We start from the raw sequence: 71,874 nt of genomic DNA, 5'->3' as shown, positions 1-71,874 counted from the left end.
CCAGGAGGTTTTCAGCAAGGATCGTGCCCTGTCTCTACCACCTCATCGACCTTATGACTGTGGCATTGACTTGCTCCCCGGTGCTCCCTTGCCTTCGAGCAGACTTTATAATATCTCCAAGCCGGAGAGGGAGGCCATGGAGACTTATATCACTGACTCTGTTGCTACTGGTCTCATTCGCCCTTCTCGCTCTCCATTGGGGGCAGGTTTTTTTTTTGTTGACAAGAAGGATAAGACTCTACGCCCCTGTATTGATTTCAGGGGCTTGAATGACATTACTGTAAAGAATAAGTATCCTCTTCCACTCATAGACTCAGCTTTTGGTTTCCTCCATCAAGCCACCATCTTCTCTAAGTTGGACCTCCGAAATGCCTACCACCTAGTTAGGATAAGGGAGGGAGACAAGTGGAAGACTGCGTTTAAGACGCCCCTGGGACATTTTGAATATTTAGTTATGCCTTTTGGGTTAACTAACGCCCGTGCTGTGTTTCAGACACTCATTAACGATGTCCTTCGTGATATGCTTAACAGATTTGTCTTTGTGTATCTTGATGATATCCTCATTTTTTCTTGTGACCCCCAAGAACATGTCCAACTCCTACAACGTCCACTCCTACAACGAGAAAGCAACTCCAAAGGTTTCTTGGTTTTGCCAACTTTTACCGCAGGTTTATTCGTGACTATAGTCGAGCAGCTGCCCCACTCACCAAGCTCACCTCAGTTAAAGTTCCCTTTGTGTGGTCATCTGAAGCTGAGGCTGCTTTTGCTATGTTGAAGTCTTTGTTTTCCTCTGCTCCTGTGTTATCTCACCCTGATTCTTCAGCCCCTTTCGTGGTCGAAGTGGATGCCTCCGACACTGGTGTAGGGGCAGTCCTCTCCCAGCGCTCAGCCTCCGACCAGAAGTTGCATCCCTGCGCCTTCTTTTCCCGCCGGCTCTCCCCGGCAGAAATAAACTATGATGTGGGAAATCGGGAGCTTCTGGCACTAGTCTTAGCCCTGCAGGAATGGAGGCACTGGCTTGAAGGCACAACTCATCCGTTTGTGGTATGGACGGACCACAGAAACTTAGCTTATCTCCGTTCTGCTCGCAGGCTCAACTCTCGCCAGGCTCGATGGGCACTTTTTCTGTGCCGGTTCAGCTTCACCCTCACCTATCGGCCAGGCTCACGGAACATCAAGGCAGAAGCCCTGTCACGTCAGTTCGCTCCTCCGGTTGAGGAGCCATCCGCAGGAACCATTCTTCCATCCTCCTGTGTGGTGGGAGTAGCCAGGTGGGAGGTTGAGAGGGTGGTCCTGGAGGCACAAGAGGACCATCCAGCTTCTGAGGGTTGTCCACCGGGTCGGCTGTTCGTTCCACCGCACGCCAGATCTTCAGTGCTCCAGTTGGGACATGATTCTAAGATAGTTTGCCATCCAGGAGCACTTCGGACTCTAGGCCTCATCCAACAAACGCTTCTGGTGGCCCTCCATGTCCTCTGATGCCAAGAAGTATGTCGCCGCCTGCTCCATCTGCGCCCGCAGTAAGGCATCCCACCGCGCCCCTGCTGGTCTTCTCCGCCCTCTTCCCATTCCTCATTGGCCTTGGTCTCACATCGCCATGGACTTCGTGACGGGTCTTCCCCCATCGGAAGGAAATGCAGTTATCCTGACGATTGTTGACCGCTTTTCCAAGGCCGTACACTTCGTTCCCCTACCTAAGTTACCTTCTGCTCTGGAGACTGCTACACTAATCACCCAGCATGTTTTTATATTGGATGGCATTCCTCTGGACATTGTTTCTGACAGGGGTCCGCAATTTGCCTCTCGAGTCTGGAAAGCCTTTTGCCAGGCATTGGGGGCGTCGGCCAGTCTGTCATCAGGTTACCACCCGCAGACCAACGGCCAGACTGAGCGTGCGAATCAGGACCTGGAGGCAGCCCTTCGCTGTGTCTCTTCTCACCATCCAGTCTCCTGGGCCTCCCACCTGCCTTGGGTTGAATATGCCCACAACTCCCTGGTTTGCTCCGCCACAGGAATGTCTCCATTCATGGCTTCTGTTGGGTTCCAACCCCCTCTCTTCCCCGCCCAGGAGAGGGATGTGGCAGTCCCCTCTAGTACAGGGGCATCTTCGGCGGGCCCGCAGAGTCTGGCATGAAGCTCGGGCAGCTCTCGTTCGCACTGCTGCTCGCAACCAGAGGCTTGCAGACCGCCATCGCACTCCAGCCCCGGACTACCAGCCCAGTCAGAAGGTCTGGCTGTCCTCCCGTGATCTGCCACTCCAGACTGACTCCCGCAAACTGGCACCCAGGTACATTGGCCCGTTTGTCATTGAACGGATTATAAACCCCGCTGTGGTTAGGCTCAAGCTGCCTTGAATGTCCACCCATCATTTCATGTCTCACTTCTCAAACCAGTTTCCTCCAGTCCTCTGAGCCCTCCGGCCGAGCCCCTCCTCCCCCCCGGAGTATTGATAATCATCCTGCTTTCACCGTCCAGCGGTTGTTGGATGTACGAAGGCGAGGCCGGGGGTTCCAGTACTTGGTGGATTGGGAGGGGTACGGACTAGAGGAGCGTCAATGGGTCTCCCTCTCTCTGATTCTGGACCCTGCTCTCCTTAGGGACTTTTATGAGAGGTACCCGGACAGGCCTGGTAGGACGCCAGGAGGCGTCCGTTGAGGGGGGGGTACTGTTATGATTCTGTTTAGTTGTATTTTTTTGTTGTGTGATTTTGTGTGCTATTTCCTGTCTCACCCCTCTCTTTTCTGTTTTCCTCTGCAGGGCTGGTGTGACAGGGAGTTGGCTGGCTCCTCCCAGTAGCAGACGAGGCACACCTGTTTCCACTCATCTCTTTACCTGTAGATATAAAAGCCCGGTCCTCATGCCACTTCCCTGCCAGATAATTCCTCTGTGTTTCGACCCTCCGGTGTGTCTCGCTGCTCTCCTCGTTGTTTGGATTATTGTTTGGATTTTTGCCAGCCAACTTCCTGACTCCACTGCTGTATTTGTTGTTCTCTGCTTGAATAAAGCTTTTTGTTTATTGACCATCTCTCCCGAGTCTTTTGCTTTGGGGTCCAAAATGCTATAGGCCGTAACAACGAGAAGCAGAAAAAGAACTTTCGATCGGATAAATCGGACCATAACAAAGTAAATTCTTCAAACTGACAATCGAAGGAGGGAGTGGGGGAGGAAGGAATTCGGTCGGAGGAGACGGAACCCATGCCAGCAGCATCAAACCAGGGAAGTGACAAACAGTCATCCATTTCCCACATCAGTCAAACACAGTTTTCTTTTATCATCTGTCTGCCCAATACATTTACTGGGACGAGATCTGATTCTCCGGTTTGGCTTAGACCTCATTTCCACAAATGAGGGACTCAAAGTCCGACGACCAACTCCATTGATGGTTCAAAACCCCACATTTGATGATAAAGAACTGTTGATGTGTACCAATGGCTGTTGACGACTCATCAACGTGTTTTTCCACCTGCTGTGTTCATGGAAACTTCTCATTTGCATTGTACTGCTAACGTTGTTGATGATGATACATGTAGATACTATGATGAGTTTTCTGCTGGAATGTTTGAATGATGAGATCATGCTTAAAACAATGTAGTGAATTCGCTGTGTAGTGCTATCTCTATTAGACTCACAGCCACACAACACAAGCTGTATCAAATCCCAGGGGCGGTCCCACACATTTCACTAGCCAGGGGGCCCACTGAGAGATGGAGAGATTTGGGTCCAATCGTTAAAGACTGGGAATCTAGTACTGATTGGACTAGCACAGACAACCCGTTGATTGAGTATTCCCCATCACATGACGTGTTTAAGTACAGCATTGACTGCTCAGTTCATGTACTGCGTTCTCAGACTCTCACAGGCAATGATGACTATGTTAACCCCGTTACTGGCCCATCTGGCCCGGAGTTCTCATTTTTCAGTCATATTTCTGAGCTCCCTGACGCGCTAAAAACAGTGCCTCAAACACTGTGGGCAGCTCACAAATATGTCGTAGGTTTAATCCACTCTGCGGAGCCTGTGGTAATCACTCCTAAGTCCAAGTTCCGTCCAAATCAACCCCAGTACCCATTGAAACGTGAAGCTGTTGATGGCATTCGGCCAGTGTTTACCGCTCTGCTTAAACAAGGGGTCATTATTCCGTGTAACGATTCCCCCGCACTCCAGTGTTTCCTGTCAAAAAGATCAGAGACAAACCTCCTGACGATGGAGATTTGTCCAGGATTTACGAGCTGTAAATGCAGCAGTGCACGCCGCGCACCGCTGGTCCCAAATCCTTATCTGATTCTTTCCCAAGTTCCAGCCTCTGCAGCATTTTTACTGTCATCGACCTCTCAAATGCATTTTCAGTGTCCCTGTACACAAAGACAGCCAATTCTGGTTTGCATTTGAATATGACGGTAAACCTTACACATTTACACGTTGTGTCAAGGCTACTGTGATCTCCTACTGTGTACAACCAGGCATTGTGTACAAGTTTGGCCTCTCTACAAGTTTCTAAAGGCACGGCTCTCATCCAGTATGTTGATGACCTCATGATTTGCGCACCCACAGCAGAACAGTGTGAAGCTGATACTATTGCTTTGTTAATGCATCTCGCAGCCGAAGGCCATAAGGCCAGTTTGTCTAAACTCCAATATGTACAAAGAACAGTTACATTTTTGGGTCATGTCATTTCAGGAGAGGGAAAACAGCAATGCCACAGCATTTGCTGTCTGTGCTTTTACTGGGAAAGCTTCAACCCATTTGGACCACATGTCGACCACCACTAGACAGTGCTTCTTACCCTCTGATGGGCTAAGCTCAATGAAATCCAGCATTAGGTGCTCAAATGGCCTGGTGGGAGGTGGATGTGCTCCGGGTCCTGTAACCTTTATTGGTCTACCAGAATTTTGCATAATGCAAATTAGGCATGCTTCACAAATCGCTGGATACATTGCTGACATTTGATTATGTCACTAGAGCCTTCTGTGCCTTGGCTGCCACCCCAGACTTCGTACAAGACTGGATGGAGCCTCTGGAGCGATTTCTGGTATTGCTGTATGACCGCACTATTAGCCAGGGGTCAGTCAATCAGGCACGCAAGCAGCTCTTCACCCAGCAAGGTAGAACAATTGAAGGACTCCCCCCAACACAAGCAGCACTGATTCAGCACACAAAGAGAGCTGCCTTCCAAGTTGGTCACGACTGGGGAGAGATGATGTTTGCAGCCCCTGATCTCCCATCTCCAGGAGACTGGGGGTGGGAGAGGAAGGCCACAGTTGGATGGGAAGTTTACTGGACCACATTACCAGAACTCCTCCGCTGTGAATGCAAAAAGGGGTGCAGTGGACAGTGCAAATGTGTCAAGGCAGCAATTCAGTGCAGTGCCCTTTGACACTGTGGTGGACTGTTTTCAGAACTAACTCTGCATTTAGTTGAAAACCTGTAATATTACATATATATTATGTAACATGTATTACTTAACCAAAATAAATATGTTAATGCTTTTACTGTGCATTTTGTTCCCTCAATACTAGATACATGTAGTTAGCTACATTCTAGCGTGTTGTAAATAGTACCAATGCATTCCTCATCCTTGAACATGTAGGATTAGCCACCAGAATCAAGATCCTAGCCTCGGTGGTCTAGATGCTAAGCTACTGGTAAAAATAATAACCATTCTTCAAATATGCGATGGCCCTATAGCCAAACATCTTGCTGACGGCATGCTCGAGCAGTGTGCCAAAGTTCATGTTTTTATCATCAAAAGCACACTCTTTCAGATATTTCACATATCTGCTGGACTATAATACAAAAATAGTATTCAGTTAAATTATCTTGGGAAATATTGAAATAATAACAACAATAATCCTTAGATCTCACATAGTATACAAATAAAAAGTGTGAGTCTTTACACAAATCTTGGCAACATTTATTTTTTTAACAAAAAGGAAAGTCGGGACAAAATTGAGTCCATCATACAGCCTTCCTATTTTTGCTGAATTTGTCTTTTGTATGCCGTGATACGGTTGTGAACATAAAACTTTAAGGTCTGCCAATCCCGATGTTTAAGAGCCATTGGTTCTGCCGTTAAACATTTTTCGCAGTCGCTCTTCCCTGGCACAAGACAAGAAGTAATAAATCGACTCATGTGTTTATGAACTGCCTGGGTCTCAGCGTTTGTCCAGGGCACTCTTTTCTGAGCAGCTTTACCTGTAAGTGAGCAGAAAAAACATTTGTCAATTAAACAAAAAGGCAATGTGTAAGCTATAATTCTTCTGTGCATTCACTTAATTGGGTAGTTGCAGTCACCGATTGGATAGGTGCCCCTTATGACCGATCACAGACAGGCACAAGACTATGGCCTGTATTTTCACAAGACGAGGAAACTATATTATTCAACAAATATAGCCTCACAAATATAATCCAGGTTACAAGCAACACACCTGCTGCAGCCAAAGGCAGGAAGGGACGCTGGCCAAAATCGCAGACTATGTGAAGACCTAAATTGCCAGGCTCATCACTATTTAATTACCAAGGAATGAGTATAGAAGACAACAGTTCCTATTGGGTATTCCCTTTATATTAACAAATGTCATTAATTCAGCTGAAACCCCCTGCAGAGTTAAACAGTCTGCAGTAACAAAAGGCAAACGGCGGTATACAGTCTGCAGGACTGTAAACCAACAACTACACTTGTACACTTGTCGCACCTGCAACATATGAATCATACTTTGTAGTACAGGCCTCTGGAGACTCCAAAAGTTATGTGGAGCTGGTATATGAGTAAATTATTAATACTAATAAAAAATAAAAATTGTATTTGAATTAATAACATTGCCATTTGCTGTTTTTTGTGCACCTGTTATACATGGGTGTGATTGAAACTACTGCACTAAAGTGTGTCCGCTAACTTCAAGCCACACATATCTATATGCCACCATCTATATCAATATCTTCCACTTAAGCTGTTGTCCAGAGCATCAGCAGTTTAAAGAGTGCAAAAGGGAAGATTGATATATTTTCAGACCAATTTCTGCCAAATGTAAAATATAATTAAAAGAACATTGTAAAATGTACCTTTTGAAGCATGTCTTACAGCATGGACTTCAGGCGATTCCTGTGCCTCTGCTGTTGGCAATCTGGGTCCCTTCAGGTTCTGTGGGATTGTATTCCCCTCAGTCGGTAGAATAGTCTCCTCTGTTGGGTTTATACAAAATAAAAGCACTTGATTAACTTTACTGTAGAAATACTGACCATAACCAATAATATCGGAGAGGAAATTGATCACACTTGGAAAAGAAAGAACACTTTTTCCCACTTCCATGACTGGTCCTATTGTCTAGTGATACTGCAATTGTAGCAAACTAAAGTGCTTATGCAAGACCAAGAGAAAAAGACGGAACAACAAATCCAAAATAAAACGACTGCTAAACTATTTTTGTGAATATTTTATAAACTTATTTTTTCAACATTAAATTACTAACAACAAACCATCAACGGCAGAAGCATAGTTTCCTTCCTCTATTTTCCCGTTCCCTTCTTCATCATCATCATCATCATCATCATCATCATCACAACCGAGAACTCTTTCTGTTGGAGATATAACGAGTACAGGTTAAACACGGTGAAGCAATTAGAATAATTGGAAAAAAAACATACTGAACAACTAACATACCATCTATTGTGATTTCATCCCAGTTCTTTCCATGAAACTCTGCTAATCTCCCTTGCTCAAGTGCCATTAGAACTTTGCTGATCTTGGCAAGTTGAAGCGTCTTCTCCGGTAATCGATAGAATTCACGAGGAATTCTAATATCGTGACCGAGAAAGTTGGCCAGCTGGTCCATTTCTGTGTCCGTCATGTTCAGCACGGTGGAGAGGGTTGCAGCGTGCTTTCTGAGTCTGGTCGATGTCAGTGACTTTGGACACTTGGCACCACATGTTTTTGCAAAGCCACGTATGCAGTCTGAACCACAGAAATGTGTCAGAGCTGTAGGTCTTGCAAACATATATTCATTGTCTTTTAGAACCCCACAATTCTCTCTATACTTCACGAGGAGTTCTAATGCGCACAGCATTTTCGGAGTCAGAAGAATTGGAACTGGTCTGCCTCGCTTTCCCCTGATGACAATCCTTGAGAAATGTCTGCACAGTTTTTTCTCCACTTCAGAGAGTGCCCAGTCCACATCCTCGTGGGGATCAGAAGTGTCCCTTGACAGAAATGCAGTCAGCGGCATGCTTGCTACTTCTCCTTCCCTGCGTCGATTGAAGAGGATAATCTGTGTTAAACACACCTTTGCCAGCTCCGTCCAGGACTTTGTGGAAGGTGTTCCAGATAGTTTGCTGCTGCACTCATCTTGCGTCGCACTGAGAAACTGATGCATTTTTTTAACATCCTCAGTGAATGGCATAAGCGTGGGAACGTTCCATTTCGATTCAGCAATGTTCCTTAAAGCCGTTGAAGAAATCATCTCGTTCCATTTCTCACTGTGAACTTGTTGAAATTCTGTGGCCTTTCTCAGAAGTTCATGATTGTCAGTTATTAACCCCTGAACTCTCAACAGTTTGCTGACCTTGACCAGCGCATGACCAAGTTTATTTGCGAGGGATGGAATCTGAAATGTTCCAGTTCCACTATCATAGCCACAAGTGACTTTAACCGCTCTGACCATCTCCAAGTACTTCTTAGGATTAATGAAATCCTCCAGTTTTGTTAGACTGGTGACCTTTCTGCCATTGTGAATTAACCGTCCCAATTCTTTCATCTTCTCCCTTACATTGTGTTGGTTTTTGGTGGAATTCCCACCTTTGTTCAACAAGTCCTGCCCAAGATCAGTGATGACATGGTCACTTTTAATGATATTTGTGATGGGATCAGCATTCATCGAACAAATCACTCCCCACAATTGTTTTGAAATATGTGCAGGCACAGGCCCCGTGTATGTACATATTGACTGGACGCGATTCTTTCCAGGTTTGTGGGCAATCAATTTGGGTTTGCGTGTGCATGTGCGTATGTGCCGCCACAAGACCTTTCTGTTGAAAAGGCCTAGGCAATATTTGCAAGGAATAAACTCATTCCCCTTTGCCTGATGAGTCGGTCTTTTAAACGGTACTAGTTCCCCATTCCCAGACTCCATGACGGCAGCATTGTGCGCATAGTTGCCTCTGTTGCGGATGTAATCCAATTGATGTCTTCTCTCCTTTGACCTCTTTGGAAAGCTAAGGGCTTTAGCTACATCTGCTTTGTCTTCGTGGGCTTTTTCTAGATGCCTTGCCATTTTCGCACAAGGCCTACTACAATAAAGGCAATAGTGTCTCTTGTTGTAGACTCTAATACCATCTTTTTTTTGGGAGGCACCAACAACAATGCTCTCATGCGTGTCCTGACTTGAACATTGTTCTTTTTCTCCACTGTCTCCAAATGTCATCTGGTCGGGCACTGTGTAATCGCAGGCTGGGACATTCAATGAATCAGCCGGAGACTGCCGTTTCCTTTCTGTTTTAAAGCGAGTATCACTTTCTGTTATGGCATCTGGAATCTGTGCAGGCACAGGCCCCGTGCATGTAGGCATTGACTGGACGCGATTCTCTCCAGGTTTCTGGGCAACCGGTTTGCGTGTGCATGTGCGTATGTGTCGCCATAAAACCTTTTTGTTGAAAAGGCCTAGGCAATATTCGCATGGAATAAACTCATTCCCCTTTGCCTGTTGAGTCGGTCTTTTAAACGGTACTAGTTCGCCATTCCCAGACTCCATGACGGCAGCATTGTGCGCATAGTTGCCTCTGTTGCGGATGTAATCCAATTGATGTCTTCTTTCCTTTGACCTCTTTGGAAAGCTAAGGGCTTTAGCTACATCTGCTTTGTCTTCATGGACTTTTTCTAGATGCCTTGCCATTTTCGCACAAGGCCTACTACAATAAAGGCAATACTGTCTCTTGTTGTAGACTCTAATACCATCTTTTTTTTGGGAAGCAGCAACAACAATGCTCTCATGCGTGTCCTGACTTGAACATTGTTCTTTTTCTCCACTGTCTCCAAATGTCATCTGGTGACAAGACTGCCGTTTCCTTCCTGTTTGATGGCGAGTATCACCATCACTTTCTTTAATGGCATCTGTGCAGGGTTCTTCTGCTCCTGGTGGTCCCGAGTCTGGTGGTGTACTATCACTATTAATTGAAAAAAATATATTTTCCAGGGTTTTTGTGAGGCTGGAATCACTTTCAAACTCATCCCCACTCCCAGAGACATCACTGCTGGAATCGTACAGTTCATCGGGTTCCTTTAGATTTGTGTCCTTTATCTAAAAATGAACACAGAAACAGATGTCGTTTAAACAGCATTCAAATTGTGCTTCTGGAAAACTGTTCCAATCTGTAGATAATGAAAACATATTTTAAGGCATTATAATGATTGCAATTAACAGTACCGTACTTTTCGGACTATAAAGCGCACCTGCATATAAGCCGCAGCAGCTAAATTGTCCGTCTGTCTTGCTCTCGTTCTGTCTCTCGGTTCCACTTTTACTTTGGCGCGCTACCTGTCTCACTCTTTTCCGGCCTCCAGCTTTTCCTGCTGGAGCCCGCCGCTTAAAGGTGGCGGGCGCGGACCGGTCCTAGAGCCCATAGCGTTAAAGGTGGTTAATTTTACCTGTGAAATCCATAGATTTAGGAGGTTCCCTAGTGGCCGTTAGCTGTACAAACAAAAAATGGGGAAAAAAGTCGCGGCTTATAGTCCGAAAAGTACGGTATATAGTTAAAACACTTTTCTTCAGAGTACGAAACTGAATCTTACTCCCACCATAAGGCTGTTGTGCTGTCTGGGAGGCGTGTGGCGCAGTGGGTTAGTGCACTGATCTTCGAACCAGGGGATAGCAAGTTCGAGTCCCACTGCAGTCAGCATGTCGTTGTGTTCCTGGGCAAGACCCTTCACTCCAAATTGCTCCTGTGGGGATTGTCCACAGTATTGAGTATGTAAGTCGCTTTGGATAAAAGCGGCTAACAAGTAACATGCAATGTGAAGTTATTGTGTGAGGTTGGTAATGCTTTATTTGCGATGGAACTCGAAAACCTCTTAAAACAAAACGTTAACATAATCACCAAAACACCAGTAAGAAATAACTGCATTGTTTATGTTCAAACTTTTTTTTTTATATTGGTCAGCATTTTCATTTTTTGTGATATTCAATATTTACGAGTTATCTTCCCTTATTTTATTTAAATGTTCTAACATGTTGTAATGTTGTTACATTACATCAACATTAAAAACAATCTTAGTTAGTTTAAAGCCCAAAGTTTGAATACAACCAGCTTTGTTGTCTCTAGTTTGTAACACACCGTTTCTATTCAAGATTTGATGTAAGGTGGGGACGTCGTAGGTATCTCAGAAAAGTGTGATTTTTAATCAAAAGGAAAGGCAGTTTAAAGCCCAAAGTTTGTCCTAAATATTATATTAACATTGGCCTTAGAGGAAATTGAGAAAACCGCTCCTCAGTGCTTATTTCATAATATACTTTCATCATTCATTTATCTGCTTGAAGAAAAAGAGGAGCAACAGCTAATGATCCAGAAAGATGCTAAGTGCTAAATGTACCTCTCTGTTGATGTTGGGTTTGTTAGAGGGCCCAGCATTCCTGGTGTCAACGTTCTCCATTGCAATGGGACCATCAGGGTTGGTGTCTCTCGTCACAGGCGCCTGAAAATATATCACCATAAAAACATTTTCAAATAGAGAATAAAACCATACAATTTCATGTAATCACTACACATTATAAAATAAGACCGATGCATTTTCTAAAAAGGAAACATCTAAATCTAAATGCATGTCAACAAACACCAGATCTCAGAGAGAAAGCCATTAAATACTGAACACTAATGCTACCGTAACCTCGTCTTTCTCACACATTGAAAACAACAAGCTTAGTGGGGAAATGCCACTGCGGTCAAGCCAACCTCCACTTCGGATAACACAGTCAAGCCAGCCCCCACGTTGTATTGCGGTGCGCGAATATCCTATGCATTACGGTAGAGGCCTGGAAAAACTGCCTTCAACATAAAAGCGCTTACTCGTTCAATAACAACCTAAAAAACATATTCATAAAAAAGGAAGATTTTATATTGGCCTATAATACGGTTCAATACGGTTGCGTCTAGGTTATACTTTTTTAGGAGCGATTTAATTACTGCAGTTTTCAGGGCATGTGGAAATACACCCGAGTGGAGAGACTAGTTTACTATGTGTCGTATATCTGAGGCCAAGCAATGACAAAAAGTTTTGAAAAATCCTGTCGGAATAATATCGATGCTACAGGAGGAGGATTTCAGATGTTGAATAATGTCTTCCAGGTCTTTAGCATGTATCAGATGGAATTGTGTCATGATGTCTGGATTGGCTTTAGGTGGACACAGGGACAGAACATTGCTGTACCTGATACAGAGGCACTGACTGCTTGTCTGAATTTTATTTTATTTTTATTCACTACTGAATTTTATAAAAAGTTTTCCCCTCAACTAGCACCAATTCTTCAGACAATGTTTAAAGAAGCACTCTCTTCAGGCTCCCTTCCCATGACTTTACGACAAGCCTCTATCTCCCTATTTCCCTACTGAATGTAGACTTGCTGTCTAAGGTCCTGGCCAGACGTCTGGAAAATGTGATTCCAAATATTATATCTCCTGATCAGACAGGATTGATCCAGAACCGACAATCATATTCACATTTGAGAAAACTATTTAATATTGTCCACTCTGCCCGGTCACCAGACCCAGAGGTAGTAATATCACTCGATGCGGAAAAGGCCTTTGACCGGGTTGAATGGATATACCTATTCCTTGCCTTCCAAAAATGTGGCTTAAAAAAAATATATTAATTGCGTGGATTAGACTTCTTCTCTCCCCTGGCTGCTATAATCTGCTATTATCAACCTATGGATCAACCGATTCAGCCGCGTTTTTTCTCGTTGTAATGCCATTGAACACGTCTTTTGATCAGATTGACAGCTACGGTGAGACGATCTCCCGTAAAAGCTCCGTAAAAGGTACGTGTTGTGATGTCTGCTTCCCCTGTCGCGAGATCGGATCGCTTAGATACTATACTTAAATAATCTGTGGAGTCTCAGCTTTAATCGGATATATTGTATGTGCAGTTTCGATAAGTAATAAGGGTATCTTTATTTTGAATTCTGTGCTAAAGTGCATTAGCATTACAAAAAAAATGAATAAAACCGCACGTCCCTGCGGTGTGAATATCGCGCATGCGCATATGGTGGTTATCGCCATGACACGGTATATCGTTCAGCCCTACCCCTCAGTTCACACAAAAACATAACTTGGAGAAATAAATAAATACGGAAATGTTATCGATCACCCATCGATTATGTTCCCTTGTTAAGAAATGTATTCTCATAAATGATGCGGCAAACAGAAGGACATAATTACTTTAAACTGATGCCGTTTTGCATTTCTATAGGTTTCTATAGGCGAGCAGGTTTTTATATACCATCATGTTTAAAACATGATTAAACCGTTCGCCAATACTTGTCGCTCGTAAAACACAGGAGGTATGGAGAGATGCACAGGCTGCAGTGGAGACGCTGCGCACAGCTGATCGACAGCTGGGACACAAACCACCAAATAATTCAGATCCAGTCGTCATGACTCCAGTCCGGAGGTATTCCCCCAATCATTTCTTACAGTTTCTCATCAAGGGGGTGTCTCCTGTCCCCGGTGCAAACACACTGCCTGAGGAAGGTTAGGCTATGTGTATTATTTTTGTCATTAACCTTTTTCGGACCACTTATTTATGTATTTTGGTGGCGATCCGACTTCCATGCTGCTACTCTGGTTCAAACTGCATCCACCAAACAATATGATTTACCTCCCCAAAATAACCAAAATCTGACACGGTGTGCAATGTCTTTTTTAGCTGTTCCGTCGTCTTTTCCTGCGATCTTCTTCCTGCAGTCAGTCAAAATGAATATTAATAAGTGGCGTTTCTTTGACTATTTATAGGCAAATATGGGCGTTACGTGAAGCCCGCAAAAGCTGCGCCGCATTTCGAGTTGATTGTGATTTTTAAAAGGGAAACCGGTACGCAGTGTTTTATAAATCCGAAAATGTCTGTGCGTATTTATTTGCTTTGTCCTACGTAAGCAACCGTCCCACGTGAATCCTACGCAAGGCTTTAGAAATGAGGCCCCTGAACATCAGCAGGAGAGGACTCTTTAAAGTAGAGACACTACATACTGATATACACCTGAACATCAGCAGGAGAGGACTCTTTAAAGTAGAGACACTACATACTGATATACACCTGAACATCAGCAGGAGAGGACTCTTTAACGTAGAGACACTACATACTGATATACACCTGAACATCAGCAGGAGAGGACTCTTTAAAGTAGAGACACTACATACTGATATACACCTGAGCATCAGCAGGAGAGGACTCTTTAAAGTAGAGACACTACATACTGATATACACCTGAACATCAGCAGGAGAGGACTCTTTAAAGTAGAGACACTACATACTGATATACACCTGAACATCAGCAGGAGAGGACTCTTTAAAGTAGAGACACTACATACTGATATACACCTGAACATCAGCAGGAGAGGACTCTTTAAAGTAGAGACACTAAATGCTGATATACACCTGAACCCATATCTAAATGTAAGAGAATAAACCCGACAATGCTCAAGTTTGTTTTTCTCATTAAATAAAAGTACAGGTTTAAAATCCTCATATAACATACATGTACCCCAGTGTAAGGGACAACAGTGTTAGAAACATATTGTGATGAAGAACACTGACCGGAGTTCTGGGGGTCTCTTTGTTCTCCATGTTGCTCTCAGTGCTCCTTCTGTGTCTCTGAAATAAGTATTAACACTACGGTCAACACAAAACCAATCTACAGCTAAGAAGTAGCTTAACAGCAGAGGTGGGAAGTACATTTACTCAAGTACTAGTCTGTACTTAAGTACAACTATAGAGGTACTTGTATTTTACTCGAGTACATTGTATGCTACTTTTATGGTGTACTTGTACTCCACTACATGTATGTAATACCTTTAGTTACTTACTTCACAGATGTGGATGAATGATGTGAAATATAATCAAGTCTTAAAATCAGACTTTAGTTCCACCTGGAGTAAATTCACAAGCTACCCTGCAGTATACAAAGTCATTTACCAGCTTTGCGAACACTTTAATGATCAATCATTATAAAACATATCATATATATTATTCTGAAATGGACCAATCTGCACAATCACTACTTTTACTTTGTTAACTATATGTTATTAATGATGATTTTGTTTATTATTACTTTTGGTACTTTGACTATATGTTGATGTTACTTTTACTCACGTACAAGATCCGAGTAAAGTAGTCAGTATTATTATCAGTAACAAAAGTACTCGGTATTATAGTGAAAGCACTCAGTATTATCAGTACTAAAAGCACTCAGTATTATCAGTAGTAAAAGTGCACAGTATTATAATAAAAGTACTCGGTATTATAGTAAAAGTAATCAGTATTATCAGTACTAAAAGCACTCAGTATTATCTGTAGTAAAAGTACTCAGTATTACCCGGTGTTTCTGCTCCTCGTTGTTCATCGGTTTGTTGATGTACACCGACTAGCATTAGCCACCTAGCATGAAGCAGCTAGCAGCCGGGTGAAGAGGTGGAATTGTTCTAAAGCTCATCTCGTCTCTTCTTCTCCTGAGAGAAACGGGTTATATTCTAATATATGATAGATATATATTAATGAACGCTGATAGAGACTCCGACTGCAGGATTGTTTACCAGAACTGGAGACTGCCTGAAATCATGGTAGAGAGCAGAAGTAACCGGATGTGGGCCCACAGAGCATCTTCTTCTTCTTCTTTAGTGGTTATTGGCGGTTGGAAAACCAACTTGCATTACCGCCACCAACTGGACTGGAGTGTGGACAAGAGACTATGCAGAAAACAATAAACAAAAGAAACAAAACAAAGAACCAAAACTCTAGATTATTTTAAATGTAACAATTTCTCTTAGAAACGTAATAATCTCACAATATATATTGCCTGATGTTTTCCCTAACAGCCCTGATAGCGACAAGACATGGAATTTTGCTTTCTTCAGTGTGTGGAAAAGCACATTTCTCTGAGTACTATATTTCCTGCAAAGCAGTAAAACATGCTCAACAGTTTCTGGCTGGCTGCAGTGTATACACTTTCCGGTTTGGATGCTTTCCTATTATACTTAAAGTATGATTGAGACCTGTATGACCTATTCTCATCCGATAAATGACATTTTCCTCCCTTCTTTTAAACCCTACCTTCCTTCCATCCCCCACATACCTTTGAATTTTATAAAGATGTAATGTTCTTGCCATGTTGTTTGTGCATATTTATGTATGAATGTTTTAACCTCCGCGTTGCTGAGTGGAACTTCCATGTCTATGTTCATAATTCTGAGTGTTTGTTTGGCCAGACTATCCACCTGTTCATTACCCTCCACACCAACATGAGCAGTAACCCAGATGAAACAAGTTGCTATGCCTTTGTTTTGCATTTTATATAAAATTAGAAATATTTCATTTATTATGTCCATTCTAAATGAAGATCTACCTGATCTATGCTGAAAAGCTGTCAGATGCAATTACACTATTATGTATTTCTTTCTCCTCTATCCATTTCAATGACAACACCAATGCCAACAGCTCTGTGGTGTATACTGACACATGGTCCGTTACCCTTTTCTTTATATGTGTATTACTCACTGGGATATAAACTGCTGCCCCTGCACGCCCTGTCTCTGGATCTTTGGAGCCATCTGTAAATATGATTGTTGAGTCTGAGTGATATCTTGCAAAAATAATTCTGGACTCTGCGCCATACTGGTAGTTCTTTATTTTCCTTTAACTCCTCTCGTATATTGAGGTCTACCCTTGGCAATGGGAACAACCAGGGTGGAATGGACGAGATTGGAGCTGTGGGGCAATACTGTATTTGATTCAAACCTATACTTGCTGCTTTAACATCGCCAATCCATCCTAAACTTGTTAAATGTGACTCATTGTGCTCCCAGCAGTCTTTCAAAATACTTTTCGCAGGATGACGATCACTATGCCCCTGAAGATTTACATGTCAACATTAACTTCACTCTTCTTATCCTTGAAGGCATTTCTTCCATTTCCACCTGTATTGCTGATACTGGAGATGTTTTAAAAGCTCCACCACAAATTCTCAGGGCCTGAACTTGTAGGACATCCAGCTTTTTAAGGTTTGATTCTGCTGCTGCCATGAACGTTATACACCCATCATCTAATACAGGTCAATATATATTCAGAAGTGATGACCTACTCGCTCCCCACTCCTGCCCTGCCAAACACCGAAGTACATTGTTGACCTTTTTACATTTATTTTGAACTTTTCCTATATGACTCCTCCATGTTAGCTTTCCGTCAAACCAAACACCAAGACATCTTATTGTATTAACCTGTTCAAGAGGTTGCTCATGCAATTTTAACGATATAGGAGCAATGTTATGCCGTTTTGTAAAACAAATGACCTGCGTCTTAGCTACTGACAGTTTGAATCCCCATTTATTTGTCCATTTCTCCACTTCAACTATTGCAGCTTGTATTTTCTTTCCAACATGTGCTACATTGCGGCCTTTTGCCCACAAAGCCCCATCATCTGCATTCAAAGATTTTCCCACACTTGGATGAACTTGATTAAAAACGTTATGCATCTTTATATTGAACAGCAACGGACTACACACACTACCTTGAGGAGTACCATTTTCCACGGCATAAACACTTGAATATTCTGCACCTACTCTTACTTGTATTTTTCTGTCCAGTAAAAAATCATAACCCAATTATATGCCACCACCAATTCCCAATGATTTGAACTTGACTTCCAGAGCATGTCATAAGCCTTTTCAATATCAAAGAAGACTGCAATCACTACTTCCTTGTTGGTCTGTGCTTTCCTGATGTCTGATTCTCAGCACAATATAGAATCCATTGTGTTCCGACCCCTCTGGAAACCACTTTGATATGGGACAACAGAGCGTTACTTTCTAAGATATACGTTAACCTTTCTGTAACCATTCTCTCCATGATTTAGCATAAATGAGATGTCAGGGCAATATGCCTGTGGCTAGGGATCTGAAGGGTCTTTGCCTGGCTTTAGGATGGGCACTATTATCGCTTGTTTCCACTCTGAAGGAAGCTGGCCAGAATCCCACACCCTATGAAACAACCTTAACACAATGACTAGAGACTTATCTGTCATGTGTTCCAACATTTTGTAACAAACACCATCTTTCCCACGAGTGGTTTGACGAGCACTAATAATTGCTCTTCTCAACTCAAACATACTAAAATGCAGGTCCAACTAATAATAATAATAATAATATATTTAATTTATATAGCGCTTCTCATCTGCCAAGACAAATCTCGAAGTGCTTCACAACAAGGGATACTGATACGCTTTGAGATAATAAAAGACAAATAATTGTAATAATAATAATAAGAAATAAAATATAAAATAGAGTACAAAAATAAAAGTCGGAGATAGCGATACAAATGGCAATACTCCAGGTGTACCGTGCTCAAAGTTTATTCGAAGGCCTGCCGAAAGAAGAGGGTCTTAAGGCCGGTTTTGAAGACCTCGGTGGAAGGGGCAGATCTCAGCTGATCTGGGAGGGAGTTCCAGAGGCGCGGGGCGAATGAGATGAAGGCTCGGTCTCCCATTGTTCGGAGACGTGTGCGGGGGATGTAAAGAAGAGGAGCGTGGCTGGAGCGGAGAGAGCGGGTAGATGTCTGGGTACGGATGAGGTCACAGAGGTATTTTGGGCTTTGTCCATTCAGGGCTCTGTACGTGAGGAGCAGAACCTTGAACTGGATCCTGTAGTGGACTGGGAGCCAGTGTAGTTTTGCAAGTATGGGGGTTATGTGTGCGGACCTTTTTGTACCGGTGAGAACTCTGGCTGTGCTGTTCTGGACTAGTTGCAAGCGGTTGATGGATTTGGCTGGGAGACCGGAGAGGAGTGCATTGTAATAGTCTAGTCTTGAGAAGACGAGTGCATGAACCAGTTTTTTGATGTCATCAGTTGAGAGTGAGGGCTTCAGTCGGGAAATGTTTTTCAGGTGAAAGAAGGAGGTCTTGGTGATATGTTTGATGTGGGCTTGGAAAGACAGAGTGGGGTCAAACCTCACACCGAGGTTGGTGACAACGGAGGAGAGAGGAATGAGCTGACCATCAAGGGAGGGGCTGATGTTGGCGGCCTTGGCAAGCTGGTCGGTGGTGCCTATCAGGATTGCCTCCGTCTTGCTGCTGTTGAGCTGAAGGTAGTTGGTGGTCATCCAGGAGCGGATGTCTTCCAGGCAGGTGTTTAGTGTTTGGATAGTGGTGGTATTGGGTTGTGTTTTGATGTAGACCTGAGTGTCGTCGGCATAGCAGTGGAAGTTGATGTTATGTTGTCTGATGATATGACCCAGAGGTAATAGATAGATTAAAAACAGGATCGGCCCCAGCACTGAGCCCTGTGGGACCCCGCATGTCAACTGATCCCCTAACGCTTCTACTCTATCCAATATTCTCGGGTTTTCCATTAGTGTATTATTTCTGCACTGCCTGGCTTCCTCTGTAAGGTTATCTGAACTATGAACTTTCCTAAATGTTTGAGCTAGAAGTTCCGCCTTATACGTTTGTGACAGCCATTTTGTCCCCTCTGCTCAAAACTGGCAACTCATAATTCCTTCGAATTTCTCCCATTCTCCAAATCATGCCCCAAACATCTGCAAGCTGTACTTCTCTTCCAATACTACTGCAATATTGCCTCCAAAAAGTGTGTTTTTGCGTTCTTATTGTTCTCCTGGTCCCTTTTACCCTGATTCAAAGCTTCCTGAGAATGGAGTTTTTTGAGTTGCGTGAATGCTTTATTCCTGTCTTTAATGGATTTGCTACATTCACCATTCCACCAGGGTACACTCTTGGTGCGCCTAACTCCTGCAATTTCCGGAATTGTTTCTTTAGCTGAATGAATGATAACCGTAACCAGCTCATCATTGAATTTATTTATATCATCATCATTTTCCTCTTGAAGTTTTTTACATCTATTCGTACTTACAACTTGGAAGGCATCCCAATTAGCCTTTCCCAGTTTCCATCTAGGAATTTTCTTTTCCTTTTCAAACCTTATGTTGGTCCCAACTTTAGTCATTACCGGATAATGATCGCTGCCCACTGTAGTATGCTTTACCACATTCGATGTACTTATACCTGCTATTGCACTAGATACAAATGTCAGATCGAATACTGTTTCTATATTCTTCGTGCAATTATATTGTGTTCCTTCTCCAGTGTTAATGCACACTAGTCCGTGGTCATCTATAAATTCCTCAACTACTGCACCATTTGCATCTGTGCTACTGCTTCCCCATAGCGAGTTATGTGAATTAAAATCCCCACACCATATTACTTTGTCTTGCAGTGAACCCCCAGCATCCTCTGATATACTTTGATTTAATTTCCCACATTACAATAATTGACTATATCTAGAGGTCCTCTATCATTCCATACCCTTATAACTATTGCTTCATGATCTGTACTTACATGCATAACTTTGTAACTTATCCCACTCTGTATGAATGTTGCAACTCCTCCCCCTCTGCCAGAGTCCCTATCTCTTCTAACTGCAGTATATCCCTTCACAATAAAATCCAGTTGTAGTTTCAGCCATGTTTCCTGAATACAAAGAACATTAGGTTTCTCTCCCAGGTTGTCAATATATGTTTTGAACTCTTGTCCATTTGCAATTAAACTTCTAGCATTCCACTGCAGTACAATTACCACCATCAGGATGATCCAGTGCATGTCTGAGGTTGTTGGACGTCATCATTTAGGATATCTTTCACGTGTCCCCAGTGCATCCCTTTCACATCAAGGTACTTTTCAGCTGCTTTGACAATTATTTAGATTCTTTCATTCCGGCTTGTAGTCTGCGCTGAACCGTTGATAATCTCTGCCATAAACAGCTCTCTTTTACTCACTATCAGAGTGTCCTCCTTCAACTTAACAGTTCTGGACTTTTCCTGTTTCTTTGCTCTTATTGTTGTTTCCAGTGGCGTTTATATATGTACAAAAGTGGTGGGGCACAAAAAACTCAGATGTCTATATATAAGCTTCTGCAGAGAGGTTCATGGCTGGTGAGGCACTGGCACTGACTCTTCAGGTTTACAAATATATTAAATCAAAATATAATATTATTTTCAAAAGCTTTTTTTGTCTGATGCTTCAATTACTTTTAAACAGACAGTTCAACAGAAGGATACCCAACAAAATGTAAATATTGAATTGTTCTCTCTTAGTAAGATCCCATTTTCAATAAAATTGCAGTCTTACCTTGACTTGAAGATTAAGTCCATTTGCCTATCCTTTTGGACACAAATCTCTATTACTTTTTTGTAAAAGTCCTCCTTATCGTCTTGTAGTTTCAAAAGTCTATCATAAATCTAATCTAATCAATAGATTTTTGATTCGAAAATGATAAAAGTAGGGTAGACATGTGGATATTATCCGGCTGAACAAAACGTACATTTATCTAACAGCTACGTTTCCCACAGATCTTATTTTGAGCTATTTTCTAAAATCCTATGGAGAAATCTCGTTGCTTTTTTGTGGAGGGAAGCCATGCGCAGCTTACTTCCTGGTTTTAGGACGCCTCACTGCAGCTCTCTCTCCTCCTCTTCACACACCACACTTTTCGCGGCACACGTACTTACAGCCAATCAGCTCTGAATTATGTGAGATGACCTATGGTGGGGATGGCACCATTTTGCCCCTGTGGTCATTATTTTTTGCCACACACATTAAATAGGAAAATACTCTGAGCATGCGCAGTGTAGTTTTTGCAGTCACCGTTCACTTAGACCAGGGGTGGGGAACCTCCGGCCCCCGGGCCGTATACGGCCCGCGAGACCATTTTGTGTGGCCCTCGATGTAATTTATAAACACACGCAAAAAAGAAAAAAATTAAAGAAATCTAGACCGCAAAATAATTAAACAAGAGAGTGCCTGTTTTTCCTGGCCAAGGTCAGGGTCCTTGAACACAACACAAGCCTAACCTGCCGTCACGTGGTATACGTTTCGTCTGACAAGGGTGTAGTTCTCTGCTCCGGCACTTCCAAAAATTGCAGTACCGATAAGGAGCCGTACACATGCTGCAGTTTTTGCGTGGCTGTGTCTTTCTTTAGTTGTAAGCCCAGTGGCGATCTGTTCATCTGTCATACTGATCATACAGTCGATAACTTTATTGTTATTAGCATCTGGTTAGCTAGCTATGCTAACGAATATAAGAAGCTTTTTCTACAACCAGTGAGGTAAAGTCACATCTTTATATGATCATTATAGTTATAAAACAAATAAGAGAATAAAGTAAACAGGTATAAAATACTATATGACAGTAACAAAAAGTTGTTATTAATAAACAATACAGTTTGAAAGGAGAGTGATTTGTAAAATATCCATAAAGAAAAAGAAAATCTGTTTACAGTTCTGTTTCATATGGGTGTTGAGAGATGTATCCATAGATCTACTAATGTTGCTCTCAAAGTGCACCAGATTTATGCTTTTAACTTCAACATTTAAAAACAAATCTTCCGGGGGGTGCATGCCCCCCGGACCCCCCTAGAGGAGGTTAGGTCCCACCAACTTAAATCATGTTCACATGGATAGGAGTCTAAATACATTTTGCACACATCTTGTGTCCATAGATTTCTGTTTTGGTGGTCATGCCACAACCGTGCACGTGCATGCGTGAGTCATGGCAAGATATCTGGATTAAGAGGTTGCTTTTTCTTTGCACAGCATGAATGAAAGGTGAAATGAGTGGGCTGTGATTTTAGTATTTTTAAGCAGAGGTCAATAATTTGTACGGCCCTCGGAGGATGTTGAAAACATTGAAATGGCCCTTGAGAGGAAAAAGGTTCCCCACCCCTGACTTAGACAGTCAGAGGGAGGGGCAGGATCAGGTTTTGTCCCACATGGCTCTAAACAGCTCAATAGGCACACACTGTAGACACTAATTAGAAGAACACATACTAAAACAGCAATGTACAGACGAATCGGATGATTAAACATGATCTTAAAATATATTTTATATATTTTTTAATTTATTTTTTGCATTTTGTTGTAATCATTATTTTAATACTTTCTGCTGACACTAGGTGGGGCTGTGCCCCACCTGCCCCTAATGACCAGTCGCCACTGGTTGTTTCCCATTTTAACCTGCGTTCCTCCTGAAACTGTCTTTGCTGCCTCTGCATAGCTAACTCCCTGCGTCACCCTGACTCGCTGCACCTCTTCTGCTTTCTTGCTAACCTCACATCCACGGTACGCAATTGCAACATTTCAGCTTTGCCCCTTCTTCACATTTTCCGTGTTCATGATCTCCACCACATCTGCCACACCTTTGTTTTCCCTTTCACACTGCCGCCACATGTCCAAATCTCTGACATTTAAAACATCTTAGCGGTGGTGGAACATACTGTCACATCATAACACATACTGTATATCCAATAAGTATCTTTTCCGGAAGCCTTTTTTCATCAAAGGTGATCAGAACCGAAAGACTATCTTCTTTAATCCCATTGCGGTTTGCTTTCATGCGTTTGACATCACTTATTTTTGCATTTGTTATATTCCCTTTCACATCATCAGCTGATATTCTGACGGGGATTCCTGTCACAACTCCCCTGACTAGCTTTCTACCACTGAACAGTGAACATTCCACTTGCTTACCCTCCACGGTACTCATCTTTATTGCTCTCCTCTGTTGCTCTCTATCCTTACATTTGATCAACATTGATCCATTCCTCAATACTTTAGCACTCATTACCTCCCCGATGTCTTTACTGATGGATTTAGTTAACCGTATAGGGTTCCACACGCCGAACGAAGCTCCCTCTTGCGCAAGTTTCACAACCACCATAAACTCCTGTTGCCTTTTTCCGACTACTCTTTCTCTCCTTTCACCCTCACTATTGCTCTATAGTCAGTGTTTAGTTTATTTTGCATGTGATGGGGCTTCAGTAATGCTAGGGAAGAGAACAGGCGTTGCTACGCAGTTGTGTAGTAAATTCCCAAGCCTGTTTGTGTGGCACTGCTCGAATCATCGACGAGAGCTGGCAGTTGGGGATGTGGTCAAGGAGGTCTCAGGGCTCAATCATTTTCAAATATGTTTTGATAAACTCTACTCATTGTTTCATGCCTCCCCCAAAAATCAGAGGCAGTTAGCGCAGTGTGCACAAGCAGTCGGACAGCGTTTCCTGGTGATCGGGCGTGTTTTGTCCATCCGCTGGGTGGCTTCAAGTGAAAGGAGCTACAGAGCAGTCTGGGAAAACTACAGAGTGCTTCATGATCACTTTTCAAATGCTGCAAACGACACGAGCAGGGATTCCAGAGACAGAGCAAAGTACAAGGGCCTTGATGATGTGCTCACATCTGCAATGTTTGTCAGCAATCTGGGACTGATGATCCCATGATTACATTACATTGCATTTAGCTGACGCTTTTATCCAAAGCGACTTACAATAAGTACATTCGACCAGGAAGACACAACCTTGAGGAAAACAGAATCATATAAGTACATCAGGTTTCATAGAGCCAAGTATTTCAAGTGCTACTCAACTGGCTTTAGATAAGCCAGTCCTTTATTAGTATATAAGTGCTTTGTTAGCAGTTATTTGTTAGTAATTCTATCACTCGAGGTGGAGTCAAAAGAGATGAGTTTTCAGTTTGATGATGCGCTCACAGAGCTCAGCGACCTCTCTCGGCAACTCCAAAAAAGAGAGATGACACTGCCTACAGCAGATAGGCTGCTAACTCGAGAAATACGAGTTTTTGAATCCATGGTCTCCATGCCTGGCCCACATATGACTACAGTTCATAGAGCTCTTGCTGAGAAATCTTTCAAGGGTGTTGCCCTGCGTGAGAATGGCATGGCTTGCACAGATTCATGCAGGTCAGTTTCTCCGCAGTATGGTAGAGAATCTGAGACACAGAATGACTTCCACAACCACCTCTCATGTCAGCACAAGAGAAAGCCCATTACATGGCCGGGAGGCCCGGGACAATCAGCTAATACATGACATGACGCTGTCTCCACTAGTGAGTTTGAGCGGGCATTCAGCAGCATGAATGATATCCTTACTGCAAAAAGGAATGCTCTCTGTCAGCCGACTGTCCAGTCTGGTTTTTATCAAATGCAATGGACCACCGCTAGGACAGTTCAATCCAGAAAAGTATGTGAGGTCCTGGCTGGCAAAGGGAAGAAGAAGTGCTGATGAAAGAGCCTGCCCAGCTCCAGCCCCTGATACTGCTGTCCCCAAGGCCTTCTGGAGCCTTTTTTAACAATGTGAGTATAAAACAATACATAATAATATTGAAAAAGTAGATATAATGAACACATACAGTATATAATGTCTCTCTCTCTCTCTCTCTCTCTCTCTCTCTCTCTCTCTCTCTCTCTCTCTCTCTCTCTCTCTCTCTCTCTCTCTTTGACACTGTAGATCACAGCATTCTCATTTCTCGCCTGCAGCATTCTGTGGGAATCAGTGGTACTACTCTAGACTGGTTTAAGCCATATCTGTCTGAAATGTGGAAGCTCTGCTGCACGGCGATTTGCTGCCAGACGGGTCGGTTAAAGGCAGTATTGCAACACTCTCACCTTACTGTTTATTGCACTGCTCTCAAGTTCCTGTCTTTTGCACCGCTCGCTAGTTCCTATCAGGGCCAGTGCAAGGCTCCGGCGAACAGTTGATGAGCGTGCTCACTAGCGCACCTCCTCCCCCCCCGTTCATAAAGTCAAGTACCCCTCAAAAGGTCTGTTTATTTCATTTTAAGGATGCGCACCAAGCACCATCTCCAGGTGCTCCTTTGAGAACCAGGGCAAAAAAGTTATGTACACCCCTGGTCATGTGATCTTTGCTGTTATGTTGGGTAGAGCAGTAACAGCCTGGATGACAGGGTGGTCTATAGGCACTGCAGTACATGAGAAGTTTCTTGTGAGAAGTTTGGCTGACATGAGCCGCTTTCACTCCGCAGGACTTGCGGTACTTTAGTGCCGGCACTAAAGTACCACTAAAGTACCACGGCACTAAATCCGCCAGGGGGCTAGTGCCAATCGCATTCACACCGCAGTACTTTCCCTGAGGCACGATTACGCTGACGTCACTTCGTCTTCTTCTTCTCTGGGTTTACTGGCAGGCCGCAAAACCACTTCACGGCGAGTACAACAAAAAAACAAGAGAAGAAGAACTACACGGGGGAGGGGGTATAAAGCCCACCCGCTGTATGAGGCGTTTGTTTACTTTCAGACCTCAGACATGATGGAGTTCAATGAGCTTGTTGTCTTTGTGCTCATGTTATACAGCTTTGTAACTGGGTTATTGCAGCCAACTAGGGATTTGACCCACGCGTCGGATGCTGTAAGTGCAATGCTGGTTCGGAATCGAAGGCGTACCATAACGAGTATTTCAACCGCAAAGGCTGGCACTCGCTCGTCCTGCAGGGTGTTGTGGATGCTAGGGGCCTCTTTTGGAGTGTTTTTGTTGGCTTACCAGGTAGCATGCTTGATAGCAGGGTTCAGCATGTCCTCACTGGTTAGTTTTGTGGATAGGGGTGGTCTACTTCCTCATGTAACAAGGAATATTGGGGGACATGATGTGGGTTACTATATTCTTGGTGACTCAGCCTACCCCCTGCAAAGCTGGCTGATGAAACCTTTCCAGGACAATGGAAGGCTTTGTACAGTGCATTTGGTTCTCTCTTTTATTTACCACATTCAAGACAGGCACAATTACAATAGTGCAGACACACCTTTGTGCAAAGAAAATATGTCAGTATCAAAACAGTGTGGCAATATAATAACAAACTGCCAGGTGTCATATGCACATTAAATAGGCTCAGCAGTAAACACACCTTTATTATATATCCTCCTAAGATGTTCCCTTACTATAATTAATTAAAATATTGAACTCACAACACTGGTAATTACAAACTTAACCATTTCTCTTTCAATAAATAAATAGTGCTTGTGTTGATGGACGCCGTTTTGAAATACAATGAAATTATCTATTTCAAAGCCACATTGTGGGTGGGACACAACTAAAGCTTCGCCAGTTTATAACCGATGAAACATGATGGTATCAGAATAATCACTTAAATGTGATTTATAGGATGCTACACATGTCACTGTAAAGATAGTGTCAGAGGAGAAATAAGCAAGATACATTATCTGTTAAATCGCCATGGAGGTTATCTTTTATTTATCAGCAGCAGATCAATAAGTGTCGGTATCAAAACATAACACTGGCACATACAATAGGTAGGCTCAGCAGACAGACCGTAGTGCAAAGTTAAAGTGTCACATGATTATCTACTAAATAGTGAATTCAGCATCAACATCACCAAGATGAAGTTCAAAACAATGTAACAGACACACCTTAGTGCAAGTTAGGTGTCAGTATTAAAAAACAGTGGCAATATATATATAATAACAATAGAAAATCAACTTCAATCAAATGTACCCAAAAAAAATACACTTATAACAAATATATAAAAATAGCACTGTAAGAGTTTAACTGTGGGCTAGCCCTGAATGTTTCCATGTCCAGGAAAACACCGCTGTGTGTCAATATTTAAAACAATAATACAGGGAGGAAGGCCTGTTGGACTTCACTAGCTCTGAAAGCACTCCCAGAAACCCCTGCTGAAAAGCCTTTTGTTGCTCCATGTGCTGTGCCAAGACTGCGTCCCGTTCATCCTGGCGCTCCATCATCGCAATCACCCTGTCCTCTGTTTCCTGGGCCTTGTGTAAAAGCATCATCTGGTCCTCGTGCATCGCCTTGCTGGCCATGGCACGCCTGTCCTCCATAGTCTCGATGGTGGCAAAGAACTTCTCATCATGTGTGTCCTGTGCGCGCTTTCCTAAGAGGAAACATTATTTAATCACCATGTAGTTTTACAGGCAGAAGGGACACGGTCAGGCTGTTAGGGCTATTCCGACTGATAGGGTTAGGCACAGACACACACACACACACGCACAGACACACAAAGACATAAACACACACACACACATACACACACACACACACACACACACACACAAGAGAGACACACACGTTACGTTTTCTTACCGGAAGTTATCTGACCTAGCCCGGATGTTTACAATTTTGTGAGCGTAAAATGGGCGCGAAAAGTGTAAACGCCTGCCTAGGCAAACACGTTTTCCACGGTGTTTCATAATTCATAATTGTACCATGAAGGAAGTAATCGTGATTGTGAAGCTACACTGTGTGTGTGAACGTACTTTTGCGTTTGGTTGATGGAAAGGGAGACGAGCAACGGATGCTGTTGCGATCGGGAAAGGAAAGTCCACTCGTTTGCAATCCAGCGAGTTGTCCCGCCTCGCCTGAAACAAACAAATGTAGTGCCATGAGTTAGTGAAGCACATTACAGAAAACACTGCCCACTTATTCACAAGACAAAACGTTTTTATGGCGGCCGAGAATAGCTAGTTAGATGTTATGTTATTAGCCAGCTCAGGGCCGGCTAACAGTGTTAGCCAGTTCAGCCTGCTCATGGCTACCTCGATCTACTGAGCAAATAAAAGTACATCTGAGACCAGTAATGTGCATATTAAAAACCCCAGTACAAGTAGTTTATTTTACCTTCGTCGTTGTTGCTCACTTCACAGCCGACTGAATCCGCCGTTTCAGCGAGCTCCCACAGCAGCGTGCCCGAGTCGATGGTCATTTCAAGTAGCTTTTGCGAACATCGCTCAAAACATTTAGAGTTGGGAACTGCTTGTTGTAGAAGCTGCTGCATACCTGCATCTGAGTAAATTGACAGAAGCGCCGACACTTCCTCATCATTCCGGTGCTCCGGTGCTGTACGTGTTGTCATAACTGCTTTCAAGTACAAACAACATACTCGCTCAGGTGTGGATGTGGTTTTGTAGCGAGGGAAAAAATGGCTGCCTAACAAAACAAATTCAGAGTCTAACGGGGCGTGGTTTGCAATTCGCCCAGCCAATAGAAATAGAATAGAAATTGGCACTCTTTGTCACCAGGTTCGTACCACCTCTCTAGCAGGGACTAAAAAGTACCAAAAGAGTTCCAAAAGAGTTCCCGGCACTGAGTAGTCCCGGCGGTGTGAACGCGACATTATTGGTACTAACGGTACTAACGGAACTAAAGTACCAGGGAAAGTCCTGCGGTGTGAACGCGGCTATGGTCCCTTATGTGTTACTGTTCGTGAACTTAACTTATTGTGTTACCTGAAATCGGCCTGCTCCCCGTGTGTGTGGGCTAATTGGGGGATTAAAAGAACTGGGTGCCAGCCAGTGGGCCATTACATGGAGGCTCACTGGCAACACATGCACCCTTTAGGCCTGATGGTCAAACAGCTTCAACTGTTATGCTGCAAATAACTCTTCAACTGACTTCAGTTTCCTCAAAGTTTTTCATTGTTGTTTTTATAAATGTCTTACAGGAAGCCTTTTTCTGGTGTTTACATCCTTATTGATGAGTCAACAATAAAGCAGTTTGGTGTTTATGGTCATTAGTATGTGTTGATTGGTTCATGTTTGTAGCATTTTTAAAGGTAGTTTTTTGAAAATGGCAAACAAGTGAATCAGATTTCTGTGTCTTACTTATACCTCATTCACACCAACGCAACTCCGGTTCAAGCTCCGTGCTAGAGCTTTTCAGGTTCAGAACCGGTTCTTCGGTTTAGCTCCGGCTCTTTTCACACTGCCCAGAGTCCGACTGGTGTTGCGTCATCGTTTGCGTCATGACGTAACCGTTTGCTGCTTCATAAAGCCAAACCGTGCGGAAACCCCTCACAGCTCACACCGACAACAACAACAATGGCCGATTGTCCTCTTCGGAAGACCAGATTCCCAGTCGGTAGCTGGTCTCTTCAGTGGACCACTGCTGCTTGTTACGTTTCTCCATCGTTGTGTACAAGCTGGATAAAACGCCGGCTTGTTGTTGTTGTTCAGGAGTTGATCTGCCCCTGCCCCCGCCTCGACGTAAGCGTGACGTATGCGGTGCTTTTGCTCTGGCCGGACAATTTTTTGGTGCTCGAAACGAACCGGATTCCGGAGCTAAGAGGCTGCTCCGCTGCGGTGTGAACAGGAAAACCCGGTGCTTTTCAAGCTCCAGCTCCGAACCGGCCTCGAAACACCGTTGGTGTGAATGAGGTATGAGAGAACTGTGTGCAGTGTTTTGCAAAAAGTGCCAAGTTGAATGACATATTGGGTTCAGAGCTGAAACTGTGTTTAGAGTTTTGGAGATTTGTGTTGAGGTTTTGCTTTTTGACTGTGAGTATAAATAATTATGCTTTATGTAAAATGTGTGTGTGTTAGCTACTGAAAAAACCGGTAACAACAATGGATATATGGACAGCAGCAAGAGGGAGAGGTAGAGGGAGGATGAGAGAGAGGAGGATGAGAGAGAGGGAGGATGAGGGAGAGAGGGAAGAGGGAGAGAGGGAGGATGAGAGAGAGGGAGGAAGAGGGAGAGAGGGAGGATGAAATGAAGTCAGTTGAAGAGTTATCTGCAGCATAATGGTTGGAGCTGTATGACCGTCAGGCCTACAGGTGATGCAGGTGGATGAGAGGCTGTGGTCAGACCCAGGTGGTAAAATAGAGTATTCTCCTTTCCTCTGCTTTTTTGTAAAAACATTTTGTTGTATTTATTTTTCCTCAAAGTTTTCAATGTACTGTATTTGACAAAGGCATCCTTGTTGTTGTCATACCTGCAACTATGAGTTCTGCATGAACGTTGCACCAATTTGTTTTGGAGAAAAACAAAAGTGTAACAGCAGTATATTTATGTTTCTACACATATTTTTGTAGACTTCAACAATCTTTACACGCCATAAAAGATGAGTGTGCTTTAGATTGAGCCCCGCAGTGTGTAATTGGTTGGACAAAGAGTCTGGTACTTTGAATGAAGTGTGCCATTAGCACAGTTTGGTTTTGCTAAGTGTAGTTGTGAGTGCAGTGCTCCCTCCTGAAGGGCAAATGAGGTGCTTTGCACTTTGTGAATTGTGTTTAGTGTTTTGAGAAAATAAGCCCTGCTTTAAAAAACGTGTTTTAGCACAACTTTAATGTAAGTGGAGTCTTTAAGCTTGCTGTGTGATGTATGCTAATCTGATGTGTGAACACCACCCTTCCTGTTCTCTAAAACATACTCTCTGGTTGCTTCACACTTCCTGTCATGTGGGTGGGTTAGCTGCTGTATTTAAACAGTACATCTTTTAGAAGAAGCCTCATACAGCTTCGAGTGATACTGAGACACAGTTCCCTCCATCACGGAGTGCGAAGGTGTCGGCTGATTTATCAACCACACACTTCAAATTCTGCTTTAACTGCTGTTACTGGTAAGTTTGCTTTTATAACAACATTGGTTTTTGACTCTCATTACCCTTTTTTCACATTCTTATATGACAACCTGATGCTATTGTGTTTCAAGCCAAATCTGGTGTTAATTATATTTTACTTCATCAAACATCGAGTCAAATCTATTTTGTAACATTGTCACACTCAAATATGAAGAAGAAAATCTACATTACATTACATTACATTGCATTTAGCTGACGCTTTTATCCAAAGCGACTTACAATAAGTGCATTCGACCAGGAAGACACAACCTTGAAGAAAACAGAATCATAAAGTACATCAGGCTTCATAGAGCCAAGTATTTCAAGTGCTACTCAACTGGCTATAGATAAGCCAGTCCTTTATTAGTATGCTAGTACATCTATGCAACAACACCGCTGTTTTGTACATTTATATTATCAACATAAACATACTTCCTGTTTTTTTAAGAGGAAGTTGACTAACTTAAGAACTGACAGAAATAACTGACCAAGTATTGGTAGTATTGAAGTTCTTTATTTGATTTCTGAATCCAAAACTGCTTAATTATAATGTAAAGTCGAGTGATAAGTTATAAGCAAGGTATTGTATACATACATACAAGTCAAGTCCTGCTTTGTCTTGAGATCGTTTTCAGCCTCGGTGAAAGAGGAAGTGAACTGATGACACTTTAATGTTCTCTATTACCTTGTATGGTGTCAACAGTGTGGAGAAAGAGACAAGCCTGTTTGAACACGACACCATGTCGGTGTACAACTCTAAAACCAGGGCTCTAAATAAGGGTGCTTATTTTAAAAAGCCTGTATGTGGTAATACAATGAGGAATTACTTTTTGTGAGGATACATTATTCACATTTCAACAAGATGGCAGTAATTTCTGTATGTAGTCCAATGATTGCATGTTGATCGAGGACCGTAAGATATTTTAACATCAACTGTTCTTTGGTTGAAGTAGTGAGTAACCTAATAATTAGTTAACAAACATAAAAAAAATAGTTGTGTTGTTAAATTGTCAATATGCAAACAATGCTAAAAGGTTTCAAATCATAACAAACTGTTGCAGAAAATTCCCTCGTCCCCACTGCACATTACCTTGTCATGGTATACGTTCCGGCAGGGAATATTTTATTGTTCCCTTTTACATTTAATGTGTCAACAAAGATGACTGATTTCTGCAGTCTGTTGTTGGGAAATTGGCAGGTTAGACAATTAATACTCGAGGGCCTTCCTCGTTCGATAGCAAATCTGGCGTAGCAAGGGCGTACCTTTAAAACTCGTGATTGTGGTGATTTTTCATCTTTAGTGGTGTCAATCCATCAGGAAATATAATTGGATTAATCACTAAAATAAAATGTTGTTAATTATGATCGATTACAAGTATAACAATACTAGTAGTTACTATTTACGACGCTGGAGCATGGACAAACCCGCTGTCACAGAGAGCCGCTGTTTTTATCATGTGTGGTACACCGGACATACTGTATGCTTGAATGGTAGTATTTCTACTGCGAGCACTATCTGTACCTGCAAACACATTTTCATGTTTGATCAAATGCCTAAAATGACCTAGCCTATGCTTATATTATTCTTATAAGCAACTCATTGTTTTGTAATTATACAACTGAGGACTGTCCTCTCAAAGGATCAAGTAATGTGAAGTTATAGGGCGAGTCTTTTTAAACATGAACAATATCAGTTTTTTTTGTTTTTTTTAAACTTTTTTTTTATTGAGTCAGGCACAATGAGTTTACATTTATACAGTCAATATTTTTATTTATTTTTCCCCTTTCCCTCTCTCCCGGTCCTAGCTAGTAAAATAAATAACTAACTAAATGAATAAGATAGATACCTGTATAGGTAAAAGTAAAGTAATATCGAAGATAATATTAAAAGAAAATGTATAGATAAGGGAATAAAGAATAGTAACAGTAATACTTGTACCCATATACTCATATGTATACCCACATGTACACATGCACATACATACACGTACCTACCTACATACATACATGTATACAAAGACAGAACAAATAAATAAAAATAAATAAATGAAAAATTAATATAAAAAGAGACACAAGAAAAAAAACAAAGGAAAAAAAAAAACATACATTCGTAGTCCCCCATCTTTCTCCTTAATGTAGTGTCTGAAGTTCAGCTATGTAGGCTATCATAGAGCCCCCGACAGATTCTAATAGTTTTGAGGAGCCCCTCAGGTTATATTTAATCTTCTCCAAGTTCAGGTACAACATTAGATCTTTAAGCCATTGAGATGCTTTAGGTGGTATAGAAGATTTCCATTCTAGGAGTATTCTTCTTCGTGCTAAAAGAGATGCAAAGGCTTCTGTCTTTAGCTTTCCTCTTCAACATTCGGTGGCCAGGTATTACTCAAAAAATGGCAGTTTCTGCACATGGTGTCAATACCACGTCCAAGGCCTCAGTAAGGTGATTGAAAATGCTTGTCCAGTATCCTTGTAGGCGAGGACAAGACCAAAACATATGAGTCATGTTTGCTGGTGACATGTGGCATCTGTTACAGGTGTCCGTAACATTTGGATATATTTTGGAGAGTTTAGAGTTGGTGTAATAGATACGGTGGACAACTTTTAGTTGTATAAGATTGAGCCTGGCACAGGACGTACTATTGTTCACTCTCGCTAATGCGCCATCCCAGACCTCATCATCCATGGCTTGGACTAGTTCCTCTTCCCAATGTTGTTTGATTTTATCAAGCGATGTTCCTGTGAGGTGGGAGACGGAATTGTAAATTCTTGAAATCAGACCTTTTTCGATTGTTAAAGTGTCCAGAATTGAGTCAATTATTGAATCCGGAGGGATATTGGGGAATGAAGGGTTGTTTAGTTTAACCCAGTTTCGGACCTGGAAGTAGCGAAATAGATGAGTGCTTGGAAGGCAACATTTGTCAGAGAGTTGGCTAAAGCTACCGAAAACATTGTTAATGTAAAGGTCCCTTACTCTTATAAGCATGGGCGGCGCCAGGATTTTTTTGCTGTAGTAGCTTAGCAGTTGCTCTATGACAGCACGGCGTTGCTAGTTAATTTTCAAAATAAACAAACAATATCAGTGGGCCAAGCACGAGCCTGTTCATATTGTAGCGTTCACCGCTATTCAAGATCATTCAAGCCTTCAATGTCGAAAACGTTCTCTTTATTTACAGAACCAATCAATAGTGTAACACTCATGACTTTCACGTAACACACACCTGACAACGCACACACATACACACCTGGAAGGGGCGGTCTCTCCCTAACTCCCACCTACAACATTGCCTAAATAACGAACTTTTCCTCCTCTCTGGCCTCATTCTGTGACTCTCCTCCTCCTCCTCCTCCTCCTCCTCCTCCTCCTCCTCCTCCTCCTCCTCCTCATTCTCAGTTCTCTTCTCCTCATTCACAATTCCCCGTGTTAGATCTCACTGTCAGCACGCCTCGAACAATGCGCCATGTCGGAAAATACAACACATTCTTGATTCATTTAAAATGACCATTTGTAACTGAGAGGAGCAACTGCTCATTTCTGCCGAGATGCTCAAAGGGTGAGACGCTGTGTCTGAGAATCACTGACTAGCAGAATTTGTATATTCTGGAGTGGAGCTCTGCAGAGAGCAGGGTGGAGGAAATGAGGGCAGTGGATCAAGAGGAGCAGCGCTAGTTCCACTGCAGCTCGTGGTAGCAGCTAGCTGGTCCTGCTGCTGCGGGTGCAGCGGGTCAGTTGGCGGGGGCACCTGCTCTTCGTGGTCCCAATCCTCCCGGTTTTCATAGTGCACATCGGGATCCTTGTGGATAGCATGGTTGTCCGGCTGGACCGGCTCCGTTGGAGAACGCGGTCGTTTACGCTGACTTGTGACTGAGAAATGTTTCCATTTTCGATCTACTGAGAATTAGCCAAGTAACAGTTCACGCAGTAAATTACAACGACCCGCCCCTGATAGATCCCGCGAAAATGTATCATATTTATACACATTCTCGCGGGCTGCGAGAATGTGTATAAATATGATACATTTTCATATCAAAACAATGGGGTTGCTAAGCCGTTGCTAGGCCAATTGTTGGAGTTGCTATAGCAACTCCTAGATACCCCCTGGCGCCGCCCCTGCTTATAAGACCTACTCTCTGCCACATAGAGAAGGCCCCATCAGTGTAAGGGGGGAGAAAGAGAGAAACAAACACAATACACACAAAATCGTCACAGATTATTTTGCGGTATTTGGCTGCAGAACGAAATCATGTACGCAACGTAACTAGGAGTCTAGTGGACGGTATCAGTACTACAAGTACGACAAAAATAAATAAATACATATATTTTTTTTAATTAATTACGTTGTTTATAAATTAATCTGAGGGCCGCAAAAAGAGGAGGTGGCCCCCGGGCTGCCATTTGCCCATCCCTGCTCTAGATGATAGGAAAGGAGGTTCAATACTTCCTTTATAACCTCCAGTGGCGTCGTTAGACATAGCCCCGGATGTTTTTTGCAAAGTCCCGGATCTCAAAAATGTTAATCATAAAATATGAATGTTAATAACAAAACTATGTTCATAACAATTGAAAAAACAGTCCCGGATCTATTAATCTGTCATTCCGATCATGCATTAAAGCCCTTGAAAATAATAATATCGTTGATCAAATCTTTGAGTCATTCAGCAGATATAACGTTATTTTTACTGTCTATGGTCAATCCACGCACTGGGCACGCTCACCTGAGAGGGCACAAGAGAGAGAAATTGCGTAACTTTGGCATGGTGGTAGCTTGCTAGCTATGATGGATAAAAGAAACTTAAAAACAAATATAAGGGATCATGAAGACAACGAGGCACAGGCCAGGCAAGATGAGGTGGAGGAGTTATCTCCTGTTGCTGCACTGCCTCATCTTCAAGCTCAGGTTGGTGAAGATGAGGGCTCTTTATCTAGCTAATGTTAATGTTGGCTAGATCAGCTAGCCTGCAGTCACTGTGGTATGAATGTGGAACAGCCAGGTGCTAGTAAGCAGCTGCGTGTCTGGCACGAAAAACTGGGGTGTGCGTGTGTTCACAATTGGGCTGACTTTATGTCTGCATATATCCTTGTAAAATAACTCGTAAATATTTTTAATCCACTATTTTTACATTATATTCCAGTAGATTGTTATCTCTCGTATAACACCAATAACGACCAGGAACTGTCAGAAACACGGTGGATCCACCCAAAACAAAACACGTCGCCTTCCTAAACCTAACATTGAGTCTATGCTTGTCTTTTGAAATGTACCCTACTATATACATAAACTCCACTTGACTTGAAGCATATGCATCCTCTAGGTCAGTGTTTTTCAAAGTGGGGGCCCCGACCCCCCGGGGGGCCGCCAGGGGGCACCAGGGGGGTCACGCAAAGTTTGAGGGAAACAGGATTTTTTTTTTTTAAATCACACGACCGCCCTTCAAGCCAATCAGAATCGAGCTGCGGCGACTGAGAGTGAAACTGAGTATCTGCTCAGCTTTTGGAGCAAGTGAGAGCTAGTGAATATTTCGCTCTGCAGCTGGATGAGAGCACGGATGTAGCAAATGTCGCAGAATTGCTTGCATACATCAGATTTATTTCAGAAGATAACTTTGTTGAGGAAATATTATTTTGCAAAGCACTGGAAGGTAGGACCACATGAAGAGAGAGTTTTAGATGAGTACATCATCTCAAACGGACTTGACTGGTCTCGTTGTGTGGGTGTGTGTTCAGATGGGGCAGTGCGGCTATGACAGGCAAAACAAGTGGAGTGACAAATGTAGTACTGCATGCTCCATCGCGAGGCACTTGTACACATCATTTAAATAAAAAAAAACTGCTGTCCCCCGCCAGAGGACAATGCTATATGGGGTCCTTGGCATGGCAAAGTTTGGGAACCCCTGCTCTAGGTGATTGAAAGATTTAACATATTTCGACTCAGGCTACCATAGTTCACTTTATATAGCAAGCAGCCATGTCAAGCTAGCAACAGGTCATGTCATGCTTCCATTGAATCAATATTGAATCAATCATTAGTGTGCCATAAAGTAACCTACCATGTTATGTTCCTTGTTCATTGTGTATTATTGACATCTAGTGGACATTTGAAGACACTACACAGATTAGTTTGTGTGTATGTGTGTGTGCAAAATAGGAAATATTATTATTAATAACAACAATAATAATAACACATTTATTTATAGAGTATCACATTAAAACAATTAAATAGCTTCATATACTGTAGGAGGAAAATCAAGAGTGACATGGAAGGCGTGTATGTAGTAGTGATGATTCAATTAGACACATGGCCTTGACGATGGCAAAGTGATTGACACATTTGCCAAACTGAAATCAAGACGCCACACCCTCATGCTTCCTCCCCAGAAGAAATTGAATGTTATTGCACTCAACACTCCCCAAAACTCCAGCTCCCCCAAGTTCAAGTCTCGAATTCCCTGGGATTGTTGCACTGCTCAAATGTAACCCTTTGGCAACCAGCCCTTCTTTTCAAACTTGAAAACCTTCTTTTGTATTGAATGAAGATGTTCATTTTACATTGGTGGTAGTAATAGTTTAGTGTCGGTTGATAACCTTGAAATAAAGCAAAGCAAAATAACCTAATGACTCAATTTCTCTTAAAATACACATAAACATTAAAGGTGGGGTAGGTAAGTTTCAGAAACCGGCTCGAGGTACATTTTTTGTTATATTACATGGAATGCTCTTAACATCCCGATAGCAATGAATATCTGAAGTGCTTTGACAAAAAATCCATAAAAAAATGTCATCTGTAGAAGCCGTAATACTGTAAAAAATACAACCAATCCGTTTAGCCGGCCCGGCTAAAGTAACTGGATGGCCTACCTGTCTGTCAGCCTTCCATCGGGGCACAAACTTGTCTCGTGCCCTCATTGGTCATGTGCGCGTTCGTGTGTGTTGGAGGAGGGGCTCTGTGAGGAAGTGGCAGATTTTCTCCGGTTGTGTATTTTCAAATTGTAGCGATCTCGAGCCGGTTTCTCAAATGTACCTACCCCACCTTTAAGGAACATATCTTTACCACATTCAGAGTTAGTAATTAACCTGATAAATAACATGTCAATGAAAAGCAGATGTGTTGTTTGTTATATAAAACTAAGATGTTATAGGATTATATTTGGAGGAGGAATTGACAAAAGAGCGGACAGAGAAAGTAAGGTGCATGTGAAACACAGAAAGAAGGTTGAGTTATGGGATACGCTAACATTTCACACTATTTAAATCAAACTCGATGGCAGAACAGCCCCCTTTCCTGAAAACCTTTTACTGCAAGCATTTAATTATAAGGCCAAGCTTTTGATATTTACACCTCATTCTCGGAAAATGTCACAGTTTATTATTTGTTCCAATGATTTGCCTTTGTTTGTGCATTTGGTTGACACAAAGCTATAAATACAATATCTTTAGTGTTGGCTATATTTTGTGGAAAAAGTATAATAAAGTGAAACTGTAAGATTGTATTTTCATCAGTTCGATGTATGTTCATTTTAAGGAATCCTTTAATCAATGCGAAAACCAATTGTGGAATACATTAATTATTCATGAATGAGATCCAATCTGTGGCTAGTACAAGTAGTGAGGCCAATGTTAATAGAATAATGAATGTCAGTTAAGGTTTACATTGAAAATGTGTATTGGTTTACAGGAAATGGAGAATTATTTGCTGTTTCTTCTGCTCATGCTGATGGGTGAAAATGGTAAGTTTTGAAAACGTTAACATTATTAGTAATTTAATTGAAAATCTTTAAAGCTCAACTAAAACATATTTGTTATATTAATGAGTGAAATGATTTCAATGCGACATTAGACATGTGTGAGAGCAAGCCCTGCAGTTCATCAGAGCATTGTATCCACTGTCATTGCATAGTAAGAGAGGCTATACGTGTAACTGTCCAAAAACAAAACACACAATCTTGATAAATAATAATGTTTAGAATGAAGAATTCCTGGTTCAATATCTTGAGTTGATGTTGCACAGAGTTTGTGCTTTTCTCTGCAGGATTGTGTCAACAGGAGAAAGGTTGCTCAAAGTCGATGGTCAACTCATGTGGTGACTGTATGAGATCTGCGCCAGAGTGTGTGTGGTGCAAACAGCTGGTGAGAAACACAATGTATGTAACCTATACACTTTCTAATCGGGGCGGTGGTGGCGAAGTCGATAGGGACTTGGCTTGGCAACGGGAAGGTCACCAGTTCAAGTCCCGGAAAGACCAAGTGCTACCGAGGTGTCTCTGAGCAAGGCACCGGTCCCCACACAGCTCCCCGGGCGCCGTTCAAAATGGCAGCACACTGCTCTTAACACTATGATGGGTCAAATGCAGAGAAACAATTTCCCCACGAGGGATTAATAAAAGTCCATCTTAATCTTAATCTAGATGTTCCTGATTTAGGTGGGGCACTGACTGATGGTGGGCAGGGGTTACACACAGGGGTTAATCTGGGCAAGGCCTGAGCACATAGGCCTACGTACTCACCTGATCAGCCTCACACATCTTCAACAATGGATATGTTTACGAAAATGTTTTGTAAAATGCCTGCTCTTCTCATTAAAACCATTGGTGCATATCCAATCAAGCGCGTTCCAAACTAATAACTAGACACCAGCCGGCTACCAAAGAGGTTTTGACTTCACTTTTGGAGAGCCGTCATCCCAACCGGCTTTAGTTGGTCAGCTCTTCAATAGTGAGCTATAACTTGTACATGTATTCATTAATTGGCACTAATTGGTACATTAGCTGGGTTGCAGCATGAGAAAAGCTGTATCTATAAAAATATATCTCAATATTTATCAGAGAAATATTGGTTATCGTTTTGGTGCACATGTGGCTTCGATTTTCTCGAGCAAGATTGCAAGGAGCTGGTATTTGAAAGTAGCATTTTAAGGTCATGGAAAGGTTTGGATATCTGAAACGGTTTGTGTAACATGTTATATTGTAATAGGTACAAATATGTACAGTTAATTGTGTCAGGGTGAGTGAAGCAGGCAGGACCCAAATGCAGATTTCACAGATAATACCTTTATTTCAAGGCTAAACTAGAACACTACCCCGTGAACACAGTCATAGACAAAAAAGGAACTCACAAAGACAGACAGAAAAAACAGAACTTAAATACACACAGGACTAATCAAAGAAACAAGAGACAGGTGAGGAGGGAGGAGGGAGGAGGGGGGCACAAGGTGAACACAATCGGGTAATCAGACAGGAGGGAACAGGCAAGACAGGGGGTGAACACTTTTCAAAATAAACCAAAGACAAAACAAAACACAGACAGATCGTGACAAATTGTAACGATTACAAATGATGTTCTTTTCATAATACCCCCAAAAAACCCATTATGAATAGAATAGCTGCTGACATGTCTACCTCCTGTGATGGAAACTTCTGGAGCAATGGAGAGGAAACTCATCGAGACACGGGGAGAGCTGGAACTTTGATGGCAAACACTGACGGTTTATTATGGAGTTACGGCCGGAGAACTGACAAGACATGTGCTGTGCCACGAGGGGACACAGGTTGCCCAACCAATTCTGAAGATCTCTACCCCAGACCCATGTAGCTGGTTCTGAGAGAAGAATCAACATTGTGCATAGCAAGATAGAACAGGCAAAGCACTATAATTAATAATAATTCCTTGCATTTATTATAGCGCTTTTCCACTGCTCAAAGCGCTTTACAGATACACATTACACATATTTTGTATACATACATACAATGGTCACTGTGGACAATACCCACAGGAGCAAGTTCAGGTGAAGTGTCTTGCCTAAGGACACACCGGCTTTACAGACGCAGCAGCGGCGGGTTTCACCCCTTGATCTGATGATCATTGCACAGCGCACTGCGCCACACCGTCCAGTCATAACCCCTGCTTCCTCGTCTTTAATCCGCCAGGCTAATCGTTTCCCTGCCTGATCTCCTTGTTCGTAATATCTGTGTTTCATTATTTGTATTGCCTTTTTTGTTTAATGCTTATGCAGTAATATATATTCCAGCAATGACTTAAGTTGTTTGAGAATAGCACCGTTATTTGACTATACGTGATGTTTTTCTTGTTCTTTAATCTTTTATTCCAGAGTTTGGAAATTATTCCCGTACTGTTTACGTTTACCAAAGGTGTAAAATAAGATTTGGCCTCTGTGACAAGGTTTTTATGGCGTCCCATATAGTGTTAGGATTAGCTTTATTTTGATTTATATTAAAAGATTCTGTTTTCATTGCCAATTTTAATCACTACATTCTGAATTGTTACGCAAGTTAGCAAGTTAGCATGATCCGATAAGGTCCTTGCCAAATACCCACTTGACGTAACCTTCTGATATACCTTGGGGGAGGGTATCAACAGTGAATCTGTACTGGTATAACTATTGTGGAAAGAGTACAGAGAGTAAATTAGTATTCTCTAGTGTTCTTATTAAGCGTACACTAAATATCAATGGGCCCCGTTCTCAGCATCTCCTCATTTAGAAGTGTAGCACTTTGTGTTAAAGAGCTGGTCTTCTGTGAAGAGCGATCGAGGATCAGGTCTGGAACTTGATTGAAATCTTCTCCCGTGTGAGGGTCCGATAGATTTAAGAATAATTTCTCAAAGAATTGGGGATTATAAATATTGGGTATTTGTACCGTATGCATTAACCAGTGTCATGGGATCAGATTGTAAAAGCTCTTATACTATCACAAATCTTCCAAAAGTGTTGTTGGTGACAGAGTTTACCGAGGATGCAGTGACGTGCGGTGAGGTTCATGGCTGGCGAGGCACCGACTCTTTCAGAGTCAGATTTACAAATATTACATTTTGACCGTAATCGAAATATTCTGTTATTTCCAAAACAAAAGGTTACCCAAAATCTAAATATTGGATTGTTCTTTCTTTGTAAGATCCCATTTTCATTACAAGTGTGGTCTTACCTGGACTTGAAGATGAAGTCCATGCTTTCCTTCTGGACCACAATCTCTATTACTTTTTTGTAAAAGTCCTCCTTATCTTCCTCTAGTTTCAAAAGTCTAGTTTGTTGTTTGCGTCTACCGTCCCTGCGTGGAATAACAGTAGCAACAAGGACCTGTGGGCTCACGTGCGCCCCTTCAGTGCGGCAGAGGTTATGGCTGCCTCCCCTGGTGCTTTCTCATTGCCGTTGTACGATGAGACCGGCGAGCCTAAATGTCATATACGTGAAATAAGTCATTTAGAGACTATGGATGGTGAGGACACATGTAATAAAGGGATCTAAAACATTACAATTGTGACCTACAGTGAGATGGTAACAGGTAGAGAAAAAAATCGGGGATCGGGATTTATTTTTTTATAAAACATTTTTTTTTTATTTAATGTTTCAAAACAAAAATGACCATGTTCACGTCTTAAAGTCATCCTGAGGACTTAGTTTTGGTTTAAAATTACACAACATCATGTATGTGTTGCTTTCTTTGGGCTTGTTTAGACCTGGTTGCTTATTTCTCTGAAATCTGGCAACAGAGTGGGCGCAGTGTCTGATAGTAGCAGTAAGCTAATGAGAGGCTACGTTCAGCTGGTGACTCGGGAGTCGGGACAGAGAAAATGTCAGGAGTTTGGAAGTATTATAAAATTGAAAGCGAAGGCAGTGTAACAGCCAGATGCAATGTTTGCAAGGCAGAGGTTCCGCGTGGTGGAAAGAACAGAGCTACGTTCAACACGACCAATCTAATACGCTACCTGAGAAACAAACACCAACAACAACACGACGAGTACACAGCGGCCACTCAGGTAACGGCACTGAAACAACCGACACTTTCAGAGACTTTCAAAAGGAAAGAGAAACTGCCCCAGAACAGTGAAAAGGCCAAACAAATAACAGCCAAGATAGCTGAATTCATCGCGTTGGATGACCAGCCGTTATCTGTTACCTTTTTTTTCTCTTAATGCTTTGCATAAAGATCGGATCGGGAAAAATCGGTATCGGCAGATTGTCAAAATCAAATGATCGGAATCGGATCGGGAGCAAAAAAAGGTGATCGGGACATCCCTAGTAACAGGCATGCGATTAGTGCCCGCGCTCCAGCCAGTGTCTGTGGGGTGACGCATCTGAGGTGAGGCAGAACTCGTCCCTGCCTCACTTCTCATCGCTCCCGTAGCGGAGCTCGTCAAATTTGCCGATTTTGACTATAAAAAGCAATTGGAATTATACAGATTGGAATCATACAGAATCACATTTACAAAATAAATCAGTGGAGACATTTTTTATTATTATTAATATTTAGTTTTTCTTTAGTTTTATTCCCGTTACATTGGAGTATGACAGGTGAGGCTCTGCATCCCCTGCCTGCACGTCGCTGCGGGATGGGACGTTCCTATGAAGACATATTGCCACTTGGCTTGTTTGGGTTGTATATGATGAAAGAATATCTGGCTATACTTTCCTTGAGTTAGTTTAACATGCTCTGTGTCTGTCAGATGTGTCTCCTGCAGAAAGGCTATATCAATATTATGTTGTATCGAATACTTTTGAATATGTTTCCTCTTCACATAGTTTTCAACCCCCCTTACATTCCAACCAGACACCTTTATCCCATCGGTCATGTTGATTGTGCTTCGATATACTATATAGCGCCTGTAACAAATAAGATGACATATATAAAGTATTACGGAAAAGTTCCCTCCTTTTTCGACATAATGTTTAGGTAGACCTTTGCTGATTGTAAATAAAGAAAACTTTGGACCCTAACCTCTTTTTCCAAAACTCTCAATTATAGTGATCTTAAAAGTAACCTTCAAAAGACTTACTGCGGTTCTATGTATTATGTCAGTCCCCAAACCATATGCAAGAAGTAATATAAACAACATAATAGGCAGACACAGATGAGTGAACATAATATATCTTTTGCGTGTTTTTCATCCTCTTCGTACAGAATTTTACAAAAGCAGGTGAGCAGGAAGCAGTGCGCTGTGACACCAAAGCTCAGTTGATGAAGAGAGGCTGCAAGAGGGAAGAGATCATCTCCCCGGAGAACACTCTAGTCATCGTGAAGGCAGATCCTCTGTCCGTGTCATTCAACAAACAGCTGAAACAGCCTGTTCAGCTGAGTCCACAGAAGATTAGTTTGAGACTGCGACCTGGTGAGTGGAATCAGTTGATGCGGACATTTGTGAACGGAAGGAACTACGGTGATTTGTTGCCTGTGTTGGCTGGTCAAAAAAAAGTTCTTAAATCGCCACTATCATCACATTTGATTTGAGGAATTGTGAAAACTACGGGCACTAAACGTGAAATATGCTTGAGCAGTTTTCTTTCTTTTCTGTTTGTGTGTTTATTTTTTGTTTTTACAGGGCTTCCTAAGACATTCAGGGTTTCTTTCAAACGAGTTCAGGGTTATCCGGTTGATCTCTACTACCTGATGGACCTGTCTTACTCCATGAAAGACGACTTGGCAAATGTCAAAGAACTGGGAAAAGATCTTTTTGCAGCTCTGAAGAGTATCACTAATTCTGCTCAAATAGGTAATAAGATTCAAATGTTAATCTGACAATTCAAATCATAAACAATACAATTGTCTATTATTTGGTAACACCCCCGTGGTCTAGAACTGCCACTGTGTAAAACGTGTTAGGTCTACACAAATATCACTGCATTTCACCATTCAAACATCTTGGGAAACAAGTAAATCGCCCCTGGCTTTGCCTTTTATTTCAGTTAATGAAAAGGAAAAAAAGATTACAAACCAATTGCCCTTTCTTTAACTACAGGGTTTGGTGCGTTTGTTGATAAGACAGTTCTTCCTTACACAAACACCAACAAGGAGAAACTGCTGAAGCCGTGTGATGAGAATTACCAAAAGTGCCAGGCTGCCTTTGGCTACAGACATGTGCTTAGTATGACGTCAGAAGAAGAACAGTTCAAAACAAAAGTAACTGAGGAGTTCATTTCTGGGAACTTGGACTCTCCAGAAGGTAGTCTGGACGCCATGATGCAGGCGGCCGTGTGTGGGGTAAGGAATCTACCAAAGAAGTAACTATGACCTGTGAGTTAGACAAGGAGAGCAAGAACGGGTTCATTATTAGAAAAGGATGAACAGTAAACAAGAGAAAACTCTTCGGCCGTTTCAAGTAGAAGTAAAATATCAAATTTAGAATGTTTCAGGGTCTCTGCTTTCAAGCAGTGAAATAGCCGTACCCACTAGCAACTGAATTCTGAAGTATACCTCATGACATTTTCAAAACTTCAAAATATACCTCATGACCCTAACCCTGACAAGTACAATTAGGCTTGATGCTATTTTTCTAACATCAAAGGGCCTGTAATCTGAGGAAGCAAGTATAGACATAAAAGAGAGTTGACAGGAGAAAGTATTCTGTTTATGTACAAAGGAGGAGCCTATCAGAGCATTACATAGTGCCCTTTGAGGTAGGGAGAGTAGATCACAATTTGTACATTTATCCCATCATCTAGATCAGTGGTTCTCAACTGGTCAGGCCTCGGGACCCACTTTTTACTTGGTCACTACATCGCGACCCAACATTTTGAAGCACTCAAATCTATTCAACAAAAAATCGTGCTGTAATATAAGCTTTTCAGCATACAATATTAATAAAAGTGAAATACAGTGCATATATCCCTTATATCCCTTCACAGAACTAAAGCATGCTTTTAAAAAAGGTTTAATGAGATGATGGAATCAAAGCTGAACTGTATAAAAAGGCACACATGCTGAAAACCCAACCCCAGCAGGGGGTCTGGGGGGATTCTCCCCCAGGAGATTTTTAGAAATACAAACATAAACTACGCATTCTGGTACTCTGAGAAGAAAATAATATATAATATTTTATGCCATTGTTTGTTTTTTCACTTTGTTCTGATGCTGAACTTGCTGCTCCTCACAGAGAGAAGAGCAAAGAGGAGATAGTCCTGTGTGACTTACTTTAAATTGTGGGTAAGGGTAGATAACTCCCATTTTTCTGTGACCTGTCAATCATCAAACCGATGGTCATATTTCATTATGTGTTGATTTCTATCTGAAGTTGTACCCATGGATGTATAAAGAATAGTTCTACCGCAAAGTTATTCTCCGTGGGGACTTCCGGCAACAATCTTGATTCTGATTGGCCAGAAGACTCGAAAAAAACATCAACAAAGATGTTTTATTGAGAAGATGATCACTACGTGACAGACGTTTTCAAAGCCGTTTATGGTCTCCGGTACTTCCTGTCCAACGCCTACTGCGTGCACAGCGTTAGAAAATCGGGCCTTCAAAATAAAGTTTGACTTTTTTCAAAAAAAAAAAAAAAATGTCTTCACTTTTTCCACGACCCACTCGAAAAGGGTCCGCGACCCACTTTTGGTTCGCGACCCACCAGTTGAGACACACTGATCTAGATTGTTCATATATAAAGATATAAAATGCAAGCCCAACAAAAGCTTACCATCCCCATCATTTCATTTTTTCTTTAACACAATCACAATGTCAAAAAAACGTTTTCTATCCAAACTAAAAACACAATCTTGTTTTGTTATCCTAAACCTAGGACCAGAAGCATTACAACATCCTCATAGTTACTCCCATGTTTTTCACAATGCATCTACTTGGGTTTAAATGTACTTTGTAGGAGGCTGATATGGGAGATCACAGGGTTTTCTTAAAGCGAAAATTAAATGGGCCTTTAAAGTGTTCTTATTTAAATTGTCCCTTACGCATGTATTGTTGTTTAGGAAAGAATAGGTTGGAGGAACAGCAGCACTCGGCTGATTGTGCTGACCACTGATGCCGGATTCCACATGGCCGGAGATGGAAAATTAGCTGGCATACTGGAACCCAATGATGAACAGTGCCACATAGAAAACAGCTTGTACACCAAAAGCAATGTAATGGTATGGAACCACATAAGCAAATGCCTTTTTTTTACCTGCCATGCCACGTTTGCTGTAACAATGTAAATATCCCCGATGTGGGACTGATAAAGGATTTCTGATTCTGAATTCATTTGTTGCAGTGGCATGGTTACCAAGATTGTAATACATTGTTGAAAAACTTGTGTAGTGAGGTTAGCACCTTAAATAGTTCTGTAAGGTGTGTAACATAAGGTTTACAAATGTCACTGATGTCTTGGATGGTTGTGTGCAGGACTACCCATCTGTTGGACAACTAGCCATGCAGTTGGAAAAAAACAATATTCAGCCGATATTTGCAGTGACAAAAAATGTGGAGGATGTGTACAAGGTAAAATAAATGTACCTTTTGTTTTTGTGCCTCATTATTCATGATTCACACATTTCATTCTTATGCTAATTGTTTTAATTTAATTGTTTTTTATCCCAGCAACTCACTAAATTGATTCCAAAATCAGAGGTGGGAGTTCTGTCCTCAGATTCAAAAAAATGTGGTTGAATTGATCAAGGATGCCTACAAAGTAAGTTGTCCGTTTATCACATTCTCCTTTTTGTTGCATCTGTCAGTTATTTTCCTCACACGTTTTGTTTTATCCACCCTCTTGAATGTGCACTCCATGGCAGAGGTTGTCGTCCAAAGTGACTGTGACCCATGACAATCTGCCTGAGCATGTGAGCGTTGTCTACACCCCCACTGCAAGGGTGCAGGACCAGCAGGGGAGAGCGAAGGGATTGTGATAATGTATCAGTGGGAGAGGAGGTCAGTTCTTTCTGTAGTATTTTTAAGCTTTTCAATTTGATTTCAAATTCCTGTTATATTAATTTGAGGTCCTTGTGGCACTGGATTTAGTATGGTAATAATAATGACATAACTACTAAACACATTTAATGTATCATAGCTCCTTTTCTCTCATTACTCAAAGACACTTTACATTTAAAAAACTCGGACTCGACTTGTACATTGACGCTCCGACTTGGACTCGGACTCGAGCAAGTTTTCTCTGGAGTCTGATGTCCTCTATCCTGGCTGTGCACCTGCTAGTCGAGTTCACGTCCTGGGGCCCCGCTTTCACACATTCTGCTTCCACATTGGAAAAGAGCAAAATGTTCGTTAAGAAGAAACAATATTGAAGAGAAGGCTCCCGTAACACATTACTCTAAGGATCGAGTTCAGACATATAGGCTGTCTTGAACACTATCATCAGAGTAACGTAATCGAATCAATACATAAAGATTCAGCCGATACTGAAAGCACATGGCTACTTAGCATGCAGAATGATGTCATTCTGCATGCTAAGTAGCCATGTGCTTTCTGGGGCTTATCTTTATCAGTAAACCGATTTAACCGGTAAAAGTTCTTTCAAAATAAGAGTCCCGATCTTATTACTATCAAAATAAAAGTGCAAAACTAAAACTTTACCATATGAAAATATTGGCATAAAATGTAATCACTTCTCTAACTAATTTTAAATATAGTTAGACATATTAAAGGTCATTTACAATAATAATAATATAATATTAATATTAGTAATAAGCTTTATATTTGTATAGCACCTAAGAATTGTAGCCAAACTCGCTTCACAGCAGTTCAATAGGCAGATTAGTATAACATGACAGGATAAAAGCAATGTAGAGGAGCAGCTACATTTCAACACATATATCCACGAAGATTAATACATGAAGACTGGTGACTCGGACTTGAAATCGGACTCTTCTGAGGTGACTCGGAGTTGGACTCGGACTCGAACACAGGTAATGATGACTCGGACTCGACTCGGACTCGACTCGGAAACTCCTTGGGTGACTCAGACTTGTACTCGGACTCGACTACGACGTGACTCGGACTTGAAATCGGACTCTTCTTAGGTGACTCGGAGTTGGACTCAGACTCGAACACAGGTAATGATGACTCGGACTCGACTCGGACACTCCTTGGGTGACTCAGACTTGTACTCGGACTCGACTACGACGTGACTCGGACTTGTACTCGGACTCGAAGAGTGGTGACTCGAGAGTGACTTGGACTCGTGAATTGGTGACTTTACTACAACACTGGAGCAGTGCACCTAAAGCGACCCCCCCATATAATGCGGTCAGTGCAGTCTCTACGGGGGAAGTGAGCTTAGCGGGTTGAGAAACTTGTTGCGGCACATTTCACCGAAATATCTTCACCGCCAGTCCTGAATTTCCAGGAGGAATGAAATACGTCCGTGCTGCTTTAACTTTCAAATATATCTGGGTTTTTTATTAGTGGTAAAAAAACACTTTTCATCTGAAGCCAACAGCCAACAAGACTTTGGTAAAGAGGCATGTACCAAAGGCACTTAAGACATAAGACAAATTACGTTTAAAAAGTAAAGAAGCTGGAAGGGATTGCAATTTAAGTAAAAGGGGGGATCAAGAATGTGGCTTTCACAAGTTTACCATTAAAAACCAGTGTGTGTTTTTTATATATTTAACAATACATATTTTACAGCTCTGACTCTTTAACCCTGCCTTCCCTCTCCAGATTAATTTTGATGTCACAGTGACAGCAGACACGTGTATTGAAGACAAGTCTTTCACCATAAGACACTGGGAATTAAAGACACATTGACAGTGACCCTATCTTCAACTGTGAGTGTGAATGTCAAGACCCACAGGACCGCAGTCACCCACACTGCAACGGCACGGGAAGAGTTAGCTGTGGTATTTGCAGGTAAGCTTTACAACTCCTAAACATGACTGTAAATTGGCATGTATTTACATAAATGCAGTGAAGCAGTGTGAGTACGTATGTACAAGTTGTTTATGGTTATTGCAATGAAAAAACAGACTGGAAGATAAAGTAAAAAATAAATGACAGACTATGAAGCTGTGAGTTAGAATAGCTGCTGACATGTCTACCTCCTGTGATGGAAACTTCTGGAGCAATGGAGAGGAAACTCATCGAGACACGGGGAGAGCTGGAACTTTGATGGCAAACACTGACGGTTTATTATGGAGTTACGGCCGGAGAACTGACAAGACATGTGCTGTGCCACGAGGGGACACAGGTTGCCCAACCAATTCTGAAGATCTCTACCCCAGACCCATGTAGCTGGTTCTGAGAGAAGAATCAACATTGTGCATAGCAAGATAGAACAGGCAAAGCACTATAATTAATATAATTCCTTGCATTTATTATAGCGCTTTTCCACTGCTCAAAGCGCTTTACAGATACACATTACACATATTTTGTATACATACATACAATGGTCACTGTGGACAATACCCACAGGAGCAAGTTCAGGTGAAGTGTCTTGCCTAAGGACACACCGGCTTTACAGACGCAGCAGCGGCGGGTTTCACCCCTTGATCTGATGATCATTGCACAGCGCACTGCGCCACACCGTCCAGTCATAACCCCTGCTTCCTCGTCTTAATCCGCCAGGCTAATCGTTTCCCTGCCTGATCTCCTTGTTCGTAATATCTGTGTTTCATTATTGTATTGCCTTTTTTGTTTAATGCTTATGCAGTAATATATATTCCAGCAATGACTTAAGTTGTTTGAGAATAGCACCGTTATTTGACTATACGTGATGTTTTTCTTGTTCTTTAATCTTTTATTCCAGAGTTTGGAAATTATTCCCGTACTGTTTACGTTTACCAAAGGTGTAAAATAAGATTTGGCCTCTGTGACAAGGTTTTTATGGCGTCCCATATAGTGTTAGGATTAGCTTTATTTTGATTTATATTAAAAGATTCTGTTTTCATTGCCAATTTTAATCACTACATTCTGAATTGTTACGCAAGTTAGCAAGTTAGCATGATCCGATAAGGTCCTTGCCAAATACCCACTTGACGTAACCTTCTGATATACCTTGGGGGAGGGTATCAACAGTGAATCTGTACTGGTATAACTATTGTGGAAAGAGTACAGAGAGTAAATTAGTATTCTCTAGTGTTCTTATTAAGCGTACACTAAATATCAATGGGCCCCGTTCTCAGCATCTCCTCATTTAGAAGTGTAGCACTTTGTGTTAAAGAGCTGGTCTTCTGTGAAGAGCGATCGAGGATCAGGTCTGGAACTTGATTGAAATCTCCTCCCGTGTGAGGGTCCGATAGATTTAAGAATAATTTCTCAAAGAATTGGGGATTATAAATATTGGGTATTTGTACCGTATGCATTAACCAGTGTCATGGGATCAGATTGTAAAAGCTCTTATACTATCACAAATCTTCCAAAAGTGTTGTTGGTGACAGAGTTTACCGAGGATGCAGTGCACGTGCGGTGAGGTTCATGGCGGCGAGGCACCGACTCTTTCAGAGTCAGATTTACAAATATTACATTTTGACCGTAATCGAAATATTCTGTTATTTCCAAAACAAAAAGGTTACCCAAATCTAAATATTGGATTGTTCTTTCTTTGTAAGATCCCATTTTCATTACAAGTGTGGTCTTACCTGGAACTTGAGATGAAGTCCATGCTTTCCTTCTGGACCACAATCTCTATTACTTTTTTTGTAAAAGTCCTCCTTATCTTCCTCTAGTTTCAAAGTCTAGTTTGTTGTTTGCGCTTTACCGTCCCTGCGTGGATGGAATAACAGTAAGCAACAAGGACCTGTGGGCTCATCGTGCGCCCCTTCAGTGCGGCAGAGGTTATGGCTGCCTCCCCTGGTGCTTTCTCATTGCCGTTGTACGATGAAGGACGGCGAGCCTAAATGTCATATACGTGAAATAAGTCATTTAGAGACTATGGATGGTGAGGACACATGTAATAAAGGGATCTAAAACATACAATTGTGACCTACAGTGAGGATGGTAACAGGTAGAGAAAAAATCGGGGATCGGGATTTATTTTTTATAAAACATTTTTTTTTTTATTTAATGTTTCAAAACAAAAATGACCATGTTCACGTCTAAAGTCATCATGAGGACTTAGTTTTGGTTTTAAAATTACACAACATCATGTATGTGTTGCTTTCTTTGGGCTTGTTTAGACCTGGTTGCTATTTCTCTGAAATCTGGCAACAGAGTGGGCGCAAGGTCTGATAGTAGCAGTAAGCTAATGAGAGGCTACGTTCAGCTGGTGACTCGGGAGTCGGGACAGAGAAAATGTCAGGAGTTTGGAAGTATTATAAAATTGAAAGCGAAGGCAGTGTAACAGCCAGATGCAATGTTTGCAAGGCAGAGGTTCCGCGTGGTGGAAAGAACAGAGCTACGTTCAACACGACCAATCTAATACGCTACCTGAGAAACAAACACCAACACAACACGACGAGTACACAGCGGCCACTCAGGTAACGGCACTGAAACAACCGACACTTTCAGAGACTTTCAAAAGGAAAGAGAAACTGCCCCAGAACAGTGAAAAGGCCAAACAAATAACAGCCAAGATAGCTGAATTCATCGCGTTGGATGACCAGCCGTTATCTGTTACCTTTTTTTTCTCTTAATGCTTTGCATAAAGATCGGATCGGGAAAAATCGGTATCGGCAGATTGTCAAAATCAAATGATCGGAATCGGATCGGGAGCAAAAAAAGGTGATCGGGACATCCCTAGTAACAGGCATGCGATTAGTGCCCGCGCTCCAGCCAGTGTCCTGTGGGGTGACGCATCTGAGGTGAGGCAGAACTCGTCCCTGCCTCACTTCTCATCGCTCCCGTAGCGGAGCTCGTCAAATTTGCCGATTTTGACTATAAAAAGCAATTGGAATTATACAGATTGGAATCATACAGAATCACATTTACAAAATAAATCAGTGGAGACATTTTTTATTATTATTAATATTTAGTTTTTCTTTAGTTTTATTCCCGTTACATTGGAGTATGACAGGTGAGGCTCTGCATCCCCTGCCTGCACGTCGCTGCGGGATGGGACGTTCCTATGAAGACATATTGCCACTTGGCTTGTTTGGGTTGTATATGATGAAAGAATATCTGGCTATACTTTCCTTGAGTTAGTTTAACATGCTCTGTGTCTGTCAGATGTGTCTCCTGCAGAAAGGCTATATCAATATTATGTTGTATCGAATACTTTTGAATATGTTTCCTCTTCACATAGTTTTCAACCCCCCTTACATTCCAACCAGACACCTTTATCCCATCGGTCATGTTGATTGTGCTTCGATATACTATATAGCGCCTGTAACAAATAAGATGACATATATAAAGTATTACGGAAAAGTTCCCTCCTTTTTCGACATAATGTTTAGGTAGACCTTTGCTGATTGTAAATAAAGAAAACTTTGGACCCTAACCTCTTTTTCCAAAACTCTCAATTATAGTGATCTTAAAAGTAACCTTCAAAAGACTTACTGCGGTTCTATGTATTATGTCAGTCCCCAAACCATATGCAAGAAGTAATATAAACAACATAATAGGCAGACACAGATGAGTGAACATAATATATCTTTTGCGTGTTTTTCATCCTCTTCGTACAGAATTTTACAAAAGCAGGTGAGCAGGAAGCAGTGCGCTGTGACACCAAAGCTCAGTTGATGAAGAGAGGCTGCAAGAGGGAAGAGATCATCTCCCCGGAGAACACTCTAGTCATCGTGAAGGCAGATCCTCTGTCCGTGTCATTCAACAAACAGCTGAAACAGCCTGTTCAGCTGAGTCCACAGAAGATTAGTTTGAGACTGCGACCTGGTGAGTGGAATCAGTTGATGCGGACATTTGTGAACGGAAGGAACTACGGTGATTTGTTGCCTGTGTTGGCTGGTCAAAAAAAGTTCTTAATCGCCACTATCATCACATTTGATTTGAGGAATTGTGAAAACTACGGGCACTAAACGTGAAATATGCTTGAGCAGTTTTCTTTCTTTTCTGTTTGTGTGTTTATTTTTTGTTTTTACAGGGCTTCCTAAGACATTCAGGGTTTCTTTCAAACGAGTTCAGGGTTATCCGGTTGATCTCTACTACCTGATGGACCTGTCTTACTCCATGAAAGACGACTTGGCAAATGTCAAAGAACTGGGAAAAGATCTTTTTGCAGCTCTGAAGAGTATCACTAATTCTGCTCAAATAGGTAATAAGATTCAAATGTTAATCTGACAATTCAAATCATAAACAATACAATTGTCTATTATTTGGTAACACCCCCGTGGTCTAGAACTGCCACTGTGTAAAACGTGTTAGGTCTACACAAATATCACTGCATTTCACCATTCAAACATCTTGGGAAACAAGTAAATCGCCCCTGGCTTTGCCTTTTATTTCAGTTAATGAAAAGGAAAAAAAGATTACAAACCAATTGCCCTTTCTTTAACTACAGGGTTTGGTGCGTTTGTTGATAAGACAGTTCTTCCTTACACAAACACCAACAAGGAGAAACTGCTGAAGCCGTGTGATGAGAATTACCAAAAGTGCCAGGCTGCCTTTGGCTACAGACATGTGCTTAGTATGACGTCAGAAGAAGAACAGTTCAAAACAAAAGTAACTGAGGAGTTCATTTCTGGGAACTTGGACTCTCCAGAAGGTAGTCTGGACGCCATGATGCAGGCGGCCGTGTGTGGGGTAAGGAATCTACCAAAGAAGTAACTATGACCTGTGAGTTAGACAAGGAGAGCAAGAACGGGTTCATTATTAGAAAAGGATGAACAGTAAACAAGAGAAAACTCTTCGGCCGTTTCAAGTAGAAGTAAAATATCAAATTTAGAATGTTTCAGGGTCTCTGCTTTCAAGCAGTGAAATAGCCGTACCCACTAGCAACTGAATTCTGAAGTATACCTCATGACATTTTCAAAACTTCAAAATATACCTCATGACCCTAACCCTGACAAGTACAATTAGGCTTGATGCTATTTTTCTAACATCAAAGGGCCTGTAATCTGAGGAAGCAAGTATAGACATAAAAGAGAGTTGACAGGAGAAAGTATTCTGTTTATGTACAAAGGAGGAGCCTATCAGAGCATTACATAGTGCCCTTTGAGGTAGGGAGAGTAGATCACAATTTGTACATTTATCCCATCATCTAGATCAGTGGTTCTCAACTGGTCAGGCCTCGGGACCCACTTTTTACTTGGTCACTACATCGCGACCCAACATTTTGAAGCACTCAAATCTATTCAACAAAAAATCGTGCTGTAATATAAGCTTTTCAGCATACAATATTAATAAAAGTGAAATACAGTGCATATATCCCTTATATCCCTTCACAGAACTAAAGCATGCTTTTAAAAAAGGTTTAATGAGATGATGGAATCAAAGCTGAACTGTATAAAAAGGCACACATGCTGAAAACCCAACCCCAGCAGGGGGTCTGGGGGGATTCTCCCCCAGGAGATTTTTAGAAATACAAACATAAACTACGCATTCTGGTACTCTGAGAAGAAAATAATATATAATATTTTATGCCATTGTTTGTTTTTCACTTTGTTCTGATGCTGAACTTGCTGCTCCTCACAGAGAGAAGAGCAAAGAGGAGATAGTCTGTGTGACTTACTTTAAATTGTGGGTAAGGGTAGATAACTCCCATTTTTCTGTGACCTGTCAATCATCAAACCGATGGTCATATTTCATTATGTGTTGATTTCTATCTGAAGTTGTACCCATGGATGTATAAAGAATAGTTCTACCGCAAAGTTATTCTCCGTGGGGACTTCCGGCAACAATCTTGATTCTGATTGGCCAGAAGACTCGAAAAAACATCAACAAAGATGTTTTATTGAGAAGATGATCACTACGTGACAGACGTTTTCAAAGCCGTTTATGGTCTCCGGTACTTCCTGTCCAACGCCTACTGCGTGCACAGCGTTAGAAAATCGGGCCTTCAAAATAAAAGTTTGACTTTTTTCAAAAAAAAAAAAAAAATGTCTTCACTTTTTCCACGACCCACTCGAAAAGGGTCCGCGACCCACTTTTGGTTCGCGACCCACCAGTTGAGACACACTGATCTAGATTGTTCATATATAAAGATATAAAATGCAGCCCAACAAAAGCTTACCATCCCCATCATTTCATTTTTTCTTTAACACAATCACAATGTCAAAAAAACGTTTTCTATCCAAACTAAAAACACAATCTTGTTTTGTTATCCTAAACCTAGGACCAGAAGCATTACAACATCCTCATAGTTACTCCCATGTTTTTCACAATGCATCTACTTGGGTTTAAATGTACTTTGTAGGAGGCTGATATGGGAGATCACAGGGTTTTCTTAAAGCGAAAATTAAATGGGCCTTTAAAGTGTTCTTATTTAAATTGTCCCTTACGCATGTATTGTTGTTTAGGAAAGAATAGGTTGGAGGAACAGCAGCACTCGGCTGATTGTGCTGACCACTGATGCCGGATTCCACATGGCCGGAGATGGAAAATTAGCTGGCATACTGGAACCCAATGATGAACAGTGCCACATAGAAAACAGCTTGTACACCAAAAGCAATGTAATGGTATGGAACCACATAAGCAAATGCCTTTTTTTTACCTGCCATGCCACGTTTGCTGTAACAATGTAAATATCCCCGATGTGGGACTGATAAAGGATTTCTGATTCTGAATTCATTTGTTGCAGTGGCATGGTTACCAAGATTGTAATACATTGTTGAAAAACTTGTGTAGTGAGGTTAGCACCTTAAATAGTTCTGTAAGGTGTGTAACATAAGGTTTACAAAATGTCACTGATGTCTTGGATGGTTGTGTGCAGGACTACCCATCTGTTGGACAACTAGCCATGCAGTTGGAAAAAAACAATATTCAGCCGATATTTGCAGTGACAAAAAATGTGGAGGATGTGTACAAGGTAAAATAAATGTACCTTTTGTTTTTGTGCCTCATTATTCATGATTCACACATTTCATTCTTATGCTAATTGTTTTAATTTAATTGTTTTTTATCCCAGCAACTCACTAAATTGATTCCAAAATCAGAGGTGGGAGTTCTGTCCTCAGATTCAAAAAATGTGGTTGAATTGATCAAGGATGCCTACAAAGTAAGTTGTCCGTTTATCACATTCTCCTTTTTGTTGCATCTGTCAGTTATTTTCCTCACACGTTTTTGTTTTATCCAACCCTCTTGAATGTGCACTCCATGGCAGAGGTTGTCGTCCAAAGTGACTGTGACCCATGACAATCTGCCTGAGCATGTGAGCGTTGTCTACACCCCCAACTGCAAGGGTGCAGGACCAGCAGGGGAGAGCGAAGGGATTTGTGATAATGTATCAGTGGGAGAGGAGGTCAGTTCTTTCTGTAGTATTTTTAAGCTTTTCAATTTGATTTCAAATTCCTGTTATATTAATTTGAGGTCCTTGTGGCACTGGATTTAGTATGGTAATAATAATGACATAACTACTAAACACATTTAAATGTATCATAGCTCCTTTTCTCTCATTACTCAAAGACACTTTTACATTTAAAAAACTCGGACTCGACTTGTACATTGACGCTCCGACTTGGACTCGGACTCGAGCAAGTTTTCTCTGGAGTCTGATGTCCTCTATCCTGGCTTGTGCACCTGCTAGTCGAGTTCACGTCCTGGGCCCCGCTTTCACACATTCTGCTTCCACATTGGAAAAGAGCAAAATGTTCGTTAAGAAGAAACAATATTGAAGAGAAGGCTCCGTAACACATTACTCTAAGGATCGAGTTCAGACATATAGGCTGTCTTGAACACTATCATCAGAGTAACGTGATCGAATCAATACATAAAGATTCAGCCGATAACGAAAGCACATGGCTACTTAGCATGCAGAATGATGTCATTCTGCATGCTAAGTAGCCATGTGCTTTCTGGGGCTTAATCTTTATCAGTAAACCGATTTAACCGGTAAAAGTTCTTTCAAAATAAGAGTCCCGATCTTATTACTATCAAAATAAAAGTGCAAAACTAAAACTTTACCATATGAAAATATTGGCATAAAAATGTAATCACTTCTCTAACTAATTTTAAATATAGTTAGACATATTAAAGGTCATTTACAATAATAATAATAATATTAATATTAATATTAGTAATAAGCTTTATATTTGTATAGCACCTAAGAATTGTAGCCAAACTCGCTTCACAGCAGTTCAATAGACAGATTAGTATAACATGACAGGATAAAAGCAATGTAGAGGAGCAGCTACATTTCAACACATATATCCACGAAGATTAATACATGAAGACTGGTGACTCGGACTTGAAATCGGACTCTTCTGAGGTGACTCGGAGTTGGACTCGGACTCGAACACAGGTAATGATGACTCGGACTCGACTCGGACTCGACTCGGAAACTCCTTGGGTGACTCAGACTTGTACTCGGACTCGACTACGACGTGACTCGGACTTGAAATCGGACTCTTCTTAGGTGACTCGGAGTTGGACTCAGACTCGAACACAGGTAATGATGACTCGGACTCGACTCGGACACTCCTTGGGTGACTCAGACTTGTACTCGGACTCGACTACGACGTGACTCGGACTTGTACTCGGACTCGAAGAGTGGTGACTCGAGAGTGACTTGGACTCGTGAATTGGTGACTTTACTACAACACTGGAGCAGTGCACCTAAAGCGACCCCCCCATATAATGCGGTCAGTGCAGTCTCTACGGGGGAAGTGAGCTTAGCGGGTTGAGAAACTTGTTGCGGCACATTTCACCTGAAATATCTTCACCGCCAGTCCTGAATTTCCAGGAGGAATGAAATACGTCCGTGCTGCTTTAACTTTCAAATATATCTGGGTTTTTTATTAGTGGTAAAAAAACACTTTTCATCTGAAGCCAACAGCCAACAAGACTTTGGTAAAGAGGCATGTACAAAGGCACTTAAGACATAAGACAAATTACGTTAAAAAGTAAAGAAGCTGGAAGGGATTGCATTTAAGTACAAGGGGGGATCAAGAATGTGGCTTTCACAAGTTTACCATTAAAACCAGTGTGTGTTTTTTATATATTTAACAATACATATTTTACAGCTCTGACTCTTTAACCCTGCCTTCCCTCTCCAGATTAATTTTGATGTCACAGTGACAGCAGACACGTGTATTGAAGACAAGTCTTTCACCATAAGACCACTGGGAATTAAAGACACATTGACAGTGACCCTATCTTCAAACTGTGAGTGTGAATGTCAAGACCCACAGGACAGCAGTCACCCACACTGCAACGGCACGGGAAGAGTTAGCTGTGGTATTTGCAGGTAAGCTTTACAACTCCTAAACATTGACTGTAAATTGGCATGTATTTACATAAATGCAGTGAAGCAGTGTGAGTACGTATGTACAAGTTGTTTATGGTTATTGCAATGAAAAAACAGACTGGAAGATAAAGTAAAAAATAAATGACAGACTATGAAGCTGTGAGTTCTCTGCTAATCATAGGGGAGGCTTGTGGAGGGTTATTCAGGATGCAAAGATGTCCTCTATCTGTCCTGTCAGTGTGTGGAGAATAATCTCTGCTGTGTGTCCAGCAGCTGGTGGAGAGGACGGTCAGGATAATCAGTCATGGAGAGCAGTTTGTGCAGAGTCCTTCCCACCACAACTCCAAACACATATTGACATGATTACGTGTAGAAGGCCCTTTAGGCTGTATGTTCAATATGATAAGTATGGTGGCCGATATGGGCAGATACTGTACATTAAAACAGCCCAACATAAGGAGAAACGCGCTGCAGTTTCAAAACCAATGCAAATAAAAAAACACAAATCTGCTATAATACATGCAAATGAAGCACACAGCTGGGAGACCAGGGGACACTAAAGAATGACGCACACAGCTGGGAGACCAGGGGACACTAAAGAGTGACGCACACAGCTGGGAGACCAGGGGACACTAAAGAGTGACGCACACAGCTGGGAGACCAGGGGACACTAAAGAGTGACGCACACAGCTGGGAGACCAGGGGACACTAAAGAGTGACGCACCCAGCTGGGAGACCAGGGGACACTAAAGAGTGACGCACACAGCTGGGAGACCAGGGGACACTAAAGAGTGACGCACACAGCTGGGGGACCAGGGGAGACTAAAGAGTGACGCACACAGCTGGGAGACCAGGGGACACTAAAGAGTGACGCACCCAGCTGGGGGACCAGGGGACACTAAAGAGTGACGCACACAGCTGGGAGACCAGGGGACACTAAAGAGTGACGCACCCAGCTGGGGGACCAGGGGACACTAAAGAGTGACGCACACAGCTGGGAGACCAGGGGACACTAAAGAGTGACGCACCCAGCTGGGGGACCAGGGGACACTAAAGAGTGACGCACCCAGCTGGGGGACCAGGGGACACTAAAGAGTGACGCACACAGCTGGGAGACCAGGGGACACTAAAGAGTGACGCACCCAGCTGGGGGACCAGGGGACACTAAAGAGTGACGCACACAGCTGGGAGACCAGGGGACACTAAAGAGTGACGCACCCAGCTGGGGGACCAGGGGATACAAAAAAGTGACGCACACAGCTGGAAGACCAGGGGACACTAAAGAGTGACGCACACAGCTGGGAGACCAGGGGACACTAAAGAGTGACGCACACAGCTGGGAGACCAGGGGACACTAAAGAGTGACGCACCCAGCTGGGGGACCAGGGGACACTAAAGAGTGACGCACACAGCTGGGAGACCAGGGGACACTAAAGAGTGACGCACACAGCTGGGGGACCAGGGGAGACTAAAGAGTGACGCACACAGCTGGGAGACCAGGGGACACTAAAGAGTGACGCACCCAGCTGGGGGACCAGGGGACACTAAAGAGTGACGCACACAGCTGGGAGACCAGGGGACACTAAAGAGTGACGCACCCAGCTGGGGGACCAGGGGATACAAAAAAGTGACGCACACAGCTGGAAGACCAGGGGACACTAAAGAGTGACGCACACAGCTGGGAGACCAGGGGACACTAAAGAATGACGCACACAGCTGGGAGACCAGGGGACACTAAAGAGTGACGCACACAGCTGGGAGACCAGGGGACACTAAAGAGTGACGCACACCGCTGGGAGACCAGGGGACACTAAAGAGTGACGCACACAGCTGGGAGACCAGGGGATACAAAAAAGTGACGCACACAGCTGGGAGACCAGAGGACACTAAAGAGTGACGCACACAGCTGGGAGACCAGGGGACACTAAAGAGTGACGCACACAGCTGGGAGACCAGGGGACACTAAAGAGTGACGCACACAGCTGGGAGACCAGGGGACAATAAAGAGTGACGCACACAGCTGGGAGACCAGGGGACACTAAAGAGTGACGCACACAGCTGGGAGACCAGGGGACACTAAAGAGTGACGCACCCAGCTGGGGGACCAGGGGACACTAAAGAGTGACGCACACAGCTGGGAGACCAGGGGACACTAAAGAGTGACGCACCCAGCTGGGGGACCAGGGGATACAAAAAAGTGACGCACACAGCTGGAAGACCAGGGGACACTAAAGAGTGACGCACACAGCTGGGAGACCAGGGGACACTAAAGAATGACGCACACAGCTGGGAGACCAGGGGACACTAAAGAGTGACGCACACAGCTGGGAGACCAGGGGACACTAAAGAGTGACGCACACAGCTGGGAGACCAGGGGACACTAAAGAGTGACGCACACAGCTGGGAGACCAGGGGACACTAAAGAGTGACGCACCCAGCTGGGGGACCAGGGGACACTAAAGAGTGACGCACACAGCTGGGAGACCAGGGGACACTAAAGAGTGACGCACCCAGCTGGGGGACCAGGGGACACTAAAGAGTGACGCACACAGCTGGGAGACCAGGGGACACTAAAGAGTGACGCACCCAGCTGGGGGACCAGGGGACACTAAAGAGTGACGCACACAGCTGGGAGACCAGGGGACACTAAAGAGTGACGCACCCAGCTGGGGGACCAGGGGATACAAAAAAGTGACGCACACAGCTGGAAGACCAGGGGACACTAAAGAGTGACGCACACAGCTGGGAGACCAGGGGACACTAAAGAATGACGCACACAGCTGGGAGACCAGGGGACACTAAAGAGTGATGCACACAGCTGGGAGACCAGGGGACACTAAAGAATGACGCACACAGCTGGGAGACCAGGGGACACTAAAGAGTGACGCACACAGCTGGGAGACCAGGGGACACTAAAGAGTGACGCACACAGCTGGGAGACCAGGGGACACTAAAGAGTGACGCACCCAGCTGGGGGACCAGGGGACACTAAAGAGTGACGCACACAGCTGGGAGACCAGGGGACACTAAAGAGTGACGCACCCAGCTGGGGGACCAGGGGACACTAAAGAGTGACGCACACAGCTGGGAGACCAGGGGACACTAAAGAGTGACGCACCCAGCTGGGGGACCAGGGGATACAAAAAAGTGACGCACACAGCTGGGAGACCAGGGGACACTAAAGAGTGACGCACACAGCTGGGAGACCAGGGGACACTAAAGAATGACGCACACAGCTGGGAGACCAGGGGACACTAAAGAGTGACGCACCCAGCTGGGGGACCAGGGGATACAAAAAAGTGACGCACACAGCTGGAAGACCAGGGGACACTAAAGAGTGACGCACACAGCTGGGAGACCAGGGGACACTAAAGAATGACGCACACAGCTGGGAGACCAGGGGACACTAAAGAGTGACGCACACAGCTGGGAGACCAGGGGACACTAAAGAATGACGCACACAGCTGGGAGACCAGGGGACACTAAAGAGTGACGCACACAGCTGGGGGACCAAGGGACACTAAAGAGTGACGCACACAGCTGGGAGACCAGGGGACACTAAAGAGTGACGCACACAGCTGGGAGACCAGGGGATACAAAAAAGTGACGCACACAGCTGGGAGACCAGGGGACACTAAAGAGTGACGCACACAGCTGGGACCAGAGCGCTTGGTGACGTTCAGGACTATAAAGCTGGACAACTGTCTCCGTTGTTGGAAACTTACCTAAAATGTTGTATCAGCTTATTTTTAACATGTTTCCGGTCATATTTCAGATCTGCTGGGCTTTTTGTTTAGCACATGCAACGCGTTGGCCCCTGTCGGCCACCGTAAATATGATCATAATGCGCTACAGGGGCTTGGAATTGAAAATAAAATGTACTGACAAATTAACCATTTATCCATCAAAGAATTGTCCTCTCCAGATCGAACACTGAAGAGGTTTACGTTAAATATGCCCACACACTTCCGTAAATGTCATAGCCTGTACTACACCTCTTCAACCCTACCTTATCCCTCCAGATGAAATGTGATGTCACAGTGACAGCAGAGGATGGAGGACATGTATTTCACTTTAAGAGGCATTAACTGCATATTGGCAGGACCCTATCTAGACTGTGAGAGTCAATGGGAAGACCCACAGAACTGCAGTCCCCAACAATGCATTAGTGTCCCTTCATAATCACCGAAACTTAAAGGAACCGTTCAGTGTGGCATTTCAAGGGATTGTGTTTATTTCAAAATTGTAAACTACATGACACTTCCCATCCGCCTCAGCTGTCTTTGTGTTCAGTGCTAATTAGCTAATGTTGGCATGCTACAGCCCCACAAACTTGAGCCTGGTAAATGTTTCCAAACAGCATACCGCTTATACCAAAACGTAAACATAGTTCCTGTAATTACGGTGTTGTTGCTCTCCGTGTTGTCCTCATTCAGCTGCAGCGAAGGCTCCATCGGTCAGTTCTGCGAGTGCTCGATTGGGGAAAAAGACGAGCTCACGCTGCGAGCGTCCTGTCAGAGGAACAACGGCACCGAGTGTGAGGGCCGAGGAGATTGTGTGTGTGGCAGGTGCCAGTGCCACACCACAGAGAGTGGAAGTAGTTACTATGGTGACTTCTGCGAGTGTGACGATGAGCACTGTGAGAAGTTCCAGAATAAACTATGTGGAGGTAGAGTTTTAGTAATTTTCCAAAAAACATTACTTTTTTCATTGTGTGTTTTACCAGATAGCTATAGGTACTTTCATCGAAACACTTTGTATCTCTCAGACCTAACATATGGGCGAATTGCATTTACTTTCTCATAAATCATTTGTAAAGCATAAAGCAAAGTACCAGGAAAACCCCAATATTTGTTTTAACATAAAGACATTCATGAAATGTTTTTACAAGATATAGTTATAGAACTACCAGCACCTCCCACATTCTGCCCAATGGGATCTCCTACTGCAAATGTACTTGAACTCTTTTCTCCATTTCTCTACTTGTAGGAAACGGTAAATGCAATTGTGGCAGATGTGACTGCTTTTCAGGCTTTGAAGGCTCAGCCTGTCAGTGTAAGGTGTCTGAGGAGGGCTGTAGGACCCTCAACAACACCGTGTGCTACAACAGAGGGACCTGCAAGTGTAACCGCTGTGAGTGTAAGGACGGATACCAGCATCCACGATGCCACAAATGCCTCGGCTGCCTAGACCCCTGCCAGACCAAACTGTAAGGATGTAAACTTCTACTGAACCTTTACTTCAAATGATTGTCGACCTATCACATTTAAAAAAGAAATCACTCCAATAATATGTGGAAGCTGCGAAAATGCCCCGGGTGATTTAAACTGTTTTTGGGGGAAGATGGTGCAGCATAAAGAACATTGATTAGCTTAAGGTTTTGTTGGGTAATTATTACAATAAATGTTTGTGATGTTACTTTTTTGTAGTTCTTCTCTGATATCATCAGTATCTACCCAGAAAGATAATCTGAACATTTGTTTTACTGTTGTGTTTCAACATGTTATATCTTATCTTATCTTAAATGTAAGTTTAGCAAACATAGGTACTATTTCTCAAAAGTATCCTATGCTTATACAATACTTGTGTCAATGCATTATTTGTAAATTCATAGTAATGTTTTAAATGATGGCATGTTTAAACAATTGGAAACATTTTATGAATTTAAAAATAATCTTGTTTTCAGGAACTGCATTGAATGCCTTGGCTTTGAGTCCGGTCCCTTTAAAAAAAACTGCAGTGTGGCTTGCAAAAAAAGCATTTATCACGAGATGGTTGATCAGTTCACCGTACAAAGCAAGAAGTGCCATCAGAAGGACACGGAGGGATGCTGGATCAGGTTCGATCTGGACCAGTTGTTCGGAGAAGATCACTACAAGGCTAACATTCTCAAAGAGAGAGGTGAGCAGCTCATAATGTGTGGAATATTCTTCAGAGCTATCAAACTCTTACATTGAAGTACTATTGTATGCTATTTGGAAACATTTAACAAGACTAAAGTTGTTAGCAGGTTTGTGGGGCTGTAGACACAGCGGTGCTTTTAACTAAATGCTAGACACAGCATTTTAACATGGTCATGCTTTTCAGCAGGTGTACTATAATGTTTATTATGTTCTTACATGCTAATATTTTTCTAGTAAGCACTAAACACAAAAACAGCTGAGGCTGATGGGAAGTTTTGCAGGTATTTGTTCATGAATATGAAGCAATATGGAAAGTCAGAGGATCACTAAAGTTATCGCATTGCAACTAGTTTTTATATAAGTTAGTCAGAGGATTACCATCATTTTTAGGATTCACTCTCCGGGGACCATTCATGTCAACACAAAACAGTTCAAATAGTCCAAAGTGGTATGCCGACTGACCAACAAGCCGGCCAAAATAAACACTCACAAATGTCAGCAGACATACTCTATTCTTCAATTCATAATGTTTGATATAGGCTGTCCTTTCCGATATCAGTAAACCTTTCTGTCGCCTAATTTCTCCCTGTTCCTCCAGACTGTCCGAAGCCCCCCAGTGTCATAGCTATCATCGGGGGCTCCATTGCATCTGTTGCTCTCATTGGCATCCTGATGCTGATGCTCATCAAGCTACTCCTCTACATGAAGGACATAAAAGAATTCAGAAAATTTGAAAATGAAAAGAAGAAATCCAAGTGGGCAGAGGTGAGACAATCTAGATATTTTTATACATTGTTGCCCAAAAAGTTGGAATAAAATATTTTTTACCGCTTCTCATTTAATGATTGGGACAATTTGATTTATTCTTGATAGATAATGTATATCTTCTCAAAACATTATTGATCAATCTCTTTCAAACTTATCACAGTGAAAATTAAATAGGAATAGAAAAAGGAAAGTGTCTGAAAACTAAATTATTCCAACTTTATGGCTAACATTGTATACATATATATATATATATATATATATATATACATATATATACATACACTGAACAAAAATATAAACGCAACACTTTTGTTTTTGCTCCCATTTTTCATGAGATGAACTCAAAGATCTAAAACATTTACACAAAATAACCATTTCTCTCAAATATTGTTCACAAATCTGAAAAGCTCTGTGATAGTGAGCACTTCTCCTTTGCCGAGATAATCCATCCCACCTCACAGGTGTGGCATATCAAGATGCTGATTAGACAGCAGGATTATTGCACATGTGTGCCTGTGTTCGTCGTCCATTACATACGCCTGCCCATACCATAACCCCACCACCACCATGTGCCACTCGATTCACAACATTACCCTACCCCTACCCCTCACACCGGATACTGCCTGGTTTTCGGACCCCCCAGACCCCCCAATAAAGCAAAACTGCACGTTTCGGAGTGGCCTTTTATTGTGGCCAGCCTAAGGCACACCTGTGCAATAATCATTATCTCGGCAAAGGAGAAGTGCTCACTATCACAGATTTTTTCAGATTTGTCAACAATATTTGAGAGAAAAGGTTATTTTGTGTTTATACATTTTTTTTTTTTCGATCTTTGAGTTCATCTCATGAAAAATGGGAGCAAAAACAAAAGTGTTGTGTTTATATTTTTGTTCAGTGTAGTTCTGAAATGTCGCGTTCACACCAAAAAGAGCCGGAACTAAAATGAGTAGCTGCTTTCACACCGCAGGACTTGCAAACTTTTTAACCCCATTTACAGTCCCTGCTAGAGAGCAGGTACTTTCGTGGGAGAAAAAGGTTCCTATGTCTGATTGGCTGGGCGGATTGCAAACCACGCCCCATAAAACTCAAAAAAAGTGTTGTGAAGCCGCCATTTTATTATCCTCGCATTAGCATTATTAGCATTAGCATTAGCCCAGCGCAGAAACGCAGAGTAATTTATGGCAACACAAAATAAAACATGGGAGAGGTGGAGATGAGGAGGTGTCGACATTCTGGCGATTTACTCGGAAGGCTTCAGTAGAAGCTGCTGGGACTCCCAGCAGCTTCTACTGAAGCCTTCCCCAACTCCGGGGACTTCCGGTCGGGGACTTTGGGCGGCAGTATACGCCGTGAAGTTGTTTTCGGCCTGCCAGTAAACCCAAAGCAGAAGAAGAAGAAGTGACGTCAGCGGCTTTATTTGCCTAATCCTCCCCAGGGATTTATTCCGGTGTGAACGCGATCTGTACTTAGTTCTGATGAACCTTTGTGGGAAAAGTTCTCCGGTGTGAAAGCGCCTAATGGGACTGTGTGGAATTTGTATTTGCTTGTTTCATAAGATTTTAAAACTTAAACTTTAGTGTTAAAGAAAATATCCCTTTATTTCATATTTTATTGTATTAAAAATGATTGTATCATTTGTGTGAAATTATCTTCATTAGCGTATGAATTATTGTCTAAGAGACACACAGAATACCTGAAAACATAATAACTTATAATAAACATCATAGATGAAAGAAACTAAGCATTTTGATTTGTGTGTTGCCAGGCTGACAACCCTCTGTTCCAGACGGCCACCACCTCGGTGAGCAACCCCACCTTCACCGGAGAGTGAGACACACAGAGGTGCAGCGCTCACACAACACACATCCATGTGTGTTTAGGGCAAGGTCATTTGTAATGCCCAAATATTTATCAACTTGTGTTAATGTTGACACGCTGTCGTTCTTAAAGGGGCCCTATTCTGCTTTTTGCATTTTTCCCTTTCCTGTAGTGTGTTCAAATTGATTTTAAATAAATGTAATCCCTGTGTTCCCTCCAGAGGGAGTTTCTTTCCCACAGCTGTTATTATCTGAGGGGGGCAGAAAAGCAACATTCATGCATCAGTCTCATTTTAGTCACCCAGACAGATTCACTGTATATCCTCAGGTCCTGAGAGAGAGTCTGACGGGACGTTGTTACTGGGAGGTGAAGTGGAGAGGGGGAGAAGTTGATGTAGCAGTCGCATACAAGAATATCAGCAGAGCAGGGGGTGAAAGTTTATTTGGATTTGATGACAAGTCTTGGGCGGTAGATTGCGACCAAAACAGTTATTCATTTCCTCACAACAGTATCCAGACTCCTGTCTCAGGTCCTTGGTCCTCCAGAGTAGGAGTGCACCTGGATCACAGAGCAGGTGTTCTGTCCTTCTACAGCGTCTCTGAAACCATGACTCTCCTCCACAGAGTCCAGACCACATTCACTCAGCCGCTTCATGCTGGAGTTTGGCTTTATGGTAATGGAGCCACAGCTGAGTTTTGTAAACTGAAATAGCCTGAAGTCATTTGAGGAACTCTTCTACTTCTTAAACTCATTGCGTCCATCATTGTTGCTGAGAGCTGAGTGTTCATGTCTTCACTGCACAGAGATCAGCTGTCAATCAAACATGATGGGATGTGCTTTAACGTCTTCTCACGAATTGTTCTGTAGATGCTGGAGTTTCTTCAGGCGGCGCTCCTTCCTGTGTCTGTGTAGCCATGGAGGCTGTCACTGCTCAGGAGGGTTGCTGTTCACCTCAACTCATATTTCTCTGCATGAAAACTGTAAACTTTGCTTTAAATATGTGTTGAATATCGATATTGATGTATTTGTATGTTGTTGTTTCTCTTGTAAAGCTTGAGTCTTCAGAGAGAAAGCACCAGAGCTTCTTTCATTTTTGATATTTTTTTCTAAAAGTCTTTTATTTTTGACTGAGTCTCAACGTGTTGAATGCATAAATGAAAGTTTGAATAATGAAACAATACACATTAAAAGAAAACTCATAACAAAGAAAAGCTAACAGGTTGAGTTTGTAATAAATTGTGTTTCTATTTTTCAACATATGTGATGAGTGCCTCATTTACATGTCCGGAAAAAATGTAATGCTTGGCTTTTTCTTGTTAATAAAAGAGTTAAGAGGACAAAAGTGAAAATCTAAGTCTTTCTATTTTTTTATTATAAAAATAACTAACTTATCTTTCGGAAATTAAATATTTGCATTTTCATATATTTTATTTATTTTTAGGATTAAGAAAACATTACCTTTTCGATAACGCAGCTCTTTCAGTAAACCCTGCACATGTTTCGTCAGGTTGGTGTAGATGTTTCTTACACACCACAGGAAAGGGAACCCCAAAAAGCTTAGGGCTTCTTCAAGTCTATTTAAGTCTTGCTGCCATACTATAAATCCCACCATACATAAAGGGCTTTAAAGACTCACACTCGCCCTTTAAATGTGATTGATTTGGATTCATTCTTGATTCTCCAGCTCTTACTCACAGCTCAGTTCGATCCAGATGAAGTCTTTTGGCGGATTCCCACTGCAGGGCCTCGTACGGTATAGTTAGGCCTTTGTAGGTCTGGCTCACTTTATGCTGCGTTTCCATTACAGTTGAGTTTAGTAGCTGGGCAGTAACTATAGTAACGCAGTGTAGGCGGAGCCGTGACGTCATCTTCAATGCGAAACACAAAACCAACATCAGCCGTTAGCTGTTAGCCCTCAGAGCTCACAGCTCCTCATATCTGTTCAGAAACTAGACAAAAGTTAAACAAGTACAAACCACAGACTGCCTGTGTCATGGAGGATACAGTCGCTGGTTTATTTATGTCTGTATAGGCCGTTGTTGTGAGTGTGGACGGTCGGAGCATATATAACGTTAGCTTAGCCAAGCTACATTTAGAAATCACGCATTTTAAAAGGTTTTTCGCCTGCCGTCTGTCTGCAGACTTGTCAAAGCATTAATTCATGGTTTTTACTAACCGGTATCAGTGTGTTGTTACTTCGGCATCACTTTGAAACGTGTATTACAATTAAATCACGGTAAAATATGTTCATTGCGCCATTTGATGCCCAGGTTCTCCAGGAACACACTGGAGGAGGAGGTGGTTTTAAACAGGAAAGAGATATCCATGCTCAGCTCTCCGTGGAAGGTCGGGAAGTGGAGGTACGACGGCACAATCCCAAACCATGCCCTACACCCTACCCCTACCCCTACACACTACGCCTCCGTTTGCGTGTTCGCGCGGAGGGTCCGCCACATTAAGTGCTGATCCAAACCAACGAGTGTGGAGCGGTGTGGAGGGGGAGTGGGTTATCAAGCCCTCAAACAGCGAGTCTGTCAAGGAGTGAACTCTGAGGCATGAACTCAAATGGACGACTCAAACTCAGACTCAGATAGTGTTCAAAATAAAGACTTTACTGGAATTGACACGGTAACAAAACAGGGAAAACAAAAACACTCTTTCGAGGAAAAACAAGAACTAATGCTTAAAGGTAAGTGAGATGTCCGTGGAGTAGGCTGGTACATTAGTCCTGAATGAGGAAACGCACTGGCAATGGACAGGAGGGAGCTAGCACAATATATACACAGGGTAAGGGGAACAGGTGGAAACAATCAGGGCGGGGAAAACAATCACGGACGCAGGAGACAGATAGGGGCGGGGAGCGTGGAGGCCTGAAATGAGACGGAGAATTACTTAATGAAATAAACATAAAGCACAGGACAAAGGGACATGACAAAACTAACATAAAGAATACACTTTCACAATGAGTTTCTTAGACATGACAGAAGAGGTTTCTCAATACTCAAATGTCGAGGAGGCTCTCTGGAGGAGCTATAACCGAGGATACACTGATGGTTCCTTCACGGCTCCTCCGCGGATGCATTTCCGGGAACTGTGGAGTCGTGACGCACGGCCGGACTTATCTCAGCCAATGACAGCTCTGCATGCATCCCCTGGATATTATTTTAGAAACTGCTTTCAACGCGATGTTTACAGTGAGAACAGCTGTGAGGTCCGTGCAGAAAGCAGAGCAGGGTGTAAAATATATATCACTCAGTATAACAGGCCTACTCTCTTTATTTGCTTTAGTTTAGTAGATATCTACAAACAAAGAGTCGATGTTTTTCTAAGACCATTTAGTGCTTCACATAATAAAATACACAACGGCTGTAGCCTGATTATGCTTTAGGATCTGTAGGTGCGTGTTGTACAGTGTGTAGGTGTGTGTGTTGTACAGTGCGTAAATGCGGCGGACAGACGGGTCTCAGTTGGTTTGGTGTCCTCTGCTTACTTTTAATACTTGTAAATACAACTGTTGGCCCGTAATTTCAATTCCCCATTTCAGCGACCAGAGAGAGGGGGATATATCCAGTCTCTGATTGTGTTACGTTATTATGAGAGTGCTCTCATACTTGTTTGAGTCTGAAATTGTATATATTTATAAATGTGTGTGTGTGTGTGTGTGTGTGTGTGTGTGTGTGTGTGTGTGTGTGTGTGTGTGTGTGTGTGTGTGTGTGTGTGTGTGTGTGTGTGTGTGTGTGTGTGTGTGTGTGTGTGTGTGTGTGTGTGTGTGTGTCCACATCTGTAGCCTGTTATTGTCTCATTATACCGCACTGTCAATGAATCAAAGTAAAATATATAAGTCGTCATGAACACATCTGTCCATCAGACAGAGGCTGCTGTGCCTCCTGTCATCATTAATGGACGTCTCTTTAAGATGACCGCTCAGAGGAGAGGAGTTCTCATTTCTCTAACCGCCTGCTGCTTCCCCTCCTCTCTCCTCGGCTCCCCTCCT

The 71,874-nt window shown here is 42.5% G+C and overlaps 3 protein-coding genes across 5 annotated transcripts; 1 reads left to right on the top strand and 2 right to left on the bottom strand.

Annotated features, from left to right (window-relative positions):
* Positions 1–5,828: 5,828 nt before the first annotated feature.
* On the bottom strand, positions 5,829–15,855 carry LOC117462878 (uncharacterized). Its single transcript, XM_071206208.1, has 8 exons — positions 15,573–15,855; positions 14,795–14,851; positions 11,576–11,677; positions 10,784–10,927; positions 7,658–10,286; positions 7,474–7,572; positions 7,060–7,179; positions 5,829–6,192 (listed from the first exon to the last, which is right to left on the bottom strand). Exons 1-8 carry the CDS (start codon positions 15,597–15,599, stop codon positions 5,969–5,971), a joined length of 3,402 nt encoding a protein of 1,133 aa, XP_071062309.1. The 5' UTR covers positions 15,600–15,855; the 3' UTR covers positions 5,829–5,968.
* Positions 15,856–27,322: 11,467 nt separating this feature from the next.
* LOC117462991 (uncharacterized) lies at positions 27,323–32,073 on the bottom strand. Of its 2 annotated transcripts, XM_071206307.1 has the most exons (4): positions 32,029–32,073; positions 28,715–28,879; positions 28,354–28,455; positions 27,323–27,971 (listed from the first exon to the last, which is right to left on the bottom strand). In XM_071206307.1, the coding sequence occupies exons 2-4, from the start codon at positions 28,869–28,871 to the stop codon at positions 27,676–27,678; spliced, it is 555 nt and encodes a 184-aa protein (XP_071062408.1). In that variant the 5' UTR covers positions 28,872–28,879; positions 32,029–32,073; the 3' UTR covers positions 27,323–27,675. The 2 variants fall into 2 exon arrangements, with proteins under 2 accessions (XP_071062408.1, XP_033961281.1); XM_034105390.2 differs by lacking the exon at positions 32,029–32,073 and having other exon boundaries at positions 28,715–29,208.
* On the top strand, positions 31,319–69,229 carry itgb2 (integrin, beta 2). 2 transcript variants are annotated; one of them, XM_034105158.2, is made up of 16 exons: positions 31,319–31,433; positions 39,104–39,155; positions 39,458–39,555; positions 44,340–44,547; positions 44,758–44,928; positions 45,175–45,416; positions 47,135–47,293; positions 47,547–47,642; positions 57,115–57,204; positions 57,310–57,447; positions 59,201–59,391; positions 63,828–64,060; positions 64,381–64,600; positions 65,078–65,292; positions 65,893–66,059; positions 67,828–69,229. In XM_034105158.2, exons 2-16 carry the CDS (start codon positions 39,107–39,109, stop codon positions 67,891–67,893), a joined length of 2,343 nt encoding a protein of 780 aa, XP_033961049.1. In that variant the 5' UTR covers positions 31,319–31,433; positions 39,104–39,106; the 3' UTR covers positions 67,894–69,229. The 2 variants fall into 2 exon arrangements, with proteins under 2 accessions (XP_033961049.1, XP_071062407.1); XM_071206306.1 differs by lacking the exons at positions 31,319–31,433; positions 39,104–39,155; positions 39,458–39,555; ... (3 more) ...; positions 47,135–47,293; positions 47,547–47,642 and adding exons at positions 53,700–53,924; positions 54,133–54,303; positions 54,550–54,791; positions 56,507–56,665; positions 56,920–57,015.
* Positions 69,230–71,874: the final 2,645 nt, after the last annotated feature.

This window comes from Pseudochaenichthys georgianus, chromosome 17 (assembly GCF_902827115.2).
Source record: "Pseudochaenichthys georgianus chromosome 17, fPseGeo1.2, whole genome shotgun sequence".
NCBI lineage: Eukaryota > Metazoa > Chordata > Actinopteri > Perciformes > Channichthyidae > Pseudochaenichthys > Pseudochaenichthys georgianus.
Note: the sequence above shows the minus strand (reverse complement) of the source record. Positions and strands in the feature narration are given on the sequence as shown.

Excerpts from the sequence above, each read along its gene's own strand:
- LOC117462878 (XM_071206208.1), bottom strand. The coding sequence starts at position 15,599 with ATGAACAACGAGGAGCAGAAACACCGG. Across the intron at positions 14,852-15,572 it reads ACGAGGAGCAGAAACACCGG|AGACACAGAAGGAGCACTGA; the intron begins GTAATACTGAGT and ends TACTTATTTCAG. Across the intron at positions 10,928-11,575 it reads AACCCAACATCAACAGAGAG|GAGCAATTTGGAGTGAAGGG; the intron begins GTACATTTAGCA and ends CAATCCCCACAG.
- itgb2 (XM_034105158.2), top strand. The coding sequence starts at position 39,107 with ATGGAGAATTATTTGCTGTTTCTTCTGCTCATGCTGATGGGTGAAAAT. Across the intron at positions 44,929-45,174 it reads CACTAATTCTGCTCAAATAG|GGTTTGGTGCGTTTGTTGAT; the intron begins GTAATAAGATTC and ends CTTTAACTACAG. Across the intron at positions 65,293-65,892 it reads TAACATTCTCAAAGAGAGAG|ACTGTCCGAAGCCCCCCAGT; the intron begins GTGAGCAGCTCA and ends CTGTTCCTCCAG.
- LOC117462991 (XM_034105390.2), bottom strand. The coding sequence starts at position 28,949 with ATGACAACACGTACAGCACCGGAGCACCGGAATGATGAGGAAGTGTCG. Across the intron at positions 28,456-28,714 it reads AGTGAGCAACAACGACGAAG|GCGAGGCGGGACAACTCGCT; the intron begins GTAAAATAAACT and ends TGTTTGTTTCAG. Across the intron at positions 27,972-28,353 it reads TCCATCAACCAAACGCAAAA|GAAAGCGCGCACAGGACACA; the intron begins GTACGTTCACAC and ends GTTTCCTCTTAG.